Source organism: Lissotriton helveticus, chromosome 4_1 (assembly GCF_964261635.1).
Source record: "Lissotriton helveticus chromosome 4_1, aLisHel1.1, whole genome shotgun sequence".
NCBI classification, from domain to species: Eukaryota; Metazoa; Chordata; class Amphibia; order Caudata; family Salamandridae; genus Lissotriton; species Lissotriton helveticus.
The window spans coordinates 552,545,702-552,617,790 of record NC_136063.1 but is presented as its reverse complement, the minus strand read 5'-3'; the positions used below and the strand labels follow the sequence as shown (position 1 = coordinate 552,617,790).

The window sequence follows — 72,089 nt, the reverse complement described above, 5'->3', positions numbered from 1 at the left end:
TCAATGTACATCTCACGGGTCTTCTGTGTCCCTTGCTTGCACCTCATTACGTACGTCTTGGAAATATTAGTTTGAAGTCCAAGGTCGCCCATATATTTACTGCAAATGTCCAGGGCTCTCTGGAGGCCATTTTGGGTACGAGCTATCGATACGGCGGCGTCCGCGTAAAGAAGTGCGGGAATCAAACAACCGTTCACTTGGGGAAAGTCTTTGTCCTACGTCACCAGTGCTTCTTCGAGCCCCTTTATGTTAAGATTAAAAAGAAAAGGGGCCCGCACACAACCTTGTCTGACCCCTCTCCTGACTGGGAAAGATTCACTGCATTCTCCGTTCTGACCAAAGCGGATAGTTGCTGAAGCATCACTGTAGAGGCGGCGTTAAAGAATAATGATTTGTGAGTCTACTCCCACCACTTCAAGGACCTCCCAGAGCCTGTTATGCTTCACTGAGTTAAAGGCCGCGGTGAGGTCGACGAAGGCCAGATAAAGGCTGTCCTTTTTGCTCTGGTATATTTAACTATCAGTAAGGAAAGATTTAGAGACTGCTCGATTGTACCCATTATATTATATATTATAGGTCTGTTAAAATTATCTTTTCCTCAGCCCAACCTGCTAATCGCTCCAAAATGACCCTCCTTAGTACCTTGACCGTAGAATCAAGGAGGGAGATTGGTTGGTAGCAGCCTGGGTCTTCCCGGTTGCCCTTTTTAAATATTGGAATAACAGTAGATTTTGCCCAGGTGGACGGAAGAGTAGACCTTATACTGGCATTAAAGACCTGAGTTAATATGGGCCCCCACAGGGGCACATTATGTTTATACAGATCAACTGATGCTCCATCTGGCCATGGGGCTTTTCCGCCAGCGCTTAGTGCCAAAGCCCTGGGGACCTCATCCAAAGTAATTTCTAGGTCAATATTTTCCCAGTTACTTTGGGTCAAGACTTCCGAATTGCTACACGTTACACCCTGATCAATATATAGTTTAGAAAAGTGGGTAATCCAATCTTTTTCCGTAATGGCTATCTCCACAGTAGGTCCTGTGCTAGGTGCTAAAAAAGGGGTTCTCAGGACCTTCCAAAAGGTTGTACTATCTTTCATTTCTGCTGCCTTATGTAGTGAGTCCCTAGTCTCGTTACGGAGGGACTGTTTCCTTTCTTTTATAACCCTCCTGTATTCTAATCTAGCTTGTGTGGTATTGGGCCGGGATCTAGGCTTAGAATTGGAGTCCCTTTTTTTAGGTTAGAGCAAGCCCTAGTACACCTTGCATTAAACCATCCATAGTGTTTCGGCCTATTATTAAACTGTACTGTCATGAGGTCTCTAACTACCCTGGTAATTACTTCAGAACAGTTCACAATAGATATATCCTGGGCATCCTCACTTATGCAGGTCTTTATCTCGGCCCTGCACTTCTCTAAAACATTTTTGGTTAGCAAGTCAGGTTCAACCAAGGACCAGTTTAGTGAAAGTCCATTTACTGAATTGAGCTCTATCATTCCCTGCATACAGGAATTTAATCCACACTTTTTCTGGCTATAGAGACGTGTATCAAATCTCAAAATAAGGGGGAAGTGGTCGCTTAAAGCGACTTCGCCAACCGCACTAGATAGTAAAACATGGGCACAAGTAGCTGAAATCAATAAACAAATCAATTGTAGTGACAGAGCCTCTCCCATTAAATATGGGCAAAAACCCCACTGGGGGTTTAAGATCTCATTGACAAATGCCAGATCTAGTTTAGAAATGAGGCCATTAAATATATCCCCCGTTTTTTAATGGGAAAACTGTGTGCAGCTATCTGCACTATTATAGGTGCCACACAGTCTATTATCAGCATTATTACATAATCCACAATTAAAATTGCCCATCAGCAGAGTCATTATGTCTCCGCATTCCCCCCTCCAATATTTTATTTACTATGGCCAGGATTTCTTTTACAACTATTTCCAGATCATTTTGCATTATATTATTATAGATGTTAATCAAAAGAATAGAATGGGTTGCAGTAGGGGCTAGCTTAATCACATGAAAGTGATCTTTGTACGTAATCCTGCAATGTTCCAAGACACAACAGTGCAAATCGTGGGATCTAGAGTCACCTGGGGTACATTGTTTGGCGACCCTACTACTTTTAGAGGATCCAGAGTGGACAATTTAAGTATCCCTGCTAGATCCGGCTCCTTCTCTATCATATATATTGTTCCCCCGGCATCTCACAGTTCACTAGCACATCCCTCAACCTGTTTTGATCTTTCAGCACCTATTAAGTCCTCTTTCTGCGAGGTACCCAGGTCACCAATAGTGACCTATTTTGTGTCTCCCCCACACCTATTGTGTTGCTTGGGTGAGAGACCAGTCAATCTAATCCGTCCAGGCCATAGAGGGGGTCAAAGAAATTAAAGGTTGGAATACCATATCTATGATGTAGATTACTTCTGCTTTTATCATAGTGAGGGGGGTTGCTCCAGCCCAGGGTGCAATTGATAGAAGAAACCTAAGGGGGGGTACCCCAATCCCACCTTTTTTCACCAAATGGCGGCTGGACTGATAGAGGATATTTCTGACCAGTTCTGGTGACCTAAACGTGATCACTACACAGTCCCTGATGATGTTTTAGGAGCAGATCCTACCCAGGGGATCCTGCTGGCCATCTTAAATTCTGAGAATAAAGGGTAAGTAATACCCGTCTTGGTGGCAAGTGCGTACAAAGCCTTATTTTTCAGGGAGGACCAGTGCTCAAACACTCCCTGTTTCAAAGGGGGTACATTAGTTAAAACAACATTGTAAGGTGTGACCTCAGGTGGAAGGTGTAGGGAGGTCGTCTCCACTAAATAATTGGATTCTTGTTTTCTATTAGACCCCCCAACAAGCTCCATCGGTCCTGCTCTAGTTTGATTGGCCTGATTTACATGTGTAGTAGGGCAAACCAAGGACGTGTGGGACACGGGGTTGCTAGGGGCCAATGAGACTAATTCACTCTCTGGATTAGCTATAGATCTTAGTTGTAAGGCAGTATTGGCATGGAGGGTAGCATGCAAGGTACTCTGGGCGGATGGGCGCGAAGTATTATTGCTGATATGCTCCGTCTCAGAAGGTATCTGGTGGCATGATTGTGGGTGCTCCAGTGAGTGTTTTATTGTGCCCTCCAGACTCTGTAGCCTTTCTTCTAGCGCTGATAATTTAGTTAGCACTGGTCTAATTTGGTTTGCAAATATACCCTCTAACTTATCCCAAAAGAATGGCTGAGTCATGGCCTCTGTTCCCCCCGTTAAAATAATGCTCCTGTTAGTAGCCTCGGGCGATGAAATAATCGCTGGAATTGCATTTGCTCGCACTGTCCCCGTATTATTTTGCCTATATTGGGAGTTTTTAAGTGTGTTAGGGCCTTGTCCGCGTCTTTTTTTAAAGGGGGTACCGGGCCCGTGCCCTGTCTAATTTTCCTTTTTTGGCCTCTCGTTTGAACATTGGGTTTATTTAAGGAGGCCTGATCAGGTGTTTTTCATACAGGTTGGGCTATTAGCATCGTTATAGGGGAACTTAACTCTTCCTGGGATGAAATCAACTGGGGTTCCTCCTTATCTGGGGGAGGGTTTGTCATTTCACTCAAAGTCGGTATTAAAGCTTCTGTATTTATAGTCGGGGTGCATAAGTCCTACTGATGGTTCAAGTGATAACCTACGCTCGGTGAAGATGATTTCATGTCTTAATACCGACTCAGCCCTTTGTAAAAAGGCATCGAGAGTCCCAGCTACCCCCTGACCTGAGAGGGATTTTCGTTTGCTCATTCTCTCTTCCTTGCTATATTTAAGTCCCAGGCAATTGTTAAAGCGTTCTCTATTATTTACAGGATCCTGTGTGTTTACAAGTTATCTAGATACAATCGAGCACAATCAGATAACTACAAATGGATATGGGGAAACAATTCACATCATGAAATAACTTAAGCCTCTGTAAAATATTATTAAAAGACACCAAAAAAAAAAGAAAATGTCAATACAATGGCCCAGCCCAGTCTCTTCCAGTCTCAGACGGGCCTGCCCAGGGCGCGCCCGCGCGCGTTCCACTAAGCGGGGATGATGGTGCACTAAATAGGCATTGGGCTATGCGTCTCAGGTGCGGGCATGTCCTGTGGCCCCCTGGGACATGGAGTCCCACAACAATGTGGCGTCCGGGTCCTCTCTCCCGCAGGCAACAAACAGCAGTGGCGCAGCAGCTCCCGCAGAGCGGGAGCGGCAAGCTTCTTAAGAGGCAGTGGCAGTGGGCTATGCGTCTCAGGTGCGGGCGTGTCCCGTGGCCCCCTGGGATATGGTGTCCCACAACAATGCGGCCTCCGGGTCCTCTCTCCCCAGGCAACAAACAGCAGTGGTGCAGCGGCTCCCGCGGAGAGGGAGCGACAAGCTGCTTAAGAGGCAGTGGCTGTGGGCTATGCATCTCAGGTGCGGGCCTGTCCTGTGCCCCCCTGGGACATGGAGTCCCACAACAATGCAGCGTTCGGGTCCTCTCTCCCGCAGGCAACAAACAGCAGTGACGCAGCGGCACAAACATATGTGTGACAATGGTAGTCAGGGGACAACACTAAAACAAGCATTGGAAATGCAATAGGTCTCGCATTTGTTAGAGTTGGAGCTTTTGGCATTATAAATGCCATTTTTTTTACCTATGCAATAGTTATGCCCTCCCCACCTTAATAAAATAAAGACCTCTGTTGTGGTTTTATTTAATGTAATACACCTGCAATAGTGTTGCAGTGCTGGGAGTGAAAATGGCAGTTCCGACTCCAATAAAATAAGCAGTGTTCTGAGGGTGCAGTATAACCGCACCCTGCAACATTGCTAGGCAAAGGATATGGCACAGCGGTGAGAGCTGCCGACTGGTGAGTTGGGGATCTGTGTTCAAGTCTGCTGTCAGCTCAACATCCTGTGAAATGGGCTGAAATGGGTTGATTGTTTCATGTTCCCGAGCCCATGGCTAGGTGCGCTATATAAATAAAAGCGTTTATTGTAATATAACATAAGAATTCAATGCAGCGATCTTGGGGGGCGGGCAAGCAATGTTGTGCAGGGGGTGGGGGTAGATGGCAAAGAGATATTAAATGAGGGGTTCGTATTGCAAATTATGCATAAAGTTAAACAAAAAGGAGCAAAACAGCAGTGGCCCTGGAGTGGTGTGGGGGCCTGCGAGCAGTGTTGTGGGAGGGGGAGGCACTGGGAGATAAAGTGACAGCAAGTAAATGATGCAACCGAAGTTTCATTGCACAAGTAAGCAGAACAGTTAACGAGCAAAGAAGCAGCCAACTAAAAACAAGCATTTACAATGCAACGGTTTCGCCTTTGCAAAAGTTAGAGCTATTGGCATTGTAAATTACAACATTTTTATTTATGTGTTGGTTTTGAAAACAGATAAATAAATGGCATTGTCATTTACATTGCCAATAGCTTAATCTCTCGCAAATGGGAGACCTATTGTACACTACTGGACGAGCTCAGCAGACAGCAATAGTAGTGTGTTTATTGCTAGGTACTAGCAGTATTTGCATTGTGATTCATGTTCATTAAACCAATATTTGAACAGGGGGCTTTTTTCACGAATTCCCTAATTTTAATAGAAATTGATTTTATATTATTTGGGCTGGCTGAAAAATTGCTTTATTAAATTCATTATGTTAATAATACGTCGTGAGAGCATGTTGAGCCAGCTTCTTACATCCTTTGTCTGAAATATTTTAGCAAAAAAATATTAGACCGTTTTCTTAGATTTATTTATCAGAATTGCTGACCTTTGACCTAGAGACCTACACCAACTTAACAAAAGTTGTGTAATAGTGCAAAGAATCACTGAAATTGCAAAACGTTTCATGTAGTTGTGCAGAGTAAAAAATAAACTTTGATGGACATATTTCAGAACTCTTGCCTAATGTACACAGTTGTATCTGCCCCTTGTTCAACAAGGGGGGCATGCTTTATGAATACAATATTTATTAGCGGCAGATGAAGAAATGGTGTTCAGTCAACTCATTGAGTACATCTAACTTTAAGTCTGTTTCATAGAGTGATGTATTCATTGGTTTGTTTCTCTGGGTGTGTGTGTGGCTCTGGGTGTGTGTGGTTCTGGGTGTGTGTGCCTCTGGGTGTGTGTGGCTGGCTGGGTGTGTGTGGCTTCGGGTGTCTGTGGCTCTGGGTGTGTGTGTGTGGTAGTAATTGCTGTCTGCTGAGCTCGTCCAGTAGGGCAAAATAAGTCTCACATTTGCGAGAGATTAAGCTATTGGCATTGTAAATAACAATGCCATTTATTTATCTGTTTTCAAAACCAACACATAAATAAAAATGTTGTCATTTACAATGCCAACAGCTCTAACTTTTGCAAAGGCGAAACTGTTGCATTGTAAATGCTTGTTTATGTGTTGCTTTTGAAAACAGATAAATAAATGGCATTGTCATTTACAATGCCAATCGCTTAATCTCTCGCAAAGGCCACACACAAACACACAGACCCAGAGCCCCACACACAGACACAGCCCCACACACACAGTATGGAATGACAGTATGGAAAGACAACGACAGACAGTGCCCCTTCCTGTGGTGTGACTGAGAAGGTGGTACACTAAGCATAGGCTCAGATAACAACAACGGTGGAGGTCGACCACAGTCTTTAACTGCTCTCGGTAACGATCTCGTGGAGGGCAGTTCTAGCTTTAAATATGTTAAATTCTCCAGGCACTGACCGCTCCACCTTCCCCGGGCCGTACTGACTACAGTACAGCTGTACCCATGACTGACTGTGTACAGTATTCACACATTCAGTGCCACGGCTGGTGCTGTGCTCTTCTAAGCTCTGTGTGTTATTGAGCACACGTGTGCAAATCTGGGTTTTAAAGCGGATAATTTTAGCAGCTGAGTTCAGATTCAGACCTGTGCTTGTGAAGGGGCGCAGCACTGCTGGCGTTGCAAAGGATGCAGTTTGCTGTGCTCTGCCCTTGCTCCTCGGCTCCAGAAACTCCTCACACCAGACATTTTATATGTGTGAGCCCGAAGGTGGTTTATTAAATAGATTGTTGACGCTGGAATGTGTCAACAACTTGCGAGTAAGCCTGCCCTCACCTCGCACAATGTACAGTGGATCTAGGCTGGCATGGGCGCACACTTATAAGTGTACATCTGCCAGTAGGGCTGCACCATTCCCAAGAGAAAAACGCTAATTGTTGCTGTTTTAACAGTCTGCAAAGGCCCGTTTCTGGTGCTAAAGAGAACTGTAAACGAAATTGAATGCTTCCTCTGATATTTATAGGTTTCATTTTGCTTGCGAGAAAATGTCACTCAGTCGTTGAATGTCACTGATAATTACACCAGGATTATGAAAATATCACACATAGCAATATGAAACCTTGGCAGCTGTGCTGCAGCCTGCCAGCACCCTCCGGGGACAGTACTCTGCAGTACCGGCTTCAACTGCAGCTTCCATTGCAGTTTATGTAACTGAAGATAGTCGGCGCCCCCTGCCCCCTGCTCCCTGCTCAGCAGCATGTGACAGTGCACTAGCTCCCCTCCCCCAGATCACAGACAAAGCGCCTCGATGCCAGAAGGCCTTGGTGCCACGGGGGGCAGGAGGTAAAAGGGCGAAGCCAGGGCCACGGGAGCGAGGGCCAAGCAGCGGTTAAAGTGCTCAGGAGAAAAATCAGAGTTCAGCATCCATCATTTACTCGGCCGGCCCTCGTGCTGCACGTTGCTTTAGCGTCAACATGTCAAGCACACAAACATCACCTATAGTGTATCGAAGTCGTGCAATTCATATTGTATTTTATTTAATAGACAACAATGTTGATTTCTGTTATCTTGAGCACCACGTGCAGGTTTACATGACAGCTCACTTGCCTTCTTAGTTCACTAATTCTTCACGTTTAACAAGAGACACCGGAACATCATCCATATTAATGCAATGAAATAGAGAAACCTTTTTTCCTTCATCTTTTTAAAGAAGCAACTCCGGTTTCTTAAAGTACCAGTGCTGCTTTAAAAACAAGATGTGTGGCTCTTGCCAAAGGGTCCGGCGGGGACACACGCAAACTCAGGAAAAGCACATTTGTATTATATTTTCACAGGCACGGCTGTCAATAAGTGGCGCTGCCTTCTGGAAGGGCTGACGGTCGGAATCAGTGTTTGATGTTCGCACCGGCGCTCATTTTTGGGGCTTCCTTATCAGACTTTGCCTCACTGATCACACCTCAGGGAGTGTCCTCGTTGGCTGCTCTCACAGATAACCCAGTTCGTTGAAAGTGAGTGGAGGCGCGCGCCGCACCTTGATAACGGTTGTTAAAAACGTTCCTCGGGCGTGAATTAATTGTTGCTGGTGACTTGGCTGCCTGGGCCTTTTGCAGCTTTGCTGTCTGCTGCCGGTGGCTGGTTCCTCTGGTGCATGACACACCTCCACTCCTGCCCGGTGCGGTGGTGCCAGACTGCATCCGGGCCTCGCGCTGCCTCTCGCATCCCTTCTCTGGGTAATTAGCCGCTTCCACCGCCTCCCCCCTTTGTTCCCTGACACTGATTGCCTGTTTCCTCTCGGTAAACCAGTTGGGTGTACAGCATATGCCAGTTGTGATCTCCTGCAGCCCACAGAGACTCCCCGCTGGGACTCCTGGGCCTAAACATCTGAAAACAGCCACCCCGGAGTGTACCGGCCGCACCGCTGCCCCCGGGCACACCGCCCGGCGCAGGGACTCTCGTTAAGTAATCAAGCCCATGATAAACCTGAGCCATTGTGACGGCAACAAACACAGTCGCCGATATCGAAACATTCTTATAAAATTTGACATTTATAACGCAACTAAGCAAAACATTTGTGGTTTTTAAAAATAAAAGTGCAAGCTCACATTCATTGAATATTTTTATGAAATGATTACTGCTTCTAAATTTCGTGGGCAGTCAACAATAGTAGAATATCAGTATGCATAGCTGCCAAGGTTTCAGATAGTGTTTTGAGCGGCGCAGCTAACTGCCCGCAGCAATCCATCCTTCATTCCCCCTTCTTGCACCGCGGCGGGTGGCCATGAGAGACACGCGAGTCTCGTGCTGCTTGCAGTGCACTCCACTGACTCGGATTGCTCCGCCGCTTCTACTTTTTTCGGACATGAGGGCACTCTCTAACGCCGGCACATACGGATTTTAATCACAGCCCCTATGGTGCCACGGTGATTGACAGGAGCACAGTATCGACTGAGAGGGCAGCCCCTCCTCCTAATTGGAGCAGTGTGAGTGTGTGTGAAGAGTCTTAAGAGGCGCTGGCGCCGCAGCCACTACTGCCCAAATTAATTGTTTCAGCTACCCGCAGCCACAAACTCACGGCAAACTCCCAGCAGCGGAGGAAGCGGCCGTGCTCTGCTGCTGAGGTAGTCACAAGACTGCAGTCATGTGATGCGCCCCGGCCGACCCATGACGCGAAATGATCCCTGCTCCACCAGCAGCCACACCTCCACGGGGAGGCGGACACCGTGGCATGGCATTGGGGGAAAAAAACCCTTCTCTTAGAGCCAACCTCGCCCCAAGAAAACGTGACCCACTTAAATCCAGAACTGCGTCTTTGCCAAGGGCAGGGATGAACTAGTGCTGCGAGGTGGCCTCCTGGTGATATGCCAGCTTTACAAGACCGATATAAGCACGGATATGAACACCGGAGAGGGAGGAGGAGGGGGAGGGAGGGGAATCAAGTCCTTAAACATATTATGTGCCTTCTTTAAAACGCTTGGTACAAAGCCGACAATTATTTTTTTCACACAAGAAAAGAACAAGTCAGGTCCCGGGCCGGCAGCCAATCACAGCGCGGCCCAGGAATGACGTCACGGGGGTGTCCCGGGCCGGCAGCCAATCGCAGCGCGGCCCGGGACAAAGGGGCGGGGCTTAAAAAAACACCGCGAAACGCCCCCGAATCGCGTTTTCAAGAGAAAGCGCGATTGACAGCCTCTGTCTCCCAATGGCTAGCCTCCATTTATGGAGCTAGCCAATGATAGACAGAGGCGGGTCATCACCCGACATAGAACTCAAGAGGTTTTGCTAGCGCATGCGTACTTCGTACGCATTGCTAGGCAAAACCTAAAAAGAGTTCTCTCCAAGTATAAATAACCTGAACAGTAAGAACACATTTAAGAGGGGCAGTCCTCATGGGAGGAAACAAAGTTCCAAAAGAAGGGACCACTAAGTGTATTTAACAATGAAAAAACTGCATTTTTAAAGGACAGTAACAGGAACCAATGAAAAAGATGGTCATTATCAAAGCCATATCAGGGCTCGACAAATCCACTCGCCCGCTCGCATTTGCGAGGGAGAATGGATGAGGACGAGTTATTTTTAGGTCCTACTCGCCCTTTCTGGCGAGTAGGAAGACAAACTAAGTTTTGCCCTCTGTCTTTGAAAACGGAGCAAAAGTGACAAGATAACAAGATTTAAAGGCATTTTTATTGCACACAAAGGGAATGAGCAATAAAGATGCCTTTAAATCTTGTTAACTTGTCACTTTTGCTCCGTTTTCAGAGACGGAGGTCAAGTAGGTTGCAGTTGGGTCGAGGGGATTTTCCATGGTACTAGACCTGCAGGACTAGAACCATTTTTCAGAATTTTCGAGCCCTGCATATCCTAGATACAGCATGTCTCGAAGAGACAGCGCAAGCGCTGCCTAGGCGAGACCTAAAACCACAATGGTACAATTTTCACCATTGTTACATATGGAATTGCATGACAATCTTTCACATTAAGAACAACTTTGTATAAACATTAATGAACGTGACACAATGACATAAAAACCATTCATTCACAGCACGCATGCACAAGCAGAAGAAACAATAAAAACAAGCATTTGCAATGCAATAGGTCTCGCATTTACGCAAGTTTGAGCTATTGGCATTGTAAATGACAATGCCATTTATTTCTGTTTTGGTTTTTAAGACATAAATAAAAGGCATTGACATTTACAATGCCAATAGCGTAAACTTGTGTAAATGTGAGACTGCAATGCAGTGCCGGACTGGCCGTAGCGGGCACCGGGCATGTCCTGGTGGGCCGCCTGGCTGGGGGCCTATTTTGGGCCCCTGTGGGGCCAATTCTATCACAAGGCCGTTTGTGCAGCACAGCTGCAATATCGGCTCATGGGACAAAATCGGCCGAAACTGGCCCTGACAAACAGCTCGGCCGCACCCCCCAAACCCCTGGGGGGCCAGCAGAGCACTTTTCCAGGGCCAGTTTTGGTTCCCAGTCCGGCCCTGCTTCAATGACATTAAAAGGTTCCCAAAAGAGCATTTTTACTCTGCCCCCAAAACGAACAACTAAATTACTTTTGGAAGGCAGCACACATTTGAAATAAGGCTACGGAAACAGGAAACCAATGGCTGTACAAGAGTTTCACCAATAAACAATAATTGAAAAAAGTTAAACCAAGTCACCAAAGGGAAAACCAAAAAGCTAATTATTTGTAACAAAAGACTGCAACACTACACAAATAATATTAGCAATGCACAGAGTTCAGCATCCCAAAATATTGACATGTTTAAATTTCCCACCGATTCATGAGAAAACAATCAATTTTCAAAACGCTTCCTCAATTAACTTTTTTCCACAACATGCTGTAGATGAAACACCTTCTGTCTCTCGTACCGTTTTTCTGCACCTCGCGCCCTCTAAAAAGAGAAACGAGGAGAGAGATAAGTGACGTGCATGCACCACCAGACTCTAAGGGCCAAATTGCCAAAATTGCTAAAACGTTCCCAAAACACTTTACATTTCAACCAACCGATGGAAACATGTTTTATATAGGTATTGCTCGGAAGGGGCAAATGTTGATTCAAAATGCCAATGCACGAGGGGAAAGTTTATTTGGTTCTGTGCCAGTACATTCAGCGACATCAGGAGCTAGTTTCTGAAACCCAAGAGTGTCTCCTGGGTCAGCCCTGGACATTGTGTGTGTCCCTGGGAAAAGACCAAGCCTCTCTGCAGGCCTCATAAAAGTTACTGCAAATGGCCTGGAGTTTTAAACCCTTCCCACACTCTCTTTAAATTATACGTGCGCCATCCTCGCCAGAAAAATCATCTCCAGAAACGGATAGTTTAGAAAGTGTCTCCAGGACACGCGTGGCACCAAAAGGGGCGAAAACATTCACCTACAATGGAGACACCGTAATAAAAAATAAAAACAAGGGTAATTTGCTGCTAACCACAGCTGTACGTTCCAAGGGCGTTTAATCTGATAAGTAATGTTATTCGAGGTACATGCGATGAAAACTAAACACTGTCCTGTACGCTTAACACAAGAAAACAAATTGCAGTTAAAAAAACGCATGTCTTACAATCTACTTACTCAACATTGTAAAAAAACTACTGTAAACAATCAGTTGTCTAAAAGAATCTCCAAAACAAGTATTCACTTTAAGTATAACATCCACAAACACCCACTATGCCACAACAGAATAGAATGATTATGAAAGTGATGCGTCCTTCTCAAAGAGTATATGGATGGGTCCTTCAAATCAAAACATGGTAGGAGCTACTTGCATCATCTAGCTTTGGCATTAGACGCAGGCAACTGCATTTTTAGGCTTTCAATAACGAAGAACACCACACATTTTCGAGCACTATCTATAAACAACTAAGAGAGCGCTATACTGCGACATTCAACGCACAGCATACATTCCAATGAACAGGGCAACGAGACTTCGTGTCCTCAGTTTGTTTACATTACGGGCCCAGAGTGGGGAAAAGCACGATACCTTGATCTATCCAGCACACAATGCTAAGGCCAGACGAGAGGGACTGTGAATGCCAACGAAGTATTATACTACGGAAGAGGCATACTACTACCCACAAAACACCCAGGCCCAAAATCCCCCGACGGCGCCCTAAGGGAGACGGCCCGAGCCATAAACACGAGGTGCACGACAGCACCCCTAGCATTTTATTTATTTATTTAATTTCGGCGGAAGATTTCCGTAGCCCCTCCGACATCTCTTACCTTCGTGGGTCTTGGCGATCTTCGCCATCTTGCCGGACGGTATCGCTTTGCTGATTCTACGCAGGGGCGATCTGCTACTGTTTCCGGTAGTGCGCAGTGTGGATGGTGGAACACGCGTGCGTACTCAACAGCTCTAGAAATAGAGTGTTAAATTCATGTGGGACGCAGGAGCTTCAAAGGCTATCTTGTACGCATGATCGATAGTAGGTTAACCTAACCGCCATCTTAGAATGGTGTTGCACCACACTACTAGTTGGTGTCGAAACCAGTCTGGCTGATGGCGGGCGTTCCACCTGTTTTAAACTTAGTTTAGTATTCAAATTAAAACAAAATAATTTTTAAAACTTGCAGATGCTTTTCTGGTGCACCATCACCTTCGTGGTCATTCAAAGTAATAAGTATTACGTTCAGATTTCTAAGACCAACACGGACCCCGCTGCACGCAGGGAAGAAAACAGGAAGCCAGGCAACCTTTGTTGGGACGGGGGGCGGGGCCAGACAAATACAGGAAGCAGACGGGAGTCTACCCCGCGCTCCTGTGCCCGCCGGAAGATTTGCGTGACTGCGTCTCAGCGCGGCACCCGCCTGTTGCCCAGAATGACCGGATGGCTGCCGAGGGACACGAACCGAAGAACATGGTGAGTGGGGCGGGTCTGGTGGGGCGGCAGGGGTCTTGGTGCGCTTGTGTGTGTGCTGTGTGTGTGTGCGTGCGCATGTGTGTGTATGCGACGGCGGGGGTGGGTTCTCTGTATGTATGTATGTATGTATGTATGGGTGCATGCGTGCATGGGCGCTTGTGTCTCTGTGTATGCAGTGTGTGTGTGTGCGTATGCGACGGCGGGGATAGGTTCTCTGGATGTATGGGTGCGTGCATGGGCGCTTGTGTGTCTCTGTGTATGCGCATGCGTGTGTGGTGGTGGAGCTTCGAGGCAGGAGATAGGCACGGCACCGTGCGCGCACACAAGGTGCAATCTGCGCTCGTGCATATTTCTTGTCCACATTCCCAAAAACGGGCAACATTAGTTGTCTTGCTGACAGCTTTCAATGCTTTCGCATTGAAAGCTAGGTCAGCTCGACCTAAAAAGTGTGAGGAGTCATGGAATCTTTCACTATGAGAGTTTCTCTTCAATGCCATATCCATCATGGATTTCAGTAGTAGCTATTTGTGCTTTACATAGGTGTTTCTTACTTTTTATCAGAGCAGAAGTACTAAAAAAGAGAAGGGGGGGGCTCAACAAGTTAGGCAGTATGCAAGTGAAATCATGGCGTGTGATATCACGGCATCACAGGAAGTGACATCTCAACCATGACCTCTCAGGAGTAACATCAGGTCTTAACACTTCACGCGTTTCGCATGTCGATAACGAGTACATTTGAGCCCAAGTATTTGTGAATAACGTGTGCCTTTGTTTCCCATTATTTGCATTCCCAGGTCAAACAGGATTACTTTAGAAGCCATCCCAGAGTCATTGGATGATCATCCAACTACCTTAGAAGTCATTTACACGTCATCAGACATCATCAAGCTCTTGAAGTCATCAGCAAGCTGCAGAAGCTCAGTCTGATGATTTGAGGATGACTTGAAAATGATTATCTGATGACTTTAGTAGGTGTCATTATTCGTGATGATTAAAGGATGACTTGAAAATTAGTATCTGCTGACTTCAGAAGGTGTCATTATTCCTGATGATCTGAGGATGACTTGTAAATGACTCTCCGATAACTTTACAAGATGACATTGTTCCTGATGACTTTGAGGTGATTTGAAAATAAGCATCTGAATACTTCAAATGTACTATTGTGTTTTCAATAAGATGTTTTTGCGTCTGGTGATTTTAACAGGAATTGTTTGTCTATTTAACCGCATGCGCGCTAGCGGGTTTTCCCGCTGCGCGCTGGATTTTCAAAAAACACGCGTTACGTGACAAAGCCAGCTCGTCATGCGCGTAGCGCAGGTAACGCCCATGACGAGCTGGCTTTGTCCTCCGCGCTGAAGGGGTTAAAGAGCACGTCCACCACTTTGGTTTCAGTCTTCCAGAAAAATGCAAACTGTTGGATGATTGCACAATGAATTGCAGATAAACGTCTGACCTCCTGCAGCTGGGAGCCCCAAAACCCAAACACACCCTGAACCCCCAAATTAACCCTTGCACCCCAAAATCCAAACACACCCTGAACCCCAATATTAACCCTTGCACCCCAAAACCCAAACACACCCTGAACCCCAATATTAACCCTGGCACCCCAAACCCAAACACACCCTAAACCCTAAAATTAACCCTGGCACCCCAAAACCCAAACACACCCTGAACCCCCAAATTAACCCTTGCACACCAAACCCAAACACACCCTAAACCCTAATATTAACCCTTGTACCCTAAAACCCAAACACACCCTAAACCTGGACTACGGCAACGCCCTTTACGCCGGAACCACCGCCAAACTCCAGAAGAGACTCCAGCGGATCCAGAACGCCTCAGCCCGACTCATCCTGGACATCCCCCGTCGCAACCACATCTCCAGACACCTGAAGGACCTGCACTGGCTCCCGGTCAACAAGAGAATCATCTTCCGCCTCCTCACCCACGCACACAAAGCCCTACACAACGAAGGCCCAGGATACCTCAACAACCGCCTCAACTTCTATGCTCCCAAACGCCAGCTTCGATCGACCGGCCACGCCCTCGCCACTGTCCCCCGCATCCGAAGAGCCACCACAGGGGGAAGGTCCTTCTCCTACCTCGCCGCCAAGACCTGGAACTCCCTCCCGACCCACCTCCGCCTGACCCAGGACCACCTGGCCTTCAGGAAGCAGCTCAAGACCTGGCTGTTTGAGCAGTAGCGGACCCCTCCCCTAGCGCCTTGAGACCCCCCAGGTGAGTAGTGCGCTATATAAATGCTTTGATTGATTGATTGATTGTACCCTAACATTAACCCTGGCACCCCAAAACCCAAACACAACTGAACCCCCAAATTAACCCTTGCACCCCAAAACCCAAACACACCCTGAACCCCCAAATTAACCCTTGCACACCAAACACAAACACACCCTAAACCCTAATATTAACCCTTGTACCCTAAAACCCAAACACACCCTAAACCCTAAAATTAACCCTCGGACCCCAAACCCAAACATGCTCTAAACCCTTAAATTACACCTGCCCCCCCCCCCAAAACACAAACCCACCCTCAACCCTAAAATGACCATGTACGCCCTAAAATCCAAAAGCCCTACAAACCCCCAAACTTTTTATGAATGCGGAATGCCGGGAGGCGCTGCTGTGATATGATACTTTCTGTACCCCCAGGCTGCACTTCCTTCATAGAGTATTTCCATAAACACATAGTTTAGTGGAATCCGATTGTTAGACTCTTTAAACAACTGCAGACAGACCTGCTCATGGCCCGAGGAATAGGACCGTCTTGCAAAGGAAAACAAGCTTTGTCGTCATGGTGACTGCCGAATTCACTCCATCACAATACTAAAATACATTTTTAAAAAGCACAGCTGCCTCGAACACAATGCCAAAATCACCTACTGTAAACCATCGGTCTGCCGGATGGCTGGGACTCGAACCGAGGAGGAGGAGGAGCCGGGAGCCGAGCGGACGTGGATCGTCTCGGCTCCCGGTTCACGAGCTGCTCGAACCCGGCTCTAGGCTGCTACAGCCCTTCTTCTGATCGCCCTTCTTCCCCACATGAAGCGGAGCGAATGGGGCATTTTTCGGAGCAACAGCGATCGCTCCTAACTAGGCGGACAGGTCCGATCTCCCGAAGAGAAGGAAAAGAGGGCGATGGCGCTCAAAATGGCGGCCGGCACCTCGCCGTGGACTCCGCCGACTGCGGCCGCCGCTGGGAAGTAGGATTGCGACCTGCGCTCCCCCGGCTTGCCCAGACCCTCGCCGAGTGTCGCAGCAGCTGACGGGACATAGCACGATCTAGCCTTACTTTAACGGCGCCCCCCACTGAGGGAATCCTCCAAGCGCCTGCCTGACTCCAAGATGGCGGCCGGCGGCGACTTTCGGATGGCGATCGCCGCTTCCTCTGGCTCGCCCCAACTTCTCTCCGGCCTCTTGTTTATCCTGCGGCCCTCGTTCAAACTGTCTGGCCTGCCACTCGACCTGCTGCCGTTTTGGGGGCCACTGCCACTTCCGGAATGCCCTGTGGTCCTGCAACACGGGCCGGATCTCGGGTTCACTCACCCCTCCCCCACACAGCGCCTCACGGCCAACGCGTGACCGCACCAACACCTTCACCACCTTGCGCACTCTCACGCCCACCGAGCCGGATGACCGCAAGCTCTCCAAGATGGGGACGCGCCTGCGGCTGGCCTCCAGCTTTATCTCCCACCTGGGCTCCCACCTTCTCTCCTGGACTTCTTGACTTTTTGTTCTGTCCTGGTCGACACTTTGCTGCTGTTTTTGGACAGTTTTCTCTGGACTCTAGCCCTCCTTCCATTCCCTCGCCCTTTAACCCCTTTTCCCCGTGGATGATCCTCAAATGTTTTCTCCCTTTTCTGCTTTCCCTTCTCTCCTTACCCTTGCATCCCTCCCACCCTCCCTTTGTGCTGTGACTGCATCCACACTTATGGAACTCTGCTCTTTGACTTATTGAAATAACTCTAATCACTGGTATTTGCTTTAGACCTTGCACCATATACCATTCCTATGTGACTCTTAAGAGTATATCCAGTCATATCCCCTCCCTATGTATATAGAGATAACTCTAATCACTAGTATATGCAGTAGACCTTTGTACTCTCTACCATTCCTATGTGACCCTTAGAGTATATCGTCATATCCCTTCCTATGTATATAGAGATAACTCTAATGACTAGTCTCCCATGTGACTTTTAGAGTATATCCATGTGTATCCCTTCCCTATGTATATAGAGATAACTCTAACGACTAGTCGCCTATGTGACTGTTAGAGTATATCCAGGTGTATCCCTTCCCTATGTATATAGAGATAGCTCTAATCACTAGAATATGAAGTAGTCTGCGTTGCTCTCTACCATTCCTCTGTGACTTTTAGAGTATATCCAGTCTTACCCCTTCCCTATGTACATAGAGATAACTCTAATCACTAGTTTATGCAGGAGTCCGCTGTGCTCTCTACCATGTGTATCCCCTCCCTAAGCAGACAGAGATATCACTAGTATATGCCTAGAGTTTATCCATTTGTATCTCCTCCTTGTGTGACTTTATCTCTTGTACATTTGCATTTTTTTTCTGTTTGTACCTTTTTTATAACGCATGTAATCCTAAATCCGTATGTTTTCAACTGGTTCTTATGTAAGTCAAAAATGTGCAATTTTTTTCCGCATGTAACCTTCAGTCCTTATGTTTGCAACTGGATCCTATGTAATGCGCTCTGACACCTTCGGGTAAAGTTCGCGCTATATAAAATCGCACAAATAAATAAATAAATAAAATAAAAACCGCAGATCCTCACTGGAGAGCAGCTCTCCGCCTTTTCACATACCGGAAGCCGGTGGATTCCTCGAGCAAAAGCCTACGCACATCCGGGAGAGCCGGAAGTGACGTCATTGCTCTGCGGCAAGAACGAAGACTGCCGTGAGTGCAATGGCCATTAAAGGGACAGATGGATTGGCATCGGTCTCATTGTTTTTCCAACTCCACTGCCTTCATCGATTCTAGCGTATACTCAGATAAGTGCTGCAGCTGTTAAAAAAGAGTAGCATCGATACTCCGCTCTCGGTCCCAGCTGCTCAATTTCCGTACCAGACCAGCTTCCTCATTTTTCGGAAAGCACGAGTTTTCTTTAAGGGGGCAAATTCACAGCTCCCTGAATGTGTGTGCTTCGTATGTGTTAAAATGAATGCCTGCGTTGCAATGTATGTGTATTATGTGTGTTTGATGTTTGTCTGTATCAGCCCGGCGGCTTGTTTAATATGCACCTTTTGTGTTTGAGCATGTGTATTTTTGTGTATGTGTGACGTAGTGCGTGCCTGTATAAGTTGTGGAAAATTGCAAAAAGCCTATAAAATGTGTTTTACAGCAAGTTCTTCGCCGTAAGGTAAAATAAAAAATAATAATAAAATAAATTACTGCCCGTATATTGTAGGTCCCATGTTGGTTCCAAGTGCACCTGCGTGTATTCAAGATTCTCGACCAAATGAAACAGTTTTCGATCTACTGAAAAGTTGTCAATCAAAGAAGGCTAAACACATTTATTTATGTGAATATTGTATATTGTTGAGCATTACTTGTGTCCTTGCAACTTGTAATTACTAAAACATTGGCAGTTTTCATGGATGCGTTTCAAAGCATAAGGATAAATGCTTCAAATAACTTAGCCGTTGTAATGCTGGTTCCTTATTTTGTTTGCTATTTGTTTAATTGAGAGGCCTGGTTGCCTGTGGCGATTGAGGTTTACGCCCTATTTAGGAAACGTAGTCCGACGCATTCCAACATCTTGCAATATCTACTTTTGCAAAACAGGCTATAATTCTGGTTTCGTTCCATGTGCATGCAATGTTTTTAACTCGTTTGTATATATTATTGAGACAGGGCCAATTACGTATTCCCTGTTTGCGCTAATGTACCTTGACCGCTAAGATCTCTGTAAAAATGAAGCAGGTCTTGTTACATCTGCCACTATCGATACCAGCCATATATTATCCAGTTACAACCTGATCTACTGCTAAAGTACTGAGGCAGAGGGATCGAGCCCTGAAATAAATCACATTAATATCTCTCGCCTTGCTCGCTCTCTCTCTCCTTGCGCGCTCTCTCTCTCGCTCTCTCTCTCTCCTTGCGCGCTCTCTCTCCTTGCGCGCTCTCTCTCCTTGCGCGCTCTCTCTCCTTGCGCGTTCTCTCGCTTCTAGCATTCAACTGCCTCTGATCATGTGTTAAATATTTATAAGGTGAAAGCACGCACAAGTTGCAGTAACGTGTGCCTTCCCCATTGATTGAGATCTTATAAGAGGTTTCCCCATGCCCTCTTCTCGTTTGAACTGCGGGTACTGCATGTGTCTACGAGGTATGGGATCCCTTTATGTTAAATTGCATCTCTTACCAAACTTCCAAACACCTCTGGCAAAACACTTAATAGGTCCCAGAGGGGAGACCTATTGGCTATGCCAATGCTTTTGCTTTATGTATTTGCCATTGTAATGCCTTTTGTTTCATTTATAAAGCCATTACATATTGCACAATTAACGTACAATACTACTAGCAAGGCTAATATCTTTAGCTTAATAAAAGGTGACACCTATTGCATTTTTAACACTTGTCCTTTCATGTTGGGGGTGACAGTGGGCAGAGGGTAGCAGGCATCTGACTCTATGAATCTGTGGGGATAGGTAACTTGTTTTCCCGTCACAAACCCCAGTGTGAAAGTTCACTTATTGATCAGTTCTTCTATTTCTCTCATACTGCCTCTACTATGCTATTACTATTTGTCCAGAGCAGCAAGACCTAAGCATACACTCTGGCTCTCCAAAAATAAAGTTGATTATTAGGTAATTTCCTCAATGGCCTTCAGTGCATGCCCAAACACTTCTTTGTAGTCCAAAATCTAGGCATATTAGATAGAAATTGCACCAGGTCAGTGTACTTTTTGGGGTGCTTTTCTCCAATTAAATCTGTTAATCAGTTTGATATGCTTTGTATTTTACCTCTGAAACTTAAACCACATACAAACTAATTCCTGATTTTTATATCTAGCAGGACATAATCATGGCTTCATTCAACGTCCTGTTTTTCACTTGCAATCATTCTGTGTGTGTTCGAAAAGATGGTGACTTCCTGCGTTTGGACAATCCTGGGGAAGTTCTTTGTAAATGGCTGGTCGAAAATGTAGTTGAAGCTGGTCGGCCAGTCACCGAAGAGAGATATTTTAAAGCTATGATTATGTTCCAATCATCTGGTAAGCACAATAAGTAAACCTTTATAATAAGTTTGCAACTGCAGGATAACGGTACAAATTACCAACCTGTTTCAGTAAAAACCTACATTTGTGATTAATTAATCCAAGTTAAAGTTCAGGAATTTGTATAGCGCAGCCACTCACCAGAAGGGTCTCAGGGCGCTTGAGGGATGGTGGGGGCATTATTTATCGAATAGCCAGGTTTTAAGCTGCTTTCTGAAGGAGGGGTGGTTTTGTGTAAGGCGGAGGTGAGTGGGGAGAGAATTCCAGGTTTTGGCTGCTAAGTAGGAGAAGGATCTTCCTCCCATGTTGGATCTGTGGATGCGCGGAATTGCGGCGAGGGCTTGATTGGATGATCGTAGTTGGCGGGTGGGTTTGTAGAAGGACAGTCGTGTGTTGAGGCATTCGGGTCCTAGGTCGTAGAGGGCTTTGTGTGCGTGGGTGAGGAGACGGAACGTTATTCTCTTGTTGACGGGGAGCCAGTGGAGTTCCTTCAGGTGACCGGAAATGTGAGCTTGACTGGGGATGTCCAATATGAGTCTGGCTGAGGCGTTTTGGACGCGTTGGAGTTTTTTCTTAAGTTTGGCTGTGGTTCCGGCGTAAAGGGTATTTCCATAATCCAGTCGGCTGGTGACCAGTGCGTGGGTGACTGTCTTTCTTGATTCGGTGGGGCTCCAACGGAAGATTTTTTTGAGCATGCGTAGGATGTTGAAGCAAGAAGATGAGACAGCATTGACTTGTCTGGTCATCGAGAGGGAGGAGTCTAGGATGAAGCCCAGGTTACGTGCGTGGTCTGTCAGTATGGGTGCTGTACCCAGGGCCGGTGGCCACCATGAGTCGTCCCAGGCAGAGGGGGATGATCCTAAGATGAGGACTTCCGTTTTGTCAGAGTTTAGTTTTAAACGGCTGTTCTTCATCCATTCGGCTACTTCTTTCATTCCTTCGTGTAGGTTGGTTTTGGCGGTGTTTGGGTCTTTGGTGAGGGAGAGGATCAGCTGGGTGTCGTCTGCGTAGGGGATGATGTTGAGGTTGTGTTGTCGTGCTATGGATGCGAGGGGACTCATGTAAACGTTGAAGAGGGTGGGACTGAGAGATGATCCTTGTGGTATGCCGCAGATGACTTCGGTGGCCTCTGATTTAAATGGGGGGAGGCGGACTCTCTGGGTTCTTCTGGCGAGGAACGAGATGATCCAGTCCAAAGCTTTTCCTTGTATTCCGATGTTGCTGAGGCGTTGTATGAGGGTGCTATGACAGACTGTGTCGAAGGCGGCGGAGAGGTCGAGTAGGATGAGGGCAACTGTTTCTCCGTGGTCCAGTAGCGTTCGGATGTCGTCTGTAGCTGCGATGAGGGCGGTTTCGGTACTGTGTTTGGCTCGGAAGCCGGTCTGTGAGGGGTCAAGGGAGTTGTTGGATTAGAGGAAGGCGGCGTGCTGATTCTTGACAGCTTTCTTAATGACTTTGGCGGGGAAAGGGAGGAGTGAGATGGGGCGGTAGTTCTTAAGTTCAGAGAGGTCTGCTGTGGGTTTCTTCAAGAGGGCGCTGAGTTCGGCATGTTTCCAGCTTTCCGGGAAGGTAGCTGAGTTGAAGGAACAGTTGATGACATCGCGGAGGTGGGGTGCGATGATGGAGTCTGCTTTGTTGAAGATGTGGTGGGGACATGGGTCGGTTGGAGAACCTGAGTGGATGGAGTTCATCAGGCGGATGGTGTCTTCAGTAGTGATTGGGTCCCAGGTGCAAAGGTCGTGAGAGAACTGTTTTGGTTCGGATGTGGGTGGAGTGGACTGTTCTTGGGACTGGTTTTTAAAGCTGTTGTGTATGTCGGCGATTTTGTTGTGGAAGAAAGAGGATAAAGAGTCGCAGAGGTCTTGGGAGGGGGTAATGTCGTTGGTGCCGGCGGTAGGGTTGGTAAATTCTTTGACGATGTTGAATAGTTCTTTGCTGTTGTGGGCGTTGTTGTCGAGTCGATCCTTGAGTGCTGATTTCTTGGTGGATCGGATCAGTTGGTGGTGTTTGCGGGTGGCGTCCTTGAAGGTGGTCATGTTGTCAGTGCTTGGGTTTTTTCTCCAGGTTTTCTCGAGGGTGCGGCATAACTTCTTGGATTTCTTAAGGTCATCGTTGAACCAGGGGGCCTTCTTGCTACCTTGTTTGATCTGGTGGTTTTTCAAGGGTGCTAATTCGTCAGCGCTGTGGGTGATCCATTGTGTGAGTTTGGTGGCGGCTTGGTTTGGCTCCGATGAAATGGCAGGAGGGTTTCGGTTGAGTGATGTGGTGAGTTGGTCGGTGGTGATTTTGTTCCAGTTTCTTTGAGGAATAGGTTGTGGGGGGTTGTGAGTTGTGGTCTTTTTGTAGCTGAAGTGGACGCAGCTGTGGCCCGTCCAGTGAAGAGCTGAGGTGTGATCGAAGGAGATGTGTTTGCTGGAGGTGAAGATAGGGTTGAGCGTGTGTCCGGCTAAGTGGGTGGGGGTGTCAACAAGTTGTTTGAGTCCAAGATTGGCTAGGTTGTTCAGAAGGGTGGTGGTGTTGCTGTCATTTTTCTTTTCCAGGTGGAAGTTGAGGTCTCCCAGTAGGATGTAGTTCTCTGAAGTGAAGGCATGTGAGCTGATGAAGTCAGTGATGTCTTCGTTGAATTGTGTGCAGGTTCCTGGTGGTCTGTAGATGAGGGTGCCTCTAAGTGTGGTCCTGGGGTCGGTGTGGATCTGGAAGTGAAGGTGTTCGGCGGTTGCGAGGTTGTCGTCGGAGCTGGTCGTGATTCGGATGGTGTTCTTATGGACGATGGCGATGCCTCCTCCTGTTTGGATGGTGCGGTCTTTTCGGATGATCTTGTAATTGTGAGGGATGGCTATAGCGATGTCGGGTGCTGATGAGGCGTTCATCCATGTTTCAGTGAGGAAGGCGATGTAGTGTCGAGTAGATCCCAGAGTTCAGTGGCGTGTCTGTGCACTGAGCGGGTGTTCAGCAGGATGCACTTCAGGTGGTTAGAGTCGGATCTGTGTTTGGGGGAAGAGGATTTGGTGTGGGTTCTGAAGCAGGTGTACTTGCAGGAGTGGCAGGCGAAAGGTCCATGGGTGTATCCTGGGGTAGCTGTGCAGCATTGTGATGTGCGTCCGGGGTTGAGGGCAAGGAGGGACGCGTCGTCGTACGATAAGCGGGTGGAGAGGGTTTTGCGGAGGCCAGGGGGTCTGGCGCTGGGCGCGGTCCAAGCGCAGACGGGCGTAGACGGGCTTACCCATGGGGCGCGTTCGCTGCGCGCGAAAGCATCTGTCATATGTGGAAGGGGGGGCGGGCGAGGGAGTGTCAGCTGGGAGGCGTGAGCGGGGCGGAGACCCGGGCAGGGAGGCACACAACAACTAAACAAAATGACAGGCAGCCTAAAACGATATAGTAAGCCAATGCGAAGCAAATGGCAGAGGCACCGGTACAGTCAGGCACACCGTGGAATCTACAGGCAGGCAAATGAAAACTGTACTAACAGCGCACTTTCACAATCTAGCGCTACGATGTCTGAATGAATACAAATAAAAGCAGTCAAGGCAGTCTAGCGCTACGTTATCGCAATGATTAAAATGAAAGGCGGTAAAGGCAGTCTAGCGCTGCTATGTCCAGCAATACAAATGAGCAAATGAATTTAGCAATAGCCGCAGCGAAGCGCTACGATACCAGGCTGCAAGGCAGGCAGGGCGGGGAGCAGCGTGGGGAGCGACCGCGTCTGCAGGAAACAGGACGGTAAAAATGAACATGCATGTCCCCACATATGCCTTGGATTGCTCCCCAGAGACAAATGTAACACTTATGAAAAGGACTGAAACGTTTAGCTTGTGGCACTACAATAAGGCAGCCATTTTTGGATAAACTATTTTATTTAGGCAACTTTTTTCAGGAGGTTCAAGTTCAGGCTTACAATGTGTACTGTCTATTAAGGAAAACTTACTTACTTGGTTATGGATAGATTGTACATTTGTCCTTTATTATCAATACCTCTTTATTTATATATTATGGCTAGAGCGTGAAGATATATTGCAAGTGGTCAATGTGTTCTATTCTGTTTTGAAGTTTATATGTAAATATATATTTTTTTCTCTTGCTTTTGTTTGTGAAGAAACAGTGTCCTAATGATTCAGGATATTTTTCAAGAGATAATTGCAAGCTATTCTGGCACGACAGAGGGTCTGAAACAGGTGTTACTTCAAAGGGCACTGGAGAAAAAGCAGATGTTAATGGACTGTGGCAATCGGGAAAGCGCTGGTAGACTTAAGAGGGTGTTACGCGAACTACAAGAGGAAGAAATTGCAGAGGAAAGATGCAAGGACAAAAAAGCCAAGCAGAGTGGACTGGATTATATAAGAGTTGGTAACAAAGCTCATGCTGAAAGCACAACTTCTCAGCCTGGTGATGCAAGTTTGCGGATGAATTTGCAGAAACTTGAAAACCTGGCCCTTTTAGCAGGGATGGCTAGTGTCCTTCATCAAAAATCCATAACTAAAAATGTTGCATCAGACCGTGAAAATGAACTTTTCTTGGAGTCCCCGCTTAAATCCAAATATCAAGGACAAAAACATGCCTCCCTTTCACCACGTCATCCTAGAGTAATCAACACTCATTCTGAAAATATAATGGGGCCAGTCTGATGTAATCAATAGCCATCCTGAAGCTGTCATAGGATCGCCCAGGAATAATCCATACTCATCCAGAAACTGTCATGGGATCATTCCAGAGTAATCCACTTCCATCCTGGAGCGGTTATAGGATCATCCTGAAATAATTGACAGTCATCCTTAAATTAGCTAGAACCCATCCTGGAGTAATTCTCCCGCATCCTGAAGTTGTCAATTAGTATTCGTGGAGTTGTAAAAGGTAATCACTCCCTGCCAGTAGAAGTCATCAGAACACCATCCTACTGTAGTTTTTGTGATGAGTCTAGGTTCTTCATCACATTTACATTTTTTGTCCTACAGGCATACTTCAGGATGGCTTGCCCAGATAATTGCAGGAATAGCCTGACTGTAATCATCAGATGAGTCCAGAATGACTCCAGGATGATCTTCCTTTTTGACATGGGTTTGCACCTATGTGTGAGGCTCAGATATCTCCGTGTCAGGATAGTTAAACAAAAGTGTATATTATACTCTGGGGGGGTTAAGACATGGCAAGACTGAGCAATTCGCTGAGCGCCAAAGAATAGGAATGTATTTTTTTTTAAAATGGCAATAAACGTATGGTCTAACTTCTGCGTACTGCAAATATGTAAACATAACACACACACTAACAGCCCTGTTACAGTATTCTATTTGGCTACTAGACTAAATTCCCTACTCTCCTCGCACCCCTTATACGTATCTACCTGCTGTGGTCAAAAATGGAATAATTTCAGTTCTCTTTACATAGAAAATATAAAGTACGAAATTATAGTTATTATTTACGGGGCCTCACTTCATGCCTATTCTTCCACACTGCTCATATTGCAAAAGTTTTTTCAGCAGGGTTTTTTTTTTGCCAGACTAATACATCTGACATGATCGTTTAAAAACCGCGCTTAAAATGACACCAATTGCGGTACTTACATCGACCGTTCAGTCAACTCGGTCTAATGTTTATTGTCAGTATAATAATGGACAGACATTAGAACTTCCGGGTTGCAAAACAGCCAATCCCACTTATAAACATATTACCAAAGGTGCATGGAAGGGAGTGGAAACATAAAGTGGCCTAGGATTGGAGGATCGGTTGCACATTAACAAATCCTAATGCACGACACAGAATCATAAAGTGCTGATTGGCTGTGAATCAATCTCATAGCCAGAGTAGAAAAGACTGGAGTCCACGTGTTCCTGCACTGAGACTCAGAGTATCAAACACAAATCTTCTTTCGGGTTGCGTGTTTCTTGTTGCTGATTGTGCTGAACATCGCTTGTGGATTTTGTCATTAGTCAGTGAAGAACTCCATTTTAAATTTGCGTCAGGCGGTGATAGGTTGGCTTAGATGTCGCCACTCACTATTTTAGATGTAAGTAAGGAAGCGGATAGGTAAGGGTGACTCTGAAGGCAGTTGGGATTAAGGGTCACCCCGGGTGGTCGGAGTGAGCTGTAGGACCCAATGAAGTGGCTCCATCTTCACCTGTTCCAGAAACCGACACAGGAATGTACGCCCGTTAGCCAGCCTTTGCCCTGGAATCCATTGGTACCAGCTGTATTGCCTACGTTTCATGTGTTTACACTGGGTTAGTCATTGACATAAGGGGTGAGGTGGGGCCACAGGCAGGGTATCGGGCGGCAGCAGTTTAAAGCATTTATTCCATTTCCAGGGCATAAGCCTTAAAAAAAAGTGGGAGGTCAAACTAGGTTAGGCAGTACGAAAGTGACATGGCGCGTGACATCACAGGAAGTGACATCATGACCACAGCGGAAGTGATATCACAGGGAGTGACTTCAGACCTTAAGACTTAACAAATATGTCTATCATGTATACATTTGAAAGCATAACAATATTTAACAAATTATATTTTGCATCAGAGTTGCGCCAAAAAGTGGCTTACCCCCAGCGCAATAATCTGGGCCTCAGTTTATGCATTTTTTTTAAACCTGCCACAAAGAAATAGTCAACTAGGAGAAAGGTGGCAGTAAATCCATTCTGCTTAATTGGTTGCAAAATCTGCATTTTAAAATATCTCAATAGTTTAAAGCACCTGCTCCATAGATCTTTGCGTGCCCAGTAAATCTCAGGGAATAATAAATAATAATAGTTTGATAAATGGAGGTTAATGCGCTTTATGGTGAAATCTGTGTTTTGTCTAGTCCCAGGTTTGAATCAAAGTAGCAGAGATGGTTAATATGTCTCCTGCAAAGCACATCCTGTGACACACAGATGACCAATTTTTAGGTCGAGGACCTAAAGTCTGGGGTCGGAGAGTTAATGTTTCTTAGTAGTGCGGTTTAACCCGCCTCCCTGCCCCGTCTTTCCTCCATTGGCTGGCTTCCTAAACGGAGGCCAGCCATTGGAGGAGAGATGCGTCACTCTAATTTAGCCCCGTCTCTTTCGGATTCGGGGGCGTAAGTTTTGCTGTTCTTTAGACAGTGACGTAGTCTGTCACTCAGAACCACAAAACCACTCCCCCGATTCCGAAAAATTCGGAAGCTTGTGGCCGCCATTTTTTCTTCACCCGCAGTGAGCCCGAGACCCGCCTCGGCGGGTCTCGGGCTCAAAAAAAAATTCCACGGACTCGATAATTCTCGTTCCGGTGCCTACTCAACTCACGGGGTCACACTCTGCGACTCTGGGCAATAGCTTGCTTAATCTCCACTACGGCCCCTCGCGGCGGGATGCCTGGCTTTCACCTTGTGGACACCCTGCCGGGGTATCTTACAGGGGAATACCAGGACGGGTTCCCTAAGCAAGCGCCGAGATGCCTACGGGTAGTCGTGCGCTATACAAGAGCGTAATCATTTCATTTCATTTCAGTGAAGGTGAGCCGTTCCTAGTTGTTCCTCGTTGTGCTTGTGTCCGCCCCCCCTCCCCCCCCCCCCCCCTGCTCCCTCCTTCCGTCTCCTCTCGTGTTGCTGTTTTCTGTGCATCCCGGCTCTCCCGGTGACCTGCAATGTGACCCTCGGCACGACAACTATGGCGGAGGTAAGGCATAAAGTGCAGGGCAGGGAGGCCGGAGAAACCACCACTACGGCAAACTTAATCAAAACAGCCGTTCCTCGTTGTGCTTGTGTCTGTCCCCCCCTTGCCCCCTCCTTCCGTCCCCTCTCGTGTTGCTGTTTTCTGTGCATCCCGGCTATCCCCAATTAAGATATACATGTAAGGAATTGAGTACATTAACCAGACATATGGTTTAGGTATACATCTCCCAGACCGTAAAATAAAGTAAAATGGCACAACCATTTCTTTGCACCAACCTTTATATTCACAAGTTTGCCATATTCTGAACAGTCTGCCTGTAAATTGCATCCACGAACGGCAGGAGAAACATCCCCGTTTTTATTAAAGGTCCCTCGCGTCTTAGCTACATGACGCGTTTCTGGTCCGCTAGAGTGGCGATTGAAGTAGAGATAGGACGTGGGATCCTATAGTTGTTGTTCTATGCCCGATTGGCAACTGCCATGATGAAATAGAAATAGGATATGGAATCCTATAATTAGTGTTCTATGCACGATTATCAGCTGTCCTATTGAAATAAAAACAGGATCCTAAAGTCTGTATTTTGTACCCGATTAGCAACCGCCATATCCCAGCAGGCAGCAGCTGCCGGAGAAAACACCACTACGGCAAACTTAATCAAAACAACATGATTGGGATGCGCCACATCCTCCACTCTTCTGCCTTTCGCACATGCCCTTACTTCCCTCATCATTTCTCTCCTCTTTTCCCCCTCGCGTATCTTTCTCTCCACGCGCTCTCCTTTCTCTGTTGCACGACCCTCCCTCCCCCTGTTTATTCTCCCTGCTCCTAGGCCCGCACCCCCTGGTTCCACCCTGCCCGGCCGCATCTGCCTCTTCTCAGCGCTGTAGATAGTTGGAGATTAAGTGATTTGTCCAGAATCACATATGTTGTGCAGACGCCGAGCTGGTTCCCCAGCTCCAAAGTCGCGAGCTCTGGCCGTTGCGCCACATCCTCCTCTCTTCTGCCTTTCGCCTCGCCTATGCCCTTGCTTCCCCTCATCATTTCTGGAGTGGAGGAGTGTGGCTCAATGGTTAGAGCGGCAGACCCTGATGCAGAGTTCTGGCCAGGGACCAGGGTTCGATTCCCGCCTTGGCGGGGTCTCGGGCTCAATTTCCTCGGACCTGGTAATTCTCGCCTCGGTGCCTATTCTAATCACGGGCCCCACGCTGCAACTCTGGGCAATAGCTTGCTTAGCCTCCACACCGGCCCCAACAGCGCTAAGGATGCCTGGCTTCACCCCGGGGGTGCCCAGAAGTGGACACTTCACAGGGAAAGCCAGGAGGGGTTCCACAGCGGTATGAGTATCAGCGCCAGGAAACCGCATAGGCGACACCGCAAGGTGACTGTCTGGTGACAGTGCGCTCTATAAGTACCTTGACATTTTTTATTTACATTTCTCTCCTCTTTTCCCCCTCGCGTATCTTTCTCTCCACGTGCTCTCCTTTCTCCGTTTCACGGCCCTCCCTCCCCCTGTTTATTCTCCCTGCTCCTAGGCCCGCTCCCCCTGGTTCCACCCTGCCCGGCCGCATCTGCCTCTTCTCGGCGCCGTAGATAGTTGGAGATTAGGTGATTTGTCCAGAATCACATATGTTGTGCAGACGCCGAGCTGGTTCCCACGCTCCAAAGTCGCGAGCTCTGGCCGTTGCGCCACACCCTCCTTTCTTCTGCCTTTTGCCTCGCCCTTGCCCTTACTTCCCTCATCATTTCTCTCCTCTTTTCCCCCTCGCGTATCTCTCCCTCTCCACGCGCTCTCCTTTCTCCGTGCACCGCCCTCCCTCCCCTTGTTTATTCTCCCTGCTCCTAGGCCCGCTCCCCCTGGTTCCACCCTGCTCGGCCGCATCTGCCTCCAGGGTTGTGCGAGGGGGTCATCAATCTTAGGGCGGACATTTGAGGGAGGCGCTTTCTGGATCTGGAGCCTGAAATACTCGCTATAAGGTACGGATCATCCAGGATGGAACAGTAATGCGAATCTTAAAATGTGACCGATATTGGATGAGCCCCACAAAGTGGAACTCTCTCACTACCTCACTCTCTATCTCACTACCTCACAACTTCACTCTCTCTAACTCACTACCTCACTTTCGCTCTATCTCACTACCTCACTCTCTCTCTTTCTATCTCACTAACTCACTTTCACTCTTTCACTCTTTCACTCTCTCTCTATCTCACTACATCACAACCTCACTCTCTATCTCACTAAATCACAACCTCACTCTCTGTTTCGATCTCACTACCTCAGAACATCCCTCTCTACCTCACTCTTTCACTACCTCACTCTCGGTCTCTCACTACCTCACTCTCGGTCTCTCACTACCTCACTCTCTCTCTCACTACCTCACTCTCTCTCTCACTACCTCACTCTCTCTCTCACTACCTCACTCTCTCTCTCACTACCTCACTCTCTCTATTTCACTACCTCACTCTCTCTATTTCACTACCTCACTCTCTCTATTTCACTACCTCACTCTCTCTATTCACTACCTCACTCTCTCTATTCACTACCTCACTCTCTCTATTCACTACCTCACTCTCTCTCTATCTCACTCCCTCACTGCTAATGCAATAGGTCTCGCATATGCAAGCAATTAAGCTATTGCCAATATAAGTGACAATGCCATTTATTTAAGGATACAAAAAAAATAATAATAATGAGCAATGCCAATAGCTCTACCTATAACATTGCCGAGACCATTGCATTGTAAATGCTTGTTATTTCATGTAGTTAGCTAGGTAAGTAGGTTACTGCTTTTAACACAGAGATCCTTTTGTTACTTGCAGTTCATAAATTGTAAACCTAATATAGCACAGTGAGCTATGAAGGATGTAACTTAAACCCTGTAACCCTCAATGTCTTATGTAACACATCCTGTACATCCATTTTACACACTTATGATTTATTGTCAATGCATAATATGTAGGTGTGATGTAAAGCGCTCTGACACTCTGCATTGGCATGATCGGCACTATGAAGAAATAAAACAAAATAGTGGTATTTAAATTGTTATTTTGGTAAATATTGAGACAGACCAACCCATCTGATATTCTTACAGTGCAATCATATTTCTTAGATACAGGGACTGAACAAAGTCAATAGCATACCTCTTAAGTACCTGTGAAGTAGTAAGCTGTGATCCTTTGTTTCCCCTCCATTGTATTTGCAGCTTGGTGTGAGGTTCCACATAGCTCCTAGCCAAGATACTCAATCAAAAGGAGGCCTGATGGCCCCTTCCCTTTCGCCTGTCTTTTGGGCCTGTTGGAATTTAAAAGAACAAAGCCCTGTTTCTGCCTGCATGTTATTACTTGGAATGAAAGCAGCAAGGTGCAGGCATTTCTGAATGTGCCCCTTTGTCTGAAAATTCCACTGGGACGGGTTCAGGATATTTCTGGGGGGCCCAACTTCTTGACAGGGGAGAAAATGTCCACATTGTGAAAAGAGTGGGTAGATGCTGTCTACCTACTTTTGCCCTCAATATGTGGTCTGGGCATATATATCTTGCACTGTCACTGGGTACAGGTGCATGCATGAGTAGTTCACTAAGTCCAAGTTTTTGCTTTGCGTCTTGGGACTTGTAGTCCTATTCACCCCAAAACGGGACTGCAAGTCCATGAATGCAAAGCAAAATTACTGGACTGGTTGAGCTACTCACTGGGGGCCCTGGGAGCCATGAGAACTCTGTGTAATCCATTTGCTATGTGTCACCGGTTCAACATGCATTGCAGTGCTGTATGCCAATCTTGTGACTGCCTCCTGCTCAGAAGAAAACCACTGGATATTCGCATTCTGCATGGTGAATGGCCAACTTTTCGTCATCACCTTGCAAGGCACTGTGCACAGGGAGACTTTGCAAAACCATATTGAAGGAAGGAGGACTATGAGTCGCAGAGCGCATTTTTGGGACTCAATTCCATAACCCCTCCTCAATAACTAAGGCCCTTTTAGGATTCAAATCTATGTTATTGGTTTTATAATAACACGATACACACCAATCCGCCTACATCCAGTGGCAATCCAGCATTAAATAGGCAGTGTGCATCATATAATAACAATAGAAACGAATCAAAGAAAGAAAACAGAAAGAGGGTCAAGCCCGTGTGGAGGGGTGGGATGGGTGGGAGGGACAAAACGAGTGTATAGGCTTTTAGTATTAAACAATAATGGGGTAAACCCAGAGGCGTCACTAGGACCTGGGTGAAATGCGGTACAATAAAGGGGGGTTCCAGTGGAAAAGCAGAAATGTAATAAGCATCAATATCACCTGATTGCAAAATAGACAATATTTAAGCATATTGAAAGTATTTAATCGCGTTGAATATATACATGAGTTTATGTATAGGTGCCCCAGAAGGGTAAAGGAGGAGTAGGTGCATCAAAATGCAAATGTGAGGGTTAGTGATGGAGGGAGGGCAGTGAACAGTGTATACATCAAAATGGATAAAATGGCCTAACCAGCCTTAACTAAGGCTAAATTATTTACAAAAAACAGAATGTCATAATAGAACACAATGAATCTATCACTGTTGTCCACATTCAGTATCAAGAGCATGGAGCTATCTACATTTCGACTCAGGATGTGGTGTAGGTAATTTCACTCCTTACAAGAGGGTCTTCATCAGGACCAAGGGGGCACACTAAATCCACCTGGTTATGCAGTGGAAAGAACAAGCTCGGGCCCAAAGGCTCCAGGTGCAGAGTCAATCAATCAATCAAGCATTTGTATAGCGCACTACTCACCCAGAGGGTCTCAAGGCGCTAGGGGAGGGGGGGGTCTGCTACTGCTCGAACAGCCAGGTCTTGAGCTGCTTCCTGAAGGCGAGGTGGTCCTGGGTCAGGCGGAGGTGGGTCGGGTGGGGGTTCCAAGTCTTGGCGGCGAGGTAGGAGAAGGACCTTCCCCCTGTGGTGGCTCTTCGGATGCGGGGGACGGCGGCGAGGGCGTGGCCAGTCGATCGAAGCTGGCGTTTGGGAGCGTAGAAGTTGAGGCGGCTGTTGAGGTATCCTGGGCCTTGGTTGTGCAGGGCTTTGTGTGCGTGGGTGAGGAGACGGAATGTGATTCTCTTGTTGACCGGGAGCCAGTGCAGGTCTCTCAGGTGTCCGGAGATGTGGTTACGACGGGGGATGTCCAGGATGAGTCGTGCTGAGGCGTTCTGGATCCGCTGGAGTCTCTTCTGGAGTTTGGCGGTGGTTCCGGCGTAGAGGGCGTTGCCGTAGTCCAGTCGGCTGGTGACGAGGGCCTGTGTGACCGTCTTCCTGGTCTCGGTGGGGATCCACCGGAAGATCTTCCGTAGCATGCGTAGGATGTTGAAGCACGACGAGGAGACGGCGTTGACTTGTCTGGTCATGGAGAGGGAGGAGTCCAGGATGAAGCCCAGGTTGCGTGCGTGGTCTGTTGGTTTGGGTGCGCTGCCTAGGGCAGGGGGCCACCAGGAGTCGTCCCAGGCGGAGGGTGAGGATGCCAGGATGAGGACTTCCGTCTTGTCCGAGTTCAGTTTCAGGCGGCTGTTCTTCATCCATTTGGCTACCTCTTTCATCCCTTCGTGTAGGTTGGCTCTGGTGGTGGCGGGGTCGTTGGTGAGGGAGAGGATCAGCTGGGTGTCGTCGGCGTAGGAGATGATGTTGAGGTTGTGCTGGCGTGCGATGGCTGCGAGGGGACTCATGTAGACGTTGAAGAGGGTTGGGCTGAGCGAGGAGCCTTGAGGAACGCCGCAGATGACTTCGGTGGCTTCTGATCTGAACGGGGGGAGGCGGACTCTGTGTCCTTCCGGCAAGGAAGGAGGCGATCCACTCCAGCGCCTTCTCCTGGATTCCGACGTTGCTGAGGCGCTGTACTAGGGTACGGTGGCAGACAGTGTCGAAGGCCGCGGAGAGGTCTAGGAGGATGAGGGCCGCTGTTTCTCCGTTGTCGAGCAGGGCTCGGATGTCATCGGTTGCTGCGATCAGGGAGGTCTCGGTGCTGTCGTTGGCCCGGAAGCCGGACTGTGAGAGGTCGAGGGATCCGTTCGTCTCGCGGAAGGCGGCCAGCTGCTTGTTGACGGTCTTCTCGATGACTTTTGCGGGAAACGGGAGCAGTGAGATGGGTCGGTAGTTCTTGAGGTCGGTGAGGTCGGCTGATGACTTCTTTAGTAGGGCGCTGAGTTCGGCGTGCTTCCAGCTCTCCGGGAAGGTAGCGGTGTTGAAGGAGGTGTTGATGGTGTCCCGCAGGTGGGGTGCGATGACAGCGTCGGCCTTGTTGAAGACTTGGTGAGGGCAAGGGTCGGTCGGAGATCCGGAGTGGATGGAGTTCATCGTTAGGATGGTGTCTTCGGTGCTGATCGGGGTCCAGGCGCGGAGGGTGGTGGTGGGGGGCGGTGGTTCGGTCGTGGCGTGCGTCGGTTGAGGGCTGAAGCTGTTGTGTATGTCCGCGATCTTGTTGTGGAAGTAGAAGGCGAGGGAGTTGCAGAGGTCTTGCGAAGGGGTGATGTCGTTTCCGGCGTTGGGGTTGGAGAGCTCTTTAACGATGTTGAAGAGTTCCTTGCTGTTGTGTGCGTTGTTGTCCAGTCGATCCTTGAATGCAGTTTTCTTGGTGGTGTGGATCAGTTGGTGGTGTTTTCGGGTGGCGAGCTTGAGGGCAGTCCTGTTGTCTGGTGTTGGGTCTCTGCGCCAGGCTTTCTCAAGGGCTCTGCAGTCCTTCTTGGAGCTCTTGAGTTCGTCGGTGAACCATGGGGCTTTCTTGCTGCTGGGTCTGCTAGGCGGGGTCCTCAGAGGGGCGAGGTCATCTGCGCAGTCGCTGATCCACTTCGTGAGGTTGGAGGCCGCTTGGCTGGGGTTTGTTGTGCTGGTGGGTGGGTTCTTGCTCAGGGAAGTTGCGAGCTGGTCGGCTGTGATCTTGTTCCAGCTTCTGCGTGCAACCTGTTGCTGTTGGTGGTGGATCGTGGTCCTTTTGAAGCTGAAGTGGAAGGGGCACCTTTAATTTGGATATTGGAACGTCTGGATCTCTTTTCCAAGTACTCTAACTTGTATCGGACCTCTGAATTCTGTTCGCGTAATGCCAATAATTCCTGACAGTGGCTCTCTAGCTCCTCCTCTCTGGCATCCTGGTTCTGTTCCACCAAAGTCATTGTTTGATCTGACATTTCAGCATCTTGTCGGATCCCCTTAATGTCAGAGGCTATGTCACGTTTGAGGACTGCAAAATCTCCACCGAGTGACTAGAAAAGTTGTTCAAGAAATTCCTTGGTGATGGGGCTTTATCCATTCCCGCCTCTCCATTTCGAGCCATTTCCCCTGTTGGTTCTGAGTCACCCGTCTCCGGGTTCGCGTCTGTCATTTTTGCATTGGATTTGGTAAACATATCCTTCACCAGCATGTCTTTTTTTGCTGACTGGTGGGATGACTTGACTACAATCTAGACTGTGATGACACTGTGCTGTGCGTTGGGCTACTACTATGGCGGCGTGGCACACTATGGCTCTAGCTAACGTCAGAGTACCTGGCAGCACTGGTGGGGGGCTAAACTTGAGGGAGCCTTCTACAAATCCCACCTCTGCCACACAGCGCTACCCGGGAACGCTAGTACGTATCTCAATCGCTAGGCCCCTCTGTCAGCCTCCCCAGGGACACACATGATCCATGCATAGGGGGCTCCAGGTGCTTTGTATGAGGGAGCCAACATGAAAGATTTCTGTGGACGGGCCGGACCACCCTCTGGATGCAGAAGCCTGCAACCGCAAACCCTCGTCTCCTCCTGGCTCCAAAGTTGTAAATGCTGAGGGGGTGAGGCCACCGAACCCAGTCCCCCCGCAGTCGTCTGCCACCCGCCCCTCGGGTCAGCACTTAATTTCACCATGTCTACCTCCGAGGGCCCAGCACACCAGCTCTCTCAGGACCCCCAGCAACGCAAGAATCAGCGGGTCCGGACTCTACTCGGGCCCGCAGCAAGGCACAGGGACAACAAGGGCCCCAGGGCGGGCCGGCCTTTTGGCTGCAGAAGATCATGGGGTCAGATCCTCGCACCCTCTGTCACCATAGACGCAAGTGGAAGTGAGTCCGAGGGCCCATGTGCAACCGCTCACCAGCGAACTTGTGGCCACTCAATCGCGGGCAGCTAGGCAAGCCCCTTGCCCTCAGACCACCGCCTGGATGGGGCCCCGACTTCCGCCCACACCCGTCCCCAGAGGCGGGTCCAGAGTAAAGGGCCGCAGTCTCAATTCCGCCCTCACGCACCACCAGGGTCCTCCAATGGGATCGACTCCTTGCTCCACTGACCCAGCGCAGGCCGGCGGCAACCCGTCGCCCCAGCCAAACTAATTTTTTCCTGACTGGGAGGGGGAGGGCTACCATCTCCCTCCAGGCATGTCCAGGGAGGCCGCAGGATGTAGCGGAGCCCGCTGGGCAGGAACTGCACTCGCTCCCGGGGCCCAGCCACTCAACGTCTGCTCCACCTCCTCTCCGCCGAGGCCTTTCGCCCGCAAACTCTTCCGCCTCAGGCGCTTCTGTCACTAAAGCTCCTCAGGCAGGTGGCTATCCGTCTACAGGGGGGATTTAAAACTCCCGGCACCGTGAGGTTGGTTTCTCTGCTGCAACGCAGTTCCAGGCCCTAATCTTCTGGCAGAGCTCTGGTGGCTGTGTCCTACTCCGCCGCCATCTTGGACATGCCACCAATAAGGCCATTTTATAAGAGAACTCAGTCAGATACTGAACTTATTGATTGTAATTGCTGTATTATTTTGAATTTGAGATGTAATCTTTACCACATACTAGATAAGCCTTTACTGTTTGCTGGTGCCACCTTTGGAGAGGCAAGATGGGAAAAATTAATGATCCTTTTATCCAAATGGAAATAAATAGTCTTGGGGCCCTGGAATAACATTGGAAAATAACTGTATCCACCACAGTGGTTACCCGGTGACCACTTGCTGCCCAGGGCCTAAAGTAAAGGTATCAGTATATTCTTCTGCCCTTTTCCTTTTTATGATACTGATTGAGGATCTTAAGAACATGCTCAATGAACAGTTCATTGTGGTGTGCACACACCAAGGCTAGCTGGACTTCTGTGGATAGGATTTAGCCATGTTCTTAGGAGACGTTACCACTTTACAATAATATGGTGGAAATAAACACTACAAAACTGAGCAGGTTTAACAATGCAGTGCCTATACCCTAAGAATGGTAGTCCTGTGCCTTTACCATCACAATCACTGCCTCCCCAATAGTTGTCTAGTGATCAAGTTTGAAGTTTGTCACCATGCAATATGGTTTTTAATCCCGGCCTCCCTCTTTGGCCAATTGTGTGCACTTGTGAAATCACATTGAGAAATTATTCATCCGCTCCTATTTTTTCCTAGTTTGGGATGAATGATAATCCACTTGAAAGCATCTTGTAAGTGCTTCTGTGGTAAAGGTACCTTTTCTGCATGGTTACCCCAGATATTGGCCGACACTCCTATTCAGTGCCACAGTGTGTGTGCAGTGTTCCTAAAATGGTATTGGTAAAATTGTTTTACACAATTAGCCTATTAAACTGGCGTAGTAGCTCGGGGTTCAGGGCCTCGAACAGCACAGAGGTGGCTCTGGTGTAAGTTTCCGAGGGCATCCGGGATTATTTGGATGCTGGCGGGAGGGCAGCCTTGATTCTGCTTGACCTCTCAGTGGCATATCTTGCACTGCTTGGGGCTGGCTTGAATCTTTTTTGGAGGGCCAGATTCAACAGGTATGGATCCCCCCGTCGTCTTCATCCCCAAAGAGGGTGTCTACGGGGCTCCCTCAGGGGTCCTCCTTAAGTCCCCTCCTTTTTTAACATTTATGTCCACCCCTTGGTCCAATTTGCGGAGGATCTGGGGGCCAAAATGATTGCCTACGCTGATGACACCCAGCTCATGTTCACATGGGGAAAAAAATGAGTGCCCCACCTCCTCCGCTAAAAATTGTTTGACCAAGTTTTTCAGTGGCTGGCCTCCGCACAACTTAAATGTAATGAGGAGAAATCTGAAACCTTCCTTTATGGAAAGTTTCCCCCATTCAGTTTAAAGAAACACTCTGGCCGTCTGATTTCGTTCTGCCGGCCTCAACGGGGCAACCGGTTAAGAACCTTGGGGTTTGCTTTGAGGAGAATCTCACATTCTCAACCCAGATCAAGAAGTTAGCCGGGAACTGTTTTGGTTACTTAAAACCCCTCAGGAAAATTTCTTACACTGCTTCCTCGGGCCGCTAAAAAAACGGTCAGCTGAGCCCTTATTTTATCCCGAATAGATTATAATAATGCCTTGTATGGCACAAGACCTTTTTGAGTTGATGCCTGTTGAATTCATGACATAGATTTTCTATATCACTATACCCCTGAAGAAGGGACAAGTTATGTCCCAAAATGCATTGGGTTTTTTATTGTGAATTTCTGTACAACAAAATTTGATTTGTAATTCCAATTTTTTTTTTCTCATTGTTAAATGCTATGAAAACATTGTTTTGTGTACCGCATAGATTGCCCTTTGAACAATTTATCATTTAGTATGCATTAAATAGCTGAAGAAAGCTTTAAAGTGGTGTTGATTAAGGAATATTGTTAGTTAAACATGAAGTAAATCATTAGAAGTAGTGCGCAATTGAGTCCAGCAGTCAGTTGGACAGCTGACCATCTTTTTTCTGTTTCATTGGGTGTGGGCAGGTTCACACTGTCAATTGCATCACACCAAGCGGAATCTTGGTTCCAAAAATTGGGAATAAAGTTGAAAAGGAAGGAGTGCATATACTCACACATATCCAATGCCTTGTATGTTGGCATCCCGGGATATCTGCTTAATAAACTGCAGGTAGTTCAGAATGCAGCGGCCAGGCTTCTTCTCAACATCCCTGTTAGAAGCAGCGTGGACAACATCTGTGTGCACTTCATTGGCTGCCCGTAGGAGAATTGGTTACATTCAAATCTTTAGTAATAGCTCACCGCGCCCTTCATGCTTCAGGTCCAATCTACTTACGAAAGTTCTTCTCTTTCTACACTCCTTCAAGACAACTGCGCTCTACCACACAACGCCTGGCCCATGTCCTTCGTTTCCAGCTGCAAAGGATGGGTGGCAGTTCCCTTGCCTTGAAAGCTGTTCTAGCATGAAACTCGCTGCTGCTTGCATTCTGTAGCGTTCAGGACCCCATTCTGAAATATCAAATAAACAACAGAAGAGTGAAGCTAAAAAGGCAGAGGAGCTTTCAACTGGGATCACTCATGTTTGTTAGAAGAGCCTTCACTCACCAACCTAGTTGGTGACTTGCTTCATCATTGGGCCGCCACCAGAGAGGCAGAGTGCCTCTCCGGTGTGCCATGACACCTGATTACAGCCCAGCAGGTATTTTTGGGTGACAAGTGCTGGTGCATGAGGCGAGATTAAAATGGGCTTACTGCTTCCCAATTTTTTTTTTAATTAGGTGGAGAGTAAGGCCAGGTTAAAAAGTTGTGGATATTGTGGTTGAGTAAATTACTCGAATGCATCCAAGATTTAGGAAGTCAGTTCTACATGTTTCAGCCTTAGAAAGCTAATTGCCAGGCTTTCGTCAGGACCGGAGACCATGACGGTGTGCACACGCTAAGGCGCACCCTAACCTATGGTCTACAAATGAGACCGAATTACTCACGGTTCCACGTTTATTACCATCCAGAGTATTGGATGCCTCTTACAAACCTGTAAGGAGAGAAAAGGGGAGTGAAACATAGAAAAAACACAGACATAAGACGTGACAATACACAAAAAAAATTAGGTCTGGTTATCTGCCCTCAAGCTGAGCGATCCAAGGCATGACATTAGTGGGTCATGGTGGGAGGTTAAAAATTAATTTCGAATGCGAGTCCGTGCCTGCGACCATATCGTGGCACTCATGCGTGTTGTGCCTACTGCGGCAAACAAGATCAAGATAAGACTTATCGGTGATCGTGAACAAGTGAGTGAAGTGCACTTGTTGCGGCGCCAATAGATTCTAAAAGCGTCTATGTGAAAGAGAATAGTCTTACGAGAGAAATGCTGTGTTGCTGCATTGCTGGACAAGCAGTCTGTGCGGTCGTCATATTAAACAATAGATAAAAAAGGCTTACATTTGTTGCGGCATAATGTTACTGCATGGGTCACGGCGGGAGGCGGTGACTAGTAGTCACACGCCAGTGGGTACAGGGGAAAAAAGTAATGAATCACTATCTCATAACATGGCCGTCAGTTACCTTTTGTCGTCCCGTTAGCTGTATTTGAATTTTATTTGAATTTTAATGGTTTTCTAAAGCACTCTGTTACCGGGGCGGTTTCCTGGCGCTAAGTAGCGGTAAGCCGGAGGGGACGAATGCGGGTGCTAGACTGCTGGGGGTCTGGGAAACAGGAAAGTTTTGAGGAGTTTACGGAATTCCACGTAGGAAGTGGAAGCTCTGAGGGCAAAAGGTAGGGAATTCCAAAAAGAGGGGGCTAGGACCGCAAATCTCGTCCCCCCAGACCTCCGCTTCCTAAAGCGAGGAACTGTCAGTAGAGCTTGGTTGGAGGAACGGAGCTCTCGGGCCGGGAGGTAAGGAGATATAATCTCACAGAGGAAGGCAGGGGCTGTCCCAGATCTGGCCTGGTAAGTCATGCAGCCCAGCTTGAAGAGGGCCCTCTCCTTCACCGGTAACCAATGCAATGATTGCAACAGGGGAGTGGTGTGGTGAAATTTAGGGAGTCCATAAATCAGGCGAGCAGCCTGATTCTGAATCTGCTGAAGTCGGTGGATCAGATAGTCTGGGGCGCCATTGTAGACCACATTCCCATAGTCAAGGCGCGATAGCACCATGGCCATGAGGATGAGCTTAAGGGCAGGAACGGAAAAAAAACGGGAAACCTTACGGATAGTGCGAAGGGAGAAGAAGCAGGAGGACACCACCGAGTGAACCTGAGTGTGAAGCGAAAGCTGGGAGTTGATAAAGATGCCGAGGGTTTTGACCTTGGGGACCGGGGAGGGAGGGGAACCAAGAGAGTCGGGCCAGAAAGATGGGGACCATGGGCTGCAACCACCCCCAGTCAAAACCAACTCTGTTTTGTCGGGGTTTAACTTGAGGTGGTTGCAGTTCATCCAGTTTTGGATGAAGAGCATCACCCTCTGAAAGTTCCAGGCGGAAAAAGGGGAGTGAGAAAGGTTAAAAATAAGTTGGAGGTCATCGGCGTAATTGAACACCGAGACCTCCATCTGCTGTAAAGCAAAAATGAGGGGTGAGATGTATAAATTAAATAACAAGGGGGACAAAGAGGAACCCTGGGGAACGCCGCATGTCACTCTGCGAGGGGGGGCGGCAAAATCTGCCAGGTGGACTGCCTGCTCCCTGTCCGTTAGAAAGGAACGGAGCCAGGCATGGGCCGTGCCCCTGATGCCCGCCGCCTCGACACGGTTCAGAAGAATGTCGTGTCGAACGCGGCGGACAGATCTAAGAGGACCAAGGCCTGGGGGGTGCAGATGTCAGTGCCCTCCCTCAGTTTGTCCATCACTGACACTACCACCTTCTCGGTTGAGTGAAGTGGGCGGAAGCCTGCCTGACGGGAGGAGAGGCGGCCTGTAGACTCCACAAAGGAACTCAGAGTGCAGGTGACATGAGCCTCTGAGACCTTCGCCAGATAAGGGAGCAAGGAGATGGGGCGATGATTGGCAGGTAGGGAAGGATCAGCGCCTAGCTTTTTTAAAATAGGGATAATAACTGCAGATTTATGGGCAGTTGGGACAATGCCAGAATTGAGGGAGTTATTGATTAAAGTGAGAGGGGGGGAGTAACAACTGGAAAAGATCTCTTTAAGGGCGAATGCCGGTCCGATGTCATGCGGTGAGCCCGATCTGACCCGAGCCAGTAAGGGGAGAAGGGTGTCCCGTGTCAGAAGGGGGAATTGAGTAAGAAGTGAGGCGTCGGCATGCGGGTCCACAGTGGACAGGATAGGAAGTGAGGGAGGGATATTCGCCTTGATGAGAGCCACCTTCTCTATAAAAAAGGAATTGAGGGAATTGCATAGAGATTGGGACAGGGGAATTTTGGAGATCACCCTGTCAGAGGCAGCGAGCTCGTGCACCGTGGCGAATATTTCCTTCGATTGATTTGCAGCTGTCAAGATCTTACCGGAGAAGTACTCAGCCTTAGCCGTTAATATGTCTTGTTTATATTCCTTGAGTACAAGGCAATACTTGGCTTTGAGAAGGGGGCAGTAGGTGCGTCGCCAAGCTCGTTCCGCTCTGCGCGCCTCCAGCTTCTTAACTTTAAGAAGGGGGGAAAACCACCTGTTAGCAGCGTGGGCTCGCTTAATGGCTACTTTCTTAAGGGGAACAATGCTGTTGCATGCCTTTTGCAGCCAGGTGTTGATGGCTGTGAGCTGAGTGGGAAGAGAAAGATCACAAAGCTCTGGGCAAGATCCCGCGAGGGAGGAGCAGACATCAGGGAGGACGGCCTTATCCCACTTCCTAAACCAGGTGTTTTTAGGCAGGGGGGGTTTAGGTGGACGACCAAGGTTCAGCGCAAAGGAGATGAGGAAATGGTCTGACCAAGGGCAGGGCGAAACGGTGGGGGGGTTGGTAGGGATGTTGAGGGTCCATATTTGGTCGAGTTGATGACCTAAGGTATGGGTAGGTGTGGAAAGCTGGGGAAGAAAATTGAGACTAGTGAGCAAGGCAGAGAACTCCTTAGATCTAGCGTCCTCGGCCGGATCACTAGGCCAATAGTTTAGGTCCCCGAGGAGCAAGACTGCTGCGTTGTTTACCACTAAGGTGGCCAAGAGATCCTCAAGAGAACTGAGGAATTGGGGGGTGGACTGGGGAGGACGATAAATCAGAACACAGGTCAGGGGAACCCCAAATGAAGTGGAGCGGACTACTAAATAGTCCACAGCGGGGATGGGGGGAGAGGAGAGTGTGTGAAAATGAAAATCGGTGTGAGTGATCAGGGCTACGCCACCTCCTGTCTTGCCCCCAGGGCGGTCCATTCTAATGGCTGAGTAGGTCGGGGGCAGCGTGGCTAGGAGGCTCGGAAGGGAGTCATCCCTGAACCACGTTTCAGTGAGAAACAATAGGTGGGGTTGACGGGAGTCGAGCAGATGAAATAGCTCATGCTGGTGCGCGACCGCCGACCTGGTGTTCAGGAGGATCGCATTGATGGTGGACTGGGGGGGGGAAAGAGGGGTGGGAACAGGGAGAGGTGACGAGTGAGCGAAGGGAGGCGAAACCTCAAGCGACTGATGTGATGGCAGAGCAGAGCATGGCTGTGTAAGGGGAGATCTGCATAGTCCAAGAGAGGAGATACGCTCCAACACTGTGAGGGATGGTGGGCGCGGGTGACACAATAAGAGCATAGTGGCCGGGAGATAACTAATGACCGGAGGAGCAGAGTAGCCGGCCCCTGGCCCCGGCCAGCCGCGGACGGGCGCAGACGGGCTTAACTCAGGCGCAACTCCGGCTGTAGGTAAACTTACTTATCTGTAGTACACCACCTGCATTGTGCCTAGATAGTGCCCATGTCCGGGACCCCAATGGTGTAGCTGGGCCGTTTATGGATGCTACTGGTGCCGGTAGCAGGGGTGTCGTCATCGCGTAATGGCGTGATGCGGCTTACGCGTGTATCTGCATGCGTGCACTGCTAACTTCATGAGAGTGTGGAACTGTAGAGTGCCAGGTCCTGCAAGCGCTCTCAGTTGGGATGACGTTATCAGGTGCTTACGTGTGCATAATAGTGAGTGCACTGCTAACCTCAAATAGAGGGAAGGTAAAAATGCGAAATGGTCTTTCATTTCGGACAAATAAAGTGCTACAACAAGATTTATTACAAGAACGGCACCGATAATGGTATTGCATATGTCTGTTGGTCTGCGACAATACTTGCATGCATCTGCGTGAGTGCCAGGTGGCGCATGCTATCTCAACCTCAGATAATTCAAGGTGGCGCATGCGCTCTCAAAGTCTAGTAGTGATGACTTTGTCTGGCGCATACGTATGCTTAATGGGAAGCGCACTGCTAACCACAAAAGAACGAAAGTGCGCAATGTGCTTGTCTAATAGTAGGCCAATAAAGTGCTTCCCCAAGAGGAGTTGTTGTGAGTATGGTACCGATAACAATATGCAAATGTCTGTTGGTATTTACTCTGAGACAATACTTCGTTACAAGAAGAAGTGTGATGTGACGCTTAGTATTGTGAGTGAAGTACGTTTAAATTACCAGGCACGGCAATTCAATGACAGAACATATGGATCATTGTGTGCCCTAAAGGCTGGCTCGCTGAGTGCTCATACAATGTTCTGGAGCACTATGAATATGAGGTGCGGTACGCCAGTGTCTGTTGTAACTAAAGACTGGCCCTATATGCTGGCGCGCTGTGTGCTCATACAATGTTCCAAGTGTGAGGTGCAGTAGCCCAATGTCTATTTTAACTGAAGGTGGTAGACACAACCATACGGTGGATGCTCATGCAGGTTGTGATTGGTTGCTTCTTCTCTTCAATACTGAGCCCCACGGAATGCTGTCGTTCAGACCCTGTTTGCGGGTACCTAAAAGATACACCCAGCAGGACACTGTGTTTTTCTGCCATGTTTCAATTGTTCAATCACGGTCCAGTTAATGTCATTGGTTGTGTGGTTCAACTGGATAAAGTGGTCTGTCATTTTAGTTGTGTTTCTTTTGCAGCGGATGTTGCTCCGATGTTCACATATCCTTTGCTTGATCTTCCTGGTGGTCATACCAAGATACCTTAAGCCTCATGGACACGTGATAAGGTATATTACGTTGTTTGAGTTACAGTTAGTATGAGCTCTCTGGGTCCAGCTTCTGTTGGGTTTGAGTGCAAGTGTCTTAATACAATTGCCACACAGAAAATGGCTCACTATGTTTGGTAACCCCCAGGCGTTTAGTACTGAGGGACTGCTGGTTCCCTCAGGTTTCTTTGGGCGAGTGTGCACCAGACAGTCTCTAATGCTTCTTGCTCTTTTGAAGGAAAAGAGTGGTTTATCCCATTTCCTGTTTCCGGTTTTGAGGATTTTCCAGTTTCTATTGATAGACTTCGTGATTGCATTTGAGGCAGTGCTGTATGTGGTTATAACTTTTGTTGAGGATGTGTTCTGGGTAATCACAGTTTCATAGTTTCCTAGATAGGTCCGTAGCTTGGGCACGGTAATCGTCAGTGTTACTGCATTTTCTCCTTATCCTGAAGTATTGACCATAGGGGAGGTTCTCACGGAGAGACCTCAAGTGGAAGCTGGTAAACAAAAAGAGATTGTTCTTAGCCGTGGGCTTGTAGTAAGTTTTTGTTGTTAGTCTGCCTCCCTCCCTTCTGATGGTTACATCCAGGAAGACCATCTCCTTTGTGTCGTGTGCATGTATGAATTTTAGATTCTGATCACGTGCGTTGTTCCATGCAAAGAATTCTCTCAGGGTGTCCTCTGGTCCTTGCCAGATGACAAGGACATCATCAATATATCTCTTCCAGCACGAGATATTAGGCCTGAAAGGGTTGCCTTCATCCAAGATATATTTCTGTTCAAAGTCGTATACGTACAAGCCTGCAAAAGTGCTGCCCATTGAAGTACCCGTGGTCTGTAGGAACAGTTTGCCCTCATACCCAAGGAAATTCTTTTTTAGAACTAAAGTGCCGCATTCGATGATGAACTGTCGTGGGGTTTCATACTCCCATGGTGTCTCAGCTAAAGCCTTCTCTAGTACACTTATGGTCGCGTTTTGTGGGATACTCGTGTACAGACTTATGATGTCCAGCGACACCAGTATAGTTGAGTAGTCTTGTACACACATGTTCTGCAAGATTGTTAGCAAAGATTTGGTATCTTTGAGGTAGGTAGAGGTTTTTTGTATTAATGGCTTTAAGAAAAAGCCACAAAATGTGGACAGTGGTTTCAAAAGAGAGCCAATTCTGGACACTATAGGGTGTCCAGGAGGAGGGGTTCTGTTTTTGTGCGTCTTTGGTAGAGTGTAGAAGTACGGGATAATGCTGTCACCCATGGTAAGGAAATCCGCCTTATGTTTCAAGATAGAGCCATTGGCTTCTGCACAGTTCACAAGATTAGCAATCTCTAATTTGAGTGCTGGTGTAGGGTCTGTGGCTAGAGGGGTGTAATTTATCTCGCGTTGGCATTCTGTGTCGTAATCTATTTTGTCCATGATTACCAGTCCGTCCCCTTTATCTGCCGGCTTGATTACGATGGTATCAATTTTCTGTAGGTTTTGGAGGCTGAGGAGCTCATTTATGCTCAGATTCTTAAACACATTAGGTTCTTCAAATTTCGTTGAACACGGCTTGTTCAAAAGTTTGGATCTCCACTGGAGTCATGTAAGGTGGTGGGCAGAAAGTGTATTTCGGTCTCAGGCCGATTTCTCCAGTGGTATAAGGAATGTCAGTTAATTCAGTTTTTTCGAAGAAGGCCCTTAGCTTTCATTTCCTAAAGAAATCCGACAGCTCACATTGGAGTCTGAATTTGTTGAGGTGTGCGGTTGGGACGAATCCCAATCCTTTCTCTAGTACGCTCTTTTCTATTGGGGCGAGAGTATGTTTGGAAAGGTTTGTTACCAAACTCTCTGGTTGTTTGGTCCTGCCGTCTGTTCCTTGGTCCGGCTGCGGGTGTTGTTCCCCACTGGATCCTCTTCTTGCCAATGAACCTGGTTTGTCCCTCTTCTCCTTCCTTTTCCCCTTCTGCCCCTCTCTGAAAAAGGAGGCCTGTACATATTTTGCGGGAAGGGGGGTATTTGCATGAAAGCTGGATTCCAGCCCATCATTGGAGGTTGTTGTGTCTGGAAATGGTTCTGGTAGAAACTTCCCTGAGGTCAATCAATCAATCATAGCACTTGTATAGCGCGCTACTCACCCAGAAGGGTCTCAAGGCACTTGGGGGAAGGGGGACGCTACTGCTCGAACAGCCAGGTCTTGAGTTGTTTCCTGAAGGCGAGGTGGTCCTGGGTCATCCGAAGGTGGATGGGGAGGGAGTTCCATGTCTTGGCTGCCAGGTAGGAGAAGGATCTGCCTCCGGCGGTGGCTCTTCGGATGCGTGGAACGGCGGCGAGGGCGAGGCTAGCTGAACGTAGCTGGCGGGTGGGCGCGTGGAAGGTCAAGCGGTCGTTGAGGTACTTGGGGCCCAGGTTGTGGAGAGACTTGTGTGCGTGGGTGAGGAGCCTGAACGTGATTCTCTTGTTGACGGGGAGCCAGTGCAGGTTCCTCAGGTGGCCGAAGATGTGGCTGCGTCGAGGGATGTCCAGGATGAGTCGGGCGGAGGCGTTCTGGATGCGTTGTAGTCTTTTCTGTACCTTGGCTGTGGTTCCGGCGTAGAGGGTGTTACCGTAGTCCAGCCAGCTGGTGACGAGGGCCTGGGTGACCGTCTTCCTGGTTTCGATCGGGATCCATTGGAAGATCTTGCGGAGCATGCGCAGGGTGTGGAAGCATGAAGAGGAGACGGCGTTTACTTGTCTGGTCATGGAGAGGGAGGAGTCCAGGATGAAGCCCAGGTTGCGTGCGTGGTCTGTCGGCTTGGGGGCGGTGCCCAGGGCAGGGGGCCACCAGGAGTCGTCCCAGGCAGAGGGTGATGGTCCAAGGATGAGGACTTCCGTCTTGTCTGAGTTCAGTTTCAAGCGGCTGTTCTTCATCCATTCGGCGACGTCTTTCATCCCTTCGTGGAGGCTGGTTCTGGCGGTGTCGGGGTCTCTGGTGAGGGAGAGGATCAGCTGGGTGTCTTCAGTGTAGGAGATGATGTTGAGGTTGTGTTGGCGTGCGATGGCAGCAAGAGGTCTCATGTAGACGTTGAAGAGGGTGGGGCTGAGTGATGATCCTTGCGGGACGCCGCAGATGACTTCAGTGGCCTCGGAACGAAACGGGGGGAGGCGGACTCTCTATGTTCTTCCAGCTAGGAACGAGACGATCCACTTCAGTGCCTTCTCTTGGATGCCGGTGTTGCTGAGGCGTTGGACTAGGGTGCGGTGGCAGACAGTGTCGAACGCGGCGGAGAGGTCCAGGAGGATGAGTGCCGCTGTATCCCCGTTGTCGAGGAGGGCTCGGATGTCGTCGGTGACTGCGATGAGGGCGGTTTGGGTGCTGTGGTTGGCTCTGAAACCGGACTGCGAGGGGTCGAGGGATCCATTCGTCTCGAGGAAGGCGGCAAGCTGTCTGTTGGCGATCTTCTCGATGACTTTGGCAGGAAAAGGGAGGAGCGAGATGGGGCGGAAGTTCTTGAGGTCGGTGGGGTCCGCTGTTGGTTTCTTCAGTAGGGCGCTGAGCTCGGCGTGCTTCCAGCTCTCCGGGAAGGTGGCGGTGTCGAAGGAGGTGTTGATGATGTCTTGGAGTTGGGGTGCGATGGTGGAGTCGGCCTTGTTGAAGATGTGGTTGGGGCAGGGGTCAGTCGGAGATCCGGAGTGGATGGTGTTCATCGTGCGGGCTGTGTCTTCGGTGGTCACTGCGGTCCAGGTGCGGAGGGTGGCAGTGGGGTGCGTTGGTTCGGTGGTAGGGTGCGAGGATGGTGTGTCGAAGCTGTTGTGGATGTCGGCGATCTTGCGGTGGAAGAACGAGGCGAGGGAGTCGCAGAGATCTTGTGAAGGGGTGATGTCGTTGTTGCCGGTGCTGGGGTTGGAGAACTCCTTGACGATGCTGAAGAGTTCCTTGCTGTCGTGGGCGTTGTTATCCAGACGGTCCTTCAGTGATTTCTTCTTGGTGGTGCGGATGAGCTGGTGGTGCTTGCGGGTCGCGTGTTTGAGGGCGGTCATGTTGTCAGTGGTCCGGTCGAGGAGCCAGGCTTTCTCGAGGGTGCGGCAGGTCTTCCTGGAGTCCCTGATTTCTTCGGTGAACCAGGGTGCCTTCTTGCTTCTGGGTTTGCTGGGGGGGTTCTTCAGTGGTGCGAGGTCGTCGGCGCAGGCGGTCAGCCATTGCGTGAAGTTGCGGGCTGCTTCGTTGGGGTCTGGTGTGCTGGCAGGTGGGTTCTGGCTGAGGGAGGCGGTGAGCTGGTCGGCGGTGATCTTGTTCCAGCTCCTTTGAGGAACCTGTTGCGGGTGGTGGTGGGTGGTGGATTTTCTGAAGCTGAAGTGGACGCAGCTGTGGTCGGTCCAGTGGAGTCCGGTGGAGTGGCTGAAGGTGATGTGCTTGCTGGATGAGAAGACGGGATCAAGCGTGTGGCCGGCGTAGTGAGTGGGGGTGGTGACCAGTTGCTCGAGTCCGAGGTTGGCGAGGTTGTCCAGCAGGGTGGTGGTGTTGCGGTCCTTGTTGTTCTCCAGGTGGAAGTTGAGGTCCCCTAGGAGGATGTAGTCGGCGGAGCGGAGGGCGTGTGGGCTGATGAAGTCCGTGATGTCTTCGCTGAATTGTGTGCGTGGTCCCGGGGGTCTGTAGATGAGGGTTCCTCTGAGGGTCGTCTTTGGGTCGGTGAAGATCTGGAAGTGGAGGTGTTCGGCGGCGGTGTAGGTGTCGTCGGTGTCGGTCGTGATGCGGATGGTGTTCTTGTGGACGTCGGTGTCGGTCTGGTTGACGCGGTCCCTCCTGATGATCTTGTATCCATCCGGGATGGCGATGTCGGGGGCTGAGGAGGCGTTCATCCATGTTTCAGTGAGGAGGGCGATGTCCGGTGATGTTGTGTCGAGGAGGTTCCAGAGTTCGACGGCGTGTCTGTGGACGGAGCGGGTGTTGAGCAGGATGCACTTGAGGTCGCTGCTGGGATTTGGCTTGGCGGGCGCTGTCCACGTTCGGAGGCAGGTGAACTTGCAGGATGTGCAGTTGAAGGGTCCGTGGAAGTGTTTCGGTGCGGCCCGGCAGCAGGCGGGGTTCCGGCCCGCGTTGAGTGCGGTGAGGGCGGCGGCGTCGTAGGTCTGGCGGGTTGTCTTGCGTCGGTGGGGGCCAGGGGTTCTGGCGCTGGGTGCGGTCCAGGCGCAGACGGGCTTGCCTTCGGCGCACAATCGGCGCGCCCGCTGCGCGTCAACGCTGCACGTGCGCGCGGTCGCCATATATGGCGAAGTGGGAGGGAGGGAGGAGCAGCTGGGAGGCGGGAGCGGGGCGGGCACAAAACAAAGAGGGGGCGTGTCCATATGCACGGCGGTGAGAAGCGGGGAGCGGGGCGGGAAGGCACAGGGGGGCTGGGAGATAACACCTAACAACAGCAACGTGCAGGGGGGTACCAGGGACAACAGTACAGGGCAAGGAAAAAAACGGAGGCAAAACGATTAAACCAGGGACAACAGTGCAGGGCAGGAAAAACAAAATAGGAGGCAAAGAAGCGATTAGACAGTCAGACAGTCACAATGGAGACACGCAATACGGCGGAGGGGCGAGGCAGGCACAACGGGCTTTCGGGCAGCAGCGAGGCGGGGGCACACACACAGCTGGTGGCCGTGCGGCGCGGGGGTGTAGGTAACTGTGACCAGGCTTGTTGGTGGTATTGTTGTGCGGGTCTTCCCCTCCCTTTTTGTCTTGACTCAAAGCTGTCCCCACTTGAGCCACTAGTGGTGGAGCCATCATCCTCAGAGACATCAGAGTTATCTGTGTTTCGGGTGGGGGTTAGGTAATCAGGGTCAGCATTGGGGTAGACCTTGTTAAAGGCAAAACGTTTCAGATCTTTTTGAAATTTTAGTACTTTTGACTGTGTCAGGTTTTCCTTGTACTCGTTGATTTCTTCATTAAGCTCATCAAGCTTTTTCTTGTAGCCTGTGAGCGTGGTCTTAAAGTGGTTCTCTGTCAGTTGTATCTCCACCAGTATTGCCTCTGATAGTCTCAGGGCAGTTTTTATAATGAGCACTAACCAGTCGGGGGTACATTGCCACACGATCTGGGCCAATTCCTTTCTGAAGACGACATCTTCCAAGAATATTCTGAAACGTGTAGAACTGACTTCCTAAATCTTGGATGCACTTGAGCAATTTACTCAACCACAACATCCACCACAACTTTTAATCTGGCCTTACTCTCCACCTAATTAAAAACAACTTTGGGAAGCAGTAAGCCAATTTTAGTCTCACCTCATGCACCAGTACTTTTTACCCAAAAAACCCCGCTCTGCTGTAATCAGGCATCGTAGCACACCGGAGAGGCACTCGGCCTCTCTGATGGGGGCCCAATGATGAAGCATGTCACCAACTAGGTTGGTGAGTGAGGGCTCTTCTAACAAACATGAGTAATCCCAGTCGAAAGCCCCTCTGCCTTTCTAGCTTCACTCTTCTGTTGTATCCAAGAATAGCAACTTTTTTTGACTGCTAGTGAAACAGAATACACGACGGTCTGATATTGATGTTTGGTGAATCCTTTATTTTTAATATAATTTTGAGCTCAAGTTTGGTTGTAGCCAAATCTGATATCATTTGATGAAGCTTCAGACTATCGCTGTCTTGTAGTCTGTTTTGTCAGGTATCAAGAAAAGTTGCTATTCTTGGATACATGATTTTGATTAACTTATTTTGATTTATCAACATGATAACTTACAGATTGCCTAGTTATATCATACAGTTGGATGGTTATGCAGAAGTGTTCTTAAACTCTGAATGATGGATTGTGGTGGCTGTTCCCTTTTAACTTGCAACCCGCAATAGAACTCTTATGCATTTTTGATTACCATTTGTGACAATGGTATGTGCAGTTTTCAAATAGTGCCTCAGCTACCACATATGAATCATTTGTGGGATTAAAATCAATATTTCCACCTGTGAAAATGCTGGAAAAATGATTCAAAGTTATTTCCTTCCTCATTTTCAAAATCTGATTTAATGATGAAATGAAATATTTGGAAGCTTGAGTGGAAATTTAAATGTATAAAAATACAGGTAATGTTGCCTTTGCTAGAACTGGCTTAAAACCAGCTCTCCCACCCATCACACCTCTAGAGCTGCAAGAACCCTTCATGGCTGGGAAAGTTTACAACTCTGGGTCAGAGGACAATAATCTGCCTCTGTGCCCAGGAAAAGTAGATTGGCGTTAACTGCTGACCACCTACCCATCCGGGAATGAATAATTTACCTTCGACAGCTCGCGTCCTGCACCCTTGATCTAGCAATACGAGTCACCACTTATTCAAAATCAGGCCCACAAAATCAACTTAGCACAGTCATAAAAAGTATGATTGGGACCGCTCAATAACTGAGTTCTAGATCAACGAAAAGTTAAGGGTTTTATGACACAAATCTCAAAATCGGTGTTACAGAGAAATGCTAAATATATGCCATGAAGGGTGAGATATAGAATACATAGTCAGAAATCAGAATTAATTCTAGGTTCCAATAAGCAACAACAATCATAAAGACAGCATCTCTACTGGAAAGGAAAGGTCCTTAATGTAACTGTTAGAATTACAAAGGAAACCAACAGCATCTCTAGTAGAAATGGGAAAGTCTTTGACTCCTGCTCAAAACAAGGGTTTTTATACACATGTTACGCTAATAAGCAAAAACTGCAAATTCAGCATGGCATGACTAGTGATAACACACATTGAGTAAATTGAAATGATGATAGCCACACAAATACTCATGACACTAACCATTTCTAAGATAGAGGAAATCTTCCATTAGGTTCCAGAGCAACAGAGCATTCCGGCTATATGTATGTAAATGTAAATGTAGTATACTTGTAAAGCGCACAGCTGCCCCAGCAACGGGGCGTCCCGGCGCTGTATAACTCTGGGGAACCCGTCCTGGCTTTCCCTGTGGGATGGTCCCTTGCTGGGAGTCCCCAAGGTGGAGCCAGGCATCCCCGGAATTGGTGGGGCCGTTGTGGAGATTAGGCAAGCTAATGCCCAGAGTTGCCGAGTGGAACCCGTGATTAGAGTAAGCACCGAAGCGAGAATTATCGAGTCCGCTGACCAAGGTCCACGACCCTGCCGCGTCAGGAATTGAACCCTGGTCCCAGGCTGACTTCTGCTCTCAGGCCTGCCGCCTCTAACCAGTGAGCCACACTACTCCACTTATATGAAACATTTTAAAACAGACTCATACACTAGTGTGCTAGCAAGCCTGCATTGAAACTTCCAGCAGAAGTGTCCTTCAGAATTTACATTAGAAACACGAAGAAAGTTTCATTCACAATACATGCCTTCTAAAGAAATAACCAATTGTGTGACATTGTCCTGTTAGCCACGAAAATTATAACGAGAAAAGACACACATGGGGACATTGATGTGGAGGGGTAATGAGCAGGAGTAAGATGAACAGAAGAACAAAACCGTTTCCATTATAATAAAATAGTGCAACATCATAGTTGCAGCTATTTTCACAATAAAAGTCCTTAGTATTCAAAAATAAATCATCATCCGAAATTGCACATTTAGAAAAAGCTTTAACAGTGGGTTCTGGGTAGTTTTCCAATGGGGCAAAGAGGAAGTGGTGCAATAGGAGGTGGAGAGACTGTGAGAAAATAATTTGAACTGGGTGGCAGAATTTCTCTAGTCATTGGCTAGTGCACTGGGTAAATCTGGAACCTCAGCCACCACCTCCTTGGAACATCCGTGAGCCTGGGAAGACTCCACCTGAATAAGAAGGTCCTGCTGGAAGAAAGATGAATCCTACTAAAATAAGAGGAGTCCCTCAGGCACTCCTGACTCCTTCTGGCAGGCAGGAAGTGGAACTGCTCTTCAAGAGTTAAGTGACTGATCTCTTGCTTCTTTGCTTCAGAGACACAAAAAGCAATAGGGCTCTTGAGTCTAGGAGGGCCCAGCTGACCACAGAGGACTGAGCCCTGCTGCCTTGGGAGGGACCTAATGCTCAGAAGCATTCCATGAGAAGCTAGGGGTCTGCAGGACTGACCACAGCAAAACTTGCAGTATTTGAAGAGTTAGTCTGAAGGTAAAATAGGAATAACTCCCTTGGTGTATTCAACCTCCTCTCTATCGCAGTTGGCCTGAAATTGTGCCCCGGTCCCGGACAATTGCGTACTGTTGTTTATTCAATTACTCTGTACTTTTAAAAGTGATTTTTGCCTCAAAACTTAAAAAAAGTATATGTCTGGGGCCACTTATCCTATTTAACGATTTTCTTTTTATTTTATTTTTTTATTGGCAGATACTTACAAAGAAAGCAGCAAAGTCATATGATATGCAACATTCATAATAAACATTCTTGATGAATAGCATGAGAGAGGCATTGTAGGGTACCTAGAATAGTACAATGTGAACATGGCACGTATATTGCAGTGCAAACAATTTTGTAATACAGTTCGAGATCTGAGACAACTTGAAAAAACTGGTATATACTTTACATATGCAAAGGATATACCCGAGCAGCTCAGTTATTCTGTACAGTATTTACATTGTCCAGTTCAGTATTATTTAGGGCAGTAATACAATTCACAAACGGGCCCCAAATGTCTTTTGGTCAAGACCCTGTTGGCATTAGGCTCTAAAAAGCAGTAAGCTGTTCTTGACAAAATGTTATGTCTGTGATCCAATCTTTAACCAAGGGGGGACGAGGCCTGCCCCAGGTAATAGCAATCCTACTCTTAGCCAAGAGTAGTAGCATGGCCACCAACCTCCTTACACCCACCTCCTTTACATATCCAAGTACACCTAAAATAGCAGTGGGAGGAATATGTATCATTAGCATGTCGTCAATTTTTTGAAAGATTTCCTTCCAGTATATCACCAAACACGGGCATTCCCAAGCCATGTGCAAAAAATGAGCCTCGTCCGGGTGACATCGCCAGCACTCTGATGTAGCTCTGAGTCCCATACGGAATAATTGCATGGGGTTTGAAGTGTATCAATCTTAATTTATAATTGGGAGATAACTGTTCTAATTGTGCACAACAAAACCGCCATTCATCTTCTGTGATGGCTGGAGTTAATATTGTGTTCCATTGTTCTCTTGATTTTGAAATGATTATGGGATGGTGCGTTTGCATGGAGTTATACAGTCTAGTAACAAGTTCATGGGACCGATTGTTGTTGTGTGCGCCCTAAGTGGCCAAGGGTATGCCCAGACGTGGGTCCCTCTCTCGCTGCACCACTGTAATTAAAGCTAGCCTGGCTGATTGAGGGGTGATACCCCGAAACCGGTCACAGGATGCTTGTTTCCGGTCCAGGGAGGGCCTGGCCTGGCAGTTCGGGCTGGACTGTTCCCATGGGGAGCAGGGCCAGGACTGATTTGCATATGGCTGGGTCCAAACCGGGGTAACGGGAGAGCAAAATAACAATGGATTAATCACAGATCTTTGACTGGGGATGAGTGTTTGAAAAGTTTCAACACTCCGGTCATCATTTTATTTTGCAATGTTGAGATAGTGTACAATACCATGGTTTTTTCTCCAGCACATAATGCGGTAAAATACCTTCCACCCAGTCAGCTAATTCTATCCACCAAACAGGCCCTTCTTTACATCACATACTATAATGAAAGACAGAGTGGAATGCCTTGGCAAGCTGTTCGAAGTGTCCGGTCAGACAGCATGAACCCGTACAGGGGTTTTTCTTGCTTGTCTTATGAGTGGAAAAATGTGGTGTCCTGCACTAGTTCCAGTTCAGGACCCAAAGCGAGTAAACCTGCACAGAGCAGGATGGTTTACGTCCCTAACTCAAGTGTCTGAAGGGCTTCAGTGTTTTTGACGTTCAGAAGTCATTTGCATGCACAATTAAATGGCTCATATTATTCTGCCCCCTTGTGCAGTTTCCGTACTGAAAAGGGGCATTTTTCTTAGTTTAAAAGAAAATAATGACAGAGCACGGTTCTGATCTATTTCTTTTTTTGCCAACAAATTTAATTTTAAAATTGTTCAACAGTTAGATATTTATATTGTAAATATGGGTGGGCGTAACTCACAGTTTCACTCTGCCGAATTCCATTTAGTTGCATAAAAACTCACCGAGATTCCACGAGCAGGCGCTATCAGCACATCTTGCAGATTTCTAAAGGGAGCTTGTTCCGTGCTTCAAAATCAGCACGAAAGGTATAATACAGCGCGCCATAGGGAGTTGCTTCTTTGCTGCCAATCGATTCGATTTTCTACTCTAGCAGCAGCTTTCTCACCAAGAGTGGTACAAAAGGGGGTGGTAATGGATGGAGCATCTGAATCAATCAAACACTCACACCCAGTCAAAAGATCTGGGTTTAATCCATCACCGTTCTTTAGCCCACTCTGCCACCCCAGTTCAGACATGGCTATATGCAAATCAGTCTGACCCTGTGCCTCATGGGAACAGTCCAGCCCGAACTGCCAAGCCATGTCTTCCCTGGACCGGAAACAAGCTTCCGAGGACCGGTTTCTGGCATTCCAGCCGTCTTCAGCCCGGCTTGCTTGAATCCAGTGGTAAAGTGAGCAAGGGACTCACGTCTGAGCATACCCTGCCACACTTATGGTGGCCAAAAGCGGTACAAAAGGGGGTGGTGATGGACGGAGCATCTGAATCAATCAAACACTCACACCCAGTCAAAAGATCTGGGTTTAATCCATCACCGTTCTTTAGCCCACTCTGCCACCCCAGTTCAGACATGGCTATATGCAAATCAGTCTGACCCTGTGCCTCATGGGAACAGTCCGATTCAGAAAAGGGGGTGGTGATGAACAGAGTGTCTGAATTAAGCAGACCACTCTTACCCAGTCCAAAGATCAGGGCTTGATCCATCACCGTTATTTAGCTCACTGCCCCATCCCAGCTCAGAACCTGGCTATATGCAAATAAGTCTGTCCCTGGCCCAGTGCATCATGGGAACAGGGCAGACCAAACTACCAAGCCAATTCTTATACTGGGAAGGAAACAAGCTTCTGATCTTTGGACTGGGTAAGAGTGATTTGCATATAGCCATGTCTAAACTGGGTTGGCAGAGTGGGCTAAAGAACGGTGATGGATTAAGCCCAGATCTTTTGACTGGGTGTGAGTGTCTGATTGATTCATATGCTCCGTCCATCACCACCCCCTTTTGTACAGCTTTTGGCCGCCATAAGTGTGGCAGGGTTTGCTCAGACGTGAGTCCCTTGTTCACTTTGCCACTGGATTCAAGCAAGCCGGGCTGAAGACGGCTGGAATGCCAGAAACCGGTCCTCTGAAGCTTGTTTTCCGGTCCAGGGAAGACATGGCTTGGCAGTTCGGGCTGGACTGTTCCCATGAGGCAAAGGGCCAGACTCATTTGCATATAGCCATGTCTGAATTGGGGTGGCAGAGTGGGCTAAAGAACGGTGATGGATTAAACCCAGATCTTTTGACTGGGTGTGAGTGTTTGATTGATTCAGATGCTCCGTCCATCACCACCCCCTTTTGTACCGCTTTTGGCCGCCATAAGTGTGGCAGGGTATGCTCAGACGTGAGTCCCTTGTTCACTTTGCCACTGGATTCAAGCAAGCCGGGCTGAAGACGGCTGGAATTCCAGAAACCGGTCCTCGGAAGCTTGTTTCCGGTCCAGGGAAGACATGGCTTGGCAGTTCGGGCTGGACTGTTCCCATGAGGCACAGGGTCAGACTGATTTGCATATAGCCATGTCTGAACTGGGGTGGCAGAGTGGGCTAAAGAACGGTGATGGATTAAACCCAGATCTTTTGACTGGGTGTGAGTGTTTGATTGATTCAGATTCTCCGTCCATCACCACCCCCTTTTGTACCGCTTCTCACCAAGAGTGGCAGCTTTCTCACCATGAACAGTTGTGACTGGTCACGACCACCCTTTTGAGAACTTCTCACCAGGTGCTGTCCTAGCACCTGAAAATCCTGCTACGAGACCCCAATTCTCGCTCTCCCCCTAAATGTTGGTGAGCGAGCTGTGCATGAGGAAAAAAACTCCGCCACGTAGCAGTTGGCGGACTTGTGCCAGCACTCTGCATTGCAAGTGTAATGCAGTGTGGGCAAAATTCTGCAAACTCCGCCTGCGAAGTGGAATTTGTCGCCCACCCTTAATTTTAATACTAGTGTGTCCAAAAATGGGTTCAACATGAGTAACTTCTATTTTGATGTTCCTAAGAGTTACAATGAAAATGTGGTATTCATATTTCATTGATACTTTGAGGCTTGAAATATAGTCATTGGGCTTTTAATTTCAACTGGCTGTGAGCCCTGAATTTTACTAAACAAGAATCTTGTGTAGAGCACACATCATAAACTAAACTGAGGATACCTCTGAGGGACATGATGGACTGCTTTGCGCACATGACACTAACCAATAGAGAATGATACAGAGAAATAGAACTGGAGGAAAAGAGATGGTGCATAAATTAATGAGAACACTTTTTGTTAAAACAGTACAACGCACTTCATTCAAGGGCTTTGTTGAAATCCCCAAAATAGGGAGAACTTCTCAATACCTCACCAACTAAATAGATGAATATCACTACTGGACCCCAGCCTACAAGCCCTCATTTGGCCAGAACAATTGTTTTGCTCCTCCCTAATTGTGGTGGATAGTACAACAGCTGCAAAGTTTCCTTGTTCAAACTTCTTAGAGCAGTATTAATACAACTGTTTTTGATTTCACTGACTGGATTGGTTAGTCATGAAGTGTAGCCATCTTTCGTAATGTTGCTTACCTCAGACTTCACTTCTGGAAAGATATTTTGTTTTAAAGTAACTTCCACAAAAACAGGCTTCCGCAGTGATGTGCTTCCTTATTATGGGATATTCATGCCTGGTGATGAAGCATGTATACAAAATAAGGTGAAGTTCTGTGTAATACTATGTGAAATAGAGGTTTTTGACATTGTGTAAATGATAGTTTCCTAATCCCTAGAGAATATCTTTTTCAGGAATCACAGACTCTCACCCACCAAGGTGCCATGCTTCATCATTGGGCCATGTTCCACTTTGGGTGAGCAGTTCAATACCCAGCGGGCTCCTTGATGGAGCACTTTGATGGAGATCTTCTCTTTAGCGTCTCCTGGTCTGCGTGAAACTTCAGGCAATGCCCTTGTTCCACTGAAACTGGTGAGTGATGATAGACTGGGTGAGTTATGTGTGATATTTAAATTATCTATCAATAAACTGGAATTATTATTTCATTTGGAAGCATTAGCCATGAAAAAGGTAAAACTAATGTAGAACACCTAGAATAAAAGTTATCCATGATGTGGTAAACATGTTTCATGCCTTTTGCTCAGGAGGGGTCTGTGGCAATTCGTTGTGGCCTTATGGAATCCTAATCTATTTATAGTGGACACTACTTACAGATGCTAATTGGACCTATGTCAGGCAACCACTGATAAGGCACACCCTCCTGTAGAAAATATTGAAGGCAAGGACTTAAAATAGAACCCCTTAGGAACTACTTACATTAAAATAATGTATTTGACTACTTAAATACATGTATCAATTTAATTTTAAATCATTTAAATATAAATAATGAATTTTATTTTATGATAAATTCAATAACTTTGAATTTTAAATAAATGTAACTTTTATTTATAAATAAAATAATAAAATAAATGTAAAATGGTTCTATACAAACATTTTGTATTGTTTATTGAATAATAGATCGATTTAAACATTTTGCTTTAGGTAGAACCTTTAAATAAATGTTTTAAAAATAATGTTAAATTTAATATAGTTATTTTAATTGAAAATAAATTGAATAGTGCTAGCGCATTTTTTATTTTGTTAAATAAAAAAATCAATTTAAAATAGATATACAAGTTAACTTACACTAATATTTAACATATAAATATATTTTCTAATAGTTTTAAAGTGTAATCAACTTTTTAAATGTTCCCTACACTTTACCGTAGGGAGATCTCGGTCCCAGTGACGGGGTTTTTTCACCCCATAGTAAAGAATAGAGAAAATTAAAAGTTTATTAAACTTCATGAAATATATTAAATTCAATCATTATTTTTCCAGAGTTTAAATTAAACAAAATCCCACCTAATAAAGTAAATGAACTATATGTTTTGTTGTATAGTAATAATTATTAAATGTGATGGATTACATTAATAAAAAGTAATGTTATTGTATTTTAATAAAAATGAATGTCACAGGTTATTAAACAATTGTAATATAAGATAATAAATATATTTTAGACATTAATTAAATGTATTTATATTTTCAAATAGTTTAATTTAATATTATTTCCCATGGGTTTTATTTTATGCTTTTACCTCCAATATTTTCAATGGGAGGGTGTTGCAGCACCAGTGGTTGGCCATGTGTTGGGCTGGACATTCTCCAGCTCTGAGCTGGAGAATATTTACTTCTGCTTTGGGTCTTTTCTGGCAGTAGTAACTTTAGAAGAGCAGTTTCTGAATAACAATGGGCTTACTCATTTGTGGGTTGGTGCATGGCCCTATCTAAACACCTCCCTAGCCCTTCTTAATCCCTCGTTACTCATTCCTAGGCCCCACCTATTTTTTAGTAGGTACACCCCATTTTTCAGCTACTCCCCCGGCCCCTCCTATATTTACTACTAAGGGGTCGATTACGATCTCGTCAGGAAAGCATTCCCTCCGAATTGGTTTCGGCGGCTTTCCAAACGACTCACCGCGAGCTTCCCGATCAACGGGTTACGATGCAGTGCATGTTAAACTCCCACTGAGTCGTTCGGAATGCAATCCGTCTGAACGAATTGTCCAGAAAGAAGCCCGATGCGACTGACTTGTTTGCAAACGCTAAAGAATAGCATTTATTTATTTATTTATTTCAATTTATATAGCGCGTTATCACCCCAGGGTCTCTAAGCACTTGTACAAAGAGAAACCAACACTACAGATAACAGATGTCTAACTTATAACACTCCCCATGCTTCCCGGAAAAGTATTGTCTTTAACATTCGGCGGAAAAGCAGAAGATTAGGCTCCTTCCGAAGGTTAGTTGGAAGTTTATTCCATGCTGCAGGCAGCAAAGTGGAAAAAGCACGCCCACCAAGAGTGGACAGGCGGAATCGTGGATTAGCCAGAAGAGTGGCTTCAGAGGACCGTAGCACCTTACCCGGAATATATCCAGCCAGTCTGGTTTTAATGTAGCTGGGCGCATTACCGTAAAGTGCCTTGTGTGAAATACACAGTCCTTTGAACAGTGCCCTCTGTCTGACAGGGAGGCAGTGTAACTGATGCAGGAGAGGAGAAGCACGCGTTGTCCTAGGCTTCTTAAAAATCAGTCTCGCTGCATCGTTCATGACCGTCTGCAGCCGCGTAAGTAATCGCTGGGGTAGCCCTATATACAGCGCATTGCCGTAGTCCAGGCGTCCCAAAATCATAGCAGACACAACGCTTCTTAAGGTGGAAAATGACAGCAATTGAGAGATCTTACGAAGCTGTCTCAGAAGACCAACGCATGTGCCTACCACTACATACACCTGTTTGTTCATGGACAACTTGCTGTCAATGTGGATTCCCAGGCTTTTCACTACGGTTGCTGGTTCCGGTGTCTTGCCCAACTCCCTGGGCCAAAAACCGTCATTCCACGGGCTGCCCTGGATGGCTATGGGCAGCACCTCGGTTTTGTCCGGGTTGATCTTCAGGGAGTTGGCGGATATCCAATTTACTGTAAACCTTAAGATATTATGCAACCTGGTTTGAGCACCTTGAGAGTCCTCTATTTGGATGATGATCTACGTGTCGTCAGCGTAATTAAAAATCTGACAGTCCATCTGATTAAGAGCTGAAATTAGTGGCTGCAGGGAGATGTTAAAAAGGAGTGGTGAGAGGGCAGAGCCTTGCGGCACTCCACAACTGATGGCCGCTGATGTTGAGACTAGGTCGGACAGCTGCACCTTCTGCGATCTATCCTGCAGAAAAGAGGTGAGCCAACCTAGCGCATGCCCCCTGATGCCCATGTCTCTCATACGCGACAGCAGTTGGCTGTGACAAACCGTGTCAAAAGCCGCGGAGAGATCAAGTAGCACAAGGGCACCAGGGATCCTCTTATCAGCTCTGCGCCTTAATTCGTCTAAAATAAACACCATCACCAACTCCGTGCTGTGATGAACCCGGAAGCCGGCCTGATTTTGCTCTAGCTGATCATTTGTCTCCAAATGCTTAGAAAGATATGACAGCACATGTTGTTCCAAGACCTTTGCTAAGAAAGGTAGTTGGGAAATGGGTCTGAAGTTTTTTTAAACTTTTGTGTCCGCCCCTGGCTTCTTTAGCAGCGGGATCAGCCGGGCCTCCTTAAACATAGTCGGAACTTGTCCAGTTTCAAGGGACTTATTGAGCAGGTTAAGAATATCCTCCTCCATCCCTGGCATAGCTAATTTAAAAACTCTTGGGGGACAAGGATCCGCCTGGGAGCCTGATTTTACCCTCCCGATCAAGCTGGCTAGCATCTCCTTCGTAATCAAGGGGATGATTTTTAAGGGGTTATCAACTTTAGGCGTGATAGGCTTAACTTGGAGCAAGCATTCCAGAGCAGGGGTGGCCGAAATTTCTAACAGAAGATCTTCAATTTTTTTAATGAAGTCCTGGAAAATTTGGCAATCCTCCTGCGAGAAGTCAAGTCTCTGCTCCTTGTTTTTCCTCAATTCGGAGAGTACCTTAAAGATTTCTTTCTGCGGGTTGTGAGCTGTGGCAATCCTAGTCTTGAAGAACTTGGATTTTCGTACTAAAATAGCCTTTTTATACATAGCCAGCTCATGTTGATATAAACTCCGTGCCGTCGGACTGTAAACCCGCCTCCAGGCTCTCTCAGCCTTTCGCAGGGCCTGTTTCCTTGACCTCAACACATCGTTGTACCAAGGTGCTCCTGCTCCTTTATCCACCATTTTCACCCTTCTGGCCGGTGCCATTAGGTCAATGGTGGATTTTAGCTTGTCCACTACCATCTGGCAGATAACCTCAAGATTATCGTCACATGTAGTTGGAACGACGGGGTTTAGTAGGTTTCTCACCAGATCTTCCTCGTTTATGGAGTTCCATCGCCTCACAGTTCTCCACGCCGGCCTGGATTTCACTCCATGTTTAGGTGCTACTTTCTGTCCCCTAATCAGATAGTGGTCAGACCATGCACAGGGTCGACCAACTATCGTCCCATCTCCAGGGTCAGTCGACCACACCAGGTCTAACGTGTGGCCCTTGTCCTGGGTGGGACCTACTACATGTTGAGTTAATCCAAGCGTTGTTAATGCTTCCTCTATGTGACTTGCCTGCCCCTCCTTGGGGGATACCTCCCAATAGAAATTAAAGTCTCCCATGACCAGTAGGTCCTTGTTGCAGTTACGAATCAGACTGAGTTTACCCCGCGAACAGATGGCGATACATCCAACATGGTTACTGAACGATCTCGGTTGGTGTTACAAATGGCAATTAGAAAGTAATAAAAACAGTGAAAACAAGCATTGGCAACGCCAAATTCAAATGAAAAAATATTAGCCACACCCATCAGTCCACCTATATAAAGGGTCAAACACATGACCATGATCCTTTTTGTTAACGGTACTGCTGAGAGGTCACAGAATTTGCCACACATTCCCTGCTCTCTGCCTCATACACTCACACTTCACCCACCACACAGCACAGATTTCTTTTGGTTAAAACAATTCTCACAAACACACACTCTTCCTTATTCACCCTCACCTTCACACTCACCCCCACCATGGCCTCAAGGAAGCAGCCAAGGTTCACAGAGATGGAGTTGGAAGTTCTTATAGATGAAATAGTCAGATTAGAGTCACAGTTATTGGGACCCAAATCCAACAGACCCCCCCTGTCCCAGAGAAATAGAATGTGGGACAGGATAGTCAACAAGGTAAATGCTGAAGCACCTGTCCTGCGCACAATGGATGCTATCAGGAGTAGGTACTAGCATGTGCGAAGGAGGGTCAAGAAACTGCTGGCCAGGGAAAATACTCAAGCCAGCAGAATGGCGATGGCCCTCCTGCACAACCTGTGCACTTCACTTCCTGGGAGGAGAAGGTGCATGCCAGCCTTCTGCTTGAGAGCGTCTGTGGACTCACAGAAGCACCAGAATCTGGTAAGTACCTACCCCACATTCAAACAAAGTTACCAGTTACACCTCCATAGACATCACTGGTGTCTAAATGGTGTCTGACTTTACCACAACTCCCATCAAGGCCTTGTGCTCCAAACACCAGTCACAAGTGTCAGTACTTTTCCACTCACTGTCAGGAAAGCAGAGTTCCAGTGGGGCTTTTTGGGCTGTGTGGGAGGATAAGTGTTTGCTGTGACTACAACTCCCATCAGGCCTGTGCCCACACCCACCTTCTCAGCTTTCCCAAACAGCCTACCTGTGACTCTGCTTTCCTGAGAGTGAGTGAAACTGTGCTGGAAAGATGGCTGACGCTGGAGACTGGTGTTTGGGGCAAAAGGCCTCTGGGCTACAAACACCATCCACCAGTGACAAATATCTTGCAAGTACACTTACCAACATTCTCTGGACAATACTATTCCTGGTGGCCTGTTAGGGCCGGGTGGAAGGGGGTTGGGAATAAGTTTCACCATTAGAGCAAAAGCACACAAACCTCAGTGTATCAAAGTTCTTTGCCAGAAAATGGTAGAAACCCGAGTTTGTGAACTCATCTGACCATGGAGTCATTGTACAAAATACATGATCTGTGTAGGCACAAAGCTAAGCATTCACACATTTTGGTACTCACAGCCATTCACATGTGTATAATGAGCTAAGAATAAGAAGCACTTCACTCATACCATTCCAAAAATATCTGGGAAGATTAACAGACTGTGAGTGTGTAAGCAGCCACATCTAAGTGACTGCTAAAGACATGCACTAAGCAGAGTACACAGCCCTAAAAAATGCCTACATTGGGAGAGAAAGAGTACGTATGGCACAGTGAAAGTAAAGATGTGGCCAACATTAACCTATCTGTGTCATTCACAGGGTGTCACAAACCAGTCAATGTCATTGGACAAGTAATGTCAACTAAACACGTGTCCATTTCTGCATATAGGTGGACATGTCCATCAATCCACATCTTGTCCGAAATACATTGTACTAAAAAACAGAGGCCAGCATCATGGAGGCCAATCTAACTACATTAGGTTCAGTAGCCTATGTAATGGGTATGATTTGAGGGGCAGTGGACCTTCACATCAATCAATGTGTCATTTCTGTACCCACAGGGCAAACTGGGAACACCACTGGAAGCAACCAGGACAGCCAGTCCCAGACTCTGGTCGACCCGGAGCTCTCTGGCATAGATATCTCTCAACCATCTTCATATGACGAGGAACAACCTGGCACATCAGGTTTGGGTCGGCCCACAGGACCAGCAGCGGCTACATCAGGATCTTCTGCGGTCGCTCTTGCCTCAGCTGACAACACCCATCTGATTCCTACCCTCACTGACATAGCAGCCAGGGACACAACCAACATCACAGCAACACAGGGCACTCTGGAGTTGGGGGACAACATCTCTGTCAACGAAGAAGGAGGCTCAGTGTTTACTGTGCCACAAACAACTGGTCCTTCTCAGGTGGGTAAGGGTGGTGGGAGGGGCCGTGGGGACATGGGCCATCATGCAGCTGGTGCTGCTGATGAGGAGCACCCAAACCTCTCCAGAATCCTCCATGCCTATGAGGTTTGCTAAGGAGATTTTGACCAGGTCGGTGTGATCCTCAGGACCATTGAACAGCAGCAGGCAGCCCAAAGGGAAAAACTGGACATGTTCATGGGCAAAATTAATTGTTGACAAAGATATCACCATTTGCAAGCACAACCAACAATCATTGTCAGCAAACCAGATCATCATGGAATATGTTTTGTTTCACAATATTCTTTGGATGTGTGAAAACAGACAAGGCACACCTTTATGTGGAACACAGGTTTATTCTCCTGATACAACATTGCGCCTTAACCCAAAGTCAAATCACATTGCACAGTAACAGAATGCACCCAAGTAAAAAATAAATGGCCATCAATTCAGAAGGAAGTGCGTGCCTGGGATTTCAACAACTGTTCAATGTTGGAGAATGTCACAGCATCATAGGTCTGGTGAGGTTACAACTCGGCAGTTGACATGACAAAGTACCCTAGTAAGGAGAAACATGGAACAGAGCCAGGAAAACAGGACTGAGGTAGTTCAATTTTGTAAACTATGCCATCTGAAGCACAAGATTTACACTGTTGAAACTAGCTAGGATTCACGGTAACTCTGTACATGTTAACATGCCCATGTAAAAACCCCATCTTACAAAAAAACTCAGGACAATTTTTAGACACTCACAAGCATACATCCACATTGTCCATCAGCAACACAACAACAAACAATTTGGGGTATTCACCTCCTCTCATTGAATACTTTCACTAATAAGCTGTTGTCTCAAATCCATTCCATCATCATCACCACTGTCATCATGACCGAGTCCAGGATCCTCCCTCACTGGGGGCTGCTGGTCTCCTTCATTCTGTATGAGAGGTATTTCCTTCCATATAGCCAGGTTGAAGAGCATTCAGCAAGCTGTGATAATCTTGCGCACCTTCAAGTTGGGCATATTAGAGGGCTCCTCCTGTGCGATCCAGATAACGGAATCTGGTCTTCAGGAGGCCCAAAGTCCGCTCCACGAGTCGCCAGGTCCTACTATGGACCTCATTAAATCGCACTTCTGCAGGGGTGACAGGGTTACGGAGTGGTGTCAGTAACCAAGGCTGGCTGGGGTATCCAGAGTCCCCTACATTGAACACAGAAAAAAGATTCAGTTGTCTGATAACAGAGAACTATCTGATATACATTCTATACACCACACAACATATACATGCCACATCACCTACCAACAAGCCAGGCAGGGTCAGGTTGCAGCTGAGACATTAAATGGGGGATTATGCTGTTCCTCATGATATATGCATCATGTTCCGATCCAGGGAAACGTCCACAGAGGTGGGAGATGGACATGTCAGCCAAACCTACCACCTGGACATTGATGGGTTGGTAATGTTTTCTGTTGTGATACACCACCTCATTTGCCCTTGGTGGGATCAATGCAACGTGGGTGCTATCAATGGAGCCAATGACATTGGCTATCCGTCCCAAAGCATAAAATTCCCCCTTGATGTCTGACGACTCTCCAGGTGTCAGGAACTTTATATACTGGTCCAGGTAACGGAGCAATGCCTCTAAAACATCACGAAGAACATGGCTGAACATGGTTTGTGACATTCCACTAGATGTTGCCACTGTGTATTGGTCAGAACCGGTATCAAAAATGTAATGCTGCCATAACCTTCCCTTTGGGCGTCAGTGCAGTGGGATATGTGTGACCAGGCTGCAAATTAGATGACAATTGTTCAATTATTGGCCTGGTGAATCTGTATTTCCTGATCATGTCACGTTCATCCATGGTCATGAGGTCTTGAAAGGGCCTGTAGACTGGATGTCATCTGCGATACCTATGTGTAGGTTTAAACACAGCTGGTGTCATGTCACAATGTACAAAGCAACATGCATTTAGAAAAACATAACATGAAATATGAACACAACTGAAACTACTGAACATTGGAAATACACATTTCTATTTAATACATATCACAGCATCAGTACCCTTCCCAGACAGGTTACCAAGGTATGGTGACACAGCAATTAGAAGTGCTGTAGTGTAAAAATCTCCAGTGTCTGTCACCATTAATGTGATGAAGCATCACATACTCCACACAAAATAAGTCAACATTTATGTTTGTGAGAACAATTACATGTTTGAAAGGTACACATAATAGGATCTTCTAATATCAGAGATGTGTGACACCTGATACACACAATGTTATTCATGCCCACCACTGTCACAGGGTGGACACTGTCATGTGTCATGTCTGCATTAAACATACAATCACATAAACAAACGTACAATGTTGGAGTTGCAAGTATATGTAACAAAAGCATCCACTTAAGTCTGGGGCACAGATAATAGACTAGTGATTCACATTACAAACACACGCTTTATCCATTACTTACACACTAAACATTTACAGTCTGAAATCACACCAATTGCACAATGGGTCACACAGTCCCCAAACGCAGTGAATATGTCAAGAATGCACCTGCACATCACCAAAAAGTCATTGCCACAGTGACCAAGCCTAGGCAGGTAAATGGATTACTTTTGCATCATGCTGGTTTTAGCCTCTAAATCAGAGTGGCATGTGCCCCACAAGGTTAGCTCCTCGTGGGAGTGTGTCCTATTCATTTAAAGGTTGATTGCATTTATAAAAAACTGCATCTACACATGTCATGCACAAAAATACATCAATAACAGAAGTGTCTGCCCAGCCGACAAATTATTGAAAGGATGCGTTAGCCGCATCCGAACCAATTCGGACACAGTTGCAGGCTGCAAGTTGTTATGGAAACAGACGCGGTGAGTATTCAAAGCACACGGTAGCCGCATCCGAACCAATTCGGACGCAGTGTAGGCTGCAAGTTGTTATGGCAACAGTCGCGGGTGAGTATTCAAAGGACGTGGCAGCCGTATCTGAACCGATTCGGACACAGCCATTGGCTGCAAGTTGTTATGGTGATAGACGCGTGTTTCGGTTCGTATCTTCATCGCGTCGAAACCGACTCAGTAACCTCCCATCACCAATGTATCAAAGTCACTTTCTGTCCGATGATTCGTTTTTGAACATCGCGATAGGCGAGTCATCTGTAAGCAATGTTATGCAATGGACCAATTCAGAAAATGCATCTGACGCCAACCTATCACTTTGGCTGCATGGATTTAAGACCGCTTCTGCTGCTTCGATATAAGTCTGTCTGTTCCCTTGAGATTTCACTTGCCTGCACTACCAGCATCATTCCTGCATCTCCCCATCTCTCTGCTGCTGTTACCACATTCTCTGGGAGCTATTATGGCACGGACAGTGTACAGGACCCCAGCTTTCACTGAGGAGGAGAACCATGCCCTGCTGGACACCCTCCTGCCACTGTACAGCCAGCTGTATGGCACACCAGGAGAGCAGGTGAGTGATGATTACACTGCATTTTTATTGCCCATGTGCAATTACCATGCACTACTAGAAATGGGAATCATAGTGGCAAGCATGTAAACTGTTTTCTGTAAGTTTAGAAGTGTGTAGATAACTGTTCTGGGAAGGTACACTGCTGTAGAAGTGTGTGTACGGGGATAAACACATTATCACTATTCTCATGGGACAGAGTCATCATTGAACACAGGACAACTGCACATAATGCCAATTGCCTACTCCCTAGACATTGTTGCAGATCTGACCATGACTTATGTTTACAAGTGTCTGACTCAGAAATATATTGTATGTGAACTAAGGGTCAGTCACCATGTCATCCTCACAGGTCAACTCCCATCAGAAGGCCAAGATGTGGAGGACCATCACCTGGAAAGTGCATGACATGGGGTTGGACACTCAGTGCAGTCATCATTGCCGCAAGAGGTGGCAGGACCTTCGTGGCTGGACCAAGAAAATCGTAGAAGTCAAGCTGGGCATGTCAGCACCAGGCAAGAGGGTCGGGCACCGAACCATAACCCCCACATTCTATGCATCCTAGTGGTGGTCTTCCTTGACATGGATGGGCAGTTGAAAGCCGAACAGCACCAAGGAGGGGGTGAGTGTGTGTCTTGTTGCACAGCTTTCTTTAACCATGCATGTTGTAGTATCTTGGCCCAGCTGGCCCTTTTAAAGGTCGTAAGTCAGCCGAACCCACTGTTAATTTTTAAGGCATGCATATGCCGAAGGATCATTAGATGCACCATTATGCCCCTTTCATCGGGGACATGTGAGGAAGTTATGTGTTATGTTCAGGGTAGTGACAATAGTGCCATGCTCATGTGATCAGCACAAATTAGAGAAACATGTCCATGGGGATAACCTTCAGCAGTAATGCGATAGCTCGACATGTGTCAGCACATTGTCTAATGTGTGAGCCTGTTCTCAGTGTGGTTTCAACAAATCTGTGAAGTATGTTGTTATTGAAGATCTCAAGTAAGGAAAGCCCAAGCTATACATCCCGGCAGCATATGTCGTCTATGTTGATGCCTTGGTGAGTTTTGCTTGGTCACCGTTCCAATGTTTGGTCCCATCCGTGCTGCTTGGTGTCATCAAATGTATCCCATGGGACAATCACAACTATGCTACCTCTGGTCACATGTCACACTGGCCTTACACAAGATTATATGGAATATTCAATTCTCTCTATTCAAAAGAGTAAGTCCATGTGTCTGACTGTAGCAGTCACAAAACATGCCATTCTGTGTCAAACACAGGTGGTCACTAGTGGAAACATGGCTGAAATTGTAAGGTATGATGTTAGATACACATTCACAACAGTTGACATGTGTAAATGTTCTTGGCTATTCATACTTGAGGGTTTTGCAAACCATGTGTATGATGTATCACTGTCTGACTGAAAGATGTCAAATGTGCATCATTTTGGAAAATTGAGATGGAAAATAAGAGCAATGTATGCTGTAGAAAGTGTGCAGTATGTCTAATTGAAGTGAGGGGCAATCGGACTTGGGCCATACAAATGGGGACTTCAGCAGTCTAGACAGAATTGGTACACAGTGTTGACTGGATTCCTAAAGAATATTGGTTCAGTGCTAATAGTCTGTACAGACAATGCACCCAGACGTGCCAGTGGAATGGCGTTCCACCTGAAGCATTCTGAAGATGCAGTCATCAGACTTGGAAGTGTGTTGACCATTTTTCAAATCTGAAAATGGCGACCTGTTTGCAATGTGCACAACATTTTGATTCATCTTCATGACTGTGCAGATGTCACAAGCCATGCCTACTACCTTGGTGTATCCACAAAAAGAGTCGGATGTGTGACCTGACAGTAGAGAACCTATGTTACAGGATAAATTAGCACAATCACTGCTATCTGTGTGACATGAGTCATGCAATGACTACGCAATATTGATGTTTGACAAGGAAGACATTTAACCTGTAACATTTTAGCCCATAGTTCCCTATTTGATGACTAGGAATTGCAGAATGGATACCATTTCTCAATTCAATTGTGTGAATCCTATTCCCATTGGGAGGTCTAAATTCCCTTGCATGAGATGAGACAAGTATGTCAGGGCACAAGACTGTCAGGATCAAAAGATGATACATCATCTGCTACATAGTGAGGTAGTTGACATTGTGGTTGTGTCATTTGATGTTGATACATCCAATGTTGCACATAGCATCATGTATGAGGGAGTAATGTTTAACTGGTAGACTAACAAGTGTTATGTATGTTAATGTTTCAAGAGGTAATAGCACTAGACAAAATTATGTTTTCATTTGATCTGTGAAGATTAGTGATGTTACATATGTATCAAGTACATACGGATTACTTATGTGATTTTTTTTTCATTCTTATTCCCAGCATCAGCACGGCCAGTGGAGGAGGCAGTGCCACGTATGTAGGGGGAGCAGTTTGTCAGTCTGGGTCCAGTGATGAGTCGGAGAAGGAGGGCCCAGTGGCGCAGAGGGTGAGGGAAGCCTCACTGAGGGCGGCTCTGAGACAACGCCAGCAGGCTCTGAAGCAGAGTCCAGCCCCAGTGAATACTTCCTTGTGGTGGTGGCAGAGACAGGGACTGGATCCTCTACGTCAGAGTCCACCACCACCACTACCATCTCTACCCTCCCATCTGCTCCCCATCCCACTGTCCGCAGCCGCACTCCTAGAAGTGGACCCGTCTCCTTTGTGCCAGGTACCTCACCCTATGGCCCAGTCCCCCCTGCTGCCCTGTGTGTAGCCCATTGACATCCTGAGGTAGATCTCTGTGGGGCAGACAGCAGTGCTGAATGTCCTCCAGGTGCATACCAATCATTTGACATAAATGGT

General features: G+C 47.4%; 1 long non-coding RNA gene across 1 annotated transcript; it reads left to right on the top strand.

Moving 5' to 3' along the window:
• The first annotated feature begins 18,550 nt into the window (after nt 1-18,550).
• On the top strand, nt 18,551-69,392 carry LOC144828737 (uncharacterized). The gene is made up of 5 exons (XR_013610524.1): nt 18,551-20,877; nt 24,974-25,728; nt 54,088-54,258; nt 59,134-59,311; nt 65,410-69,392. It is a non-coding gene; the product is annotated as an uncharacterized LOC144828737 (long non-coding RNA).
• Nucleotides 69,393-72,089: the final 2,697 nt, after the last annotated feature.